The sequence below is a fragment of the Anomaloglossus baeobatrachus genome, chromosome 2 (genome assembly GCF_048569485.1).
Source record: "Anomaloglossus baeobatrachus isolate aAnoBae1 chromosome 2, aAnoBae1.hap1, whole genome shotgun sequence".
In the NCBI taxonomy this organism is placed as follows: Eukaryota; Metazoa; Chordata; class Amphibia; order Anura; family Aromobatidae; genus Anomaloglossus; species Anomaloglossus baeobatrachus.
This window is the reverse complement of record NC_134354.1, coordinates 184,352,611-184,424,699: the sequence shown is the minus strand read 5'-3', so window position 1 is coordinate 184,424,699 and position 72,089 is coordinate 184,352,611.

Genomic DNA, 72,089 nt, shown 5'->3' with positions numbered 1-72,089 from the left:
ACAATTCGGGGATGAGCGGCAGGGGGTACTTGTTTTTTACGGTGATTTGGTTCAATCCCCGGTAGTCTATGCATGGGCGTAAGTCGCCCTCTTTCTTCTTCACGAAGAAGAAGCCTGCTCCAGCAGGAGAGGAGGATCTCCGAATAAATCCCCTTGCCAGGCTCTCTGTGATGTACGTAGACATGGCCCTTGTTTCGGCTGGAGACAGTGGATATATCCGTCCTCGAGGTGGTGTAGTTCCCGGGAGCAGGTCAATGGCACAATCGTAAGGACGATGTGGCGGAAGCACCTCTGACTCCTTCTTATCAAAGACGTCTGCGAAGGACCAATAGGCTGAGGGCAGTCCCGGTAGGGACTCTGGAACCGGAGGTCGCCGGATGGGTTGTATGGTCTTCAGACACTTCTCATGGCAAGAAGAGCCCCATCGAGTGATTTCACCAGTGCCCCAGCTGACTGAAGGTTCGTGTGTCCGTAACCAAGGAAGGCCCAGCAGGATTTGATGTGACATGTGTGGGAGGACGTAGAGAGCGATGTTCTCGGTGTGCAGAGCACCGATACGCAGTTCGACAGGCCTGGTGATCCAGTAGATGGTGTCAGAGAGGGGTCTCCCATCCACAGAGGCAATCACTAGGGGTTTGGTGAGTGGAGTAACAGGCACCTGGTACTTGTCCACCGTGGCCTGCTGGATGAAATTGCCTGCTGCCCCAGAATCGAGGTATGCCTCAGCCGTGAACCGCGTCTCTCCCGTTGTCACTTGCACAGTCCATGTAACCGGGTCTGAGAGAGTCCCAGCACCTAGGGTGGCCTCTCCTACCAACCCTAGGCTTTGGAGTTTCCCGGCCTCTCTGGACAGGAGCGTAGCAGGTGTGTGCCCTCTCCGCAGTAGAAGCAGAGACCCTTGGCGAGCCGCTCTGCTCGACGTTGTTCAGACTGTCGCACACGGTCGATCTGCATGGGCTCATGGATGGAGACACCAGATGCCGTTGACTGGAGTACGGCGGGCTTCTGCGGAGGAGAGGAATGCCGTACCGGACGTCTCTCACGGGACACCTCTTTGGACCGCTCCTGAAAGCGAATGTCCACTCGAGTCGCTAGGGTAATCAGGGCGTCCAGGGTGGACGGTACGTCACGACCAGCCAGCTCATCTTTGATTCGACCCGAGAGTCCTTCCCGGAAGGCGGCGGTTAGGGCCTCGTTATTCCACCTGAGTTCCGAAGCCAAGGTGCGGAAACGGATGGCATATTGACCCACCGTCAGAGTCCCCTGACGTAGCCGGAGGAGAGATGAGGCAGACGCGGAGGCGCGTCCGGGCTCGTCAAAGGTGCCACGAAAGGCCTGCAGGAACTCCTGGAGGTTCTTGGTGATAGGGTCCTCCTTCTCCCACAAGGGGTTCATCCACGCCAGTGCCTCGCCCTCTAGGTGAGACATTATGAAGGCGACCTTGGCTTGGTCGGAGGCAAACAAATGCGGCAGCTGCGTGAAATGGAGGGAGCATTGGTTTATAAACCCCCTGCAGGTCTTGGGATCTCCGGCGTACCGGGGTGGTGAGGCCAAACGAAGTCTGGAAGCATCCGAGGAGGCTGCCACGGGAGCTGGGACCGTGGATTGACTAGTGGAGGCCCGAGGCGCTGAAGATGTGACCGATGCTTGTAGCGTGTTCAAGCGGGGCGTCCACGGAAGTCATAAAGTTCAGCATGCGGGTCTGGACTTCACGCTGGCGTTGAAGTTCCTCATGCAAGGCCGCTAGTGCTTCGGCGGGATCCATGGCCTGTTCTTACTGTTAGGGCCAGGTGGATGGGCAGACCCAGGAGGTGGATCCACTGGGCCGAACTCCTCGATGAGGGAAAGGGGTCCGGTAGCCGGAGCACTATAGGTAGCAGGACAGTCGGCGCACAAGAGCACAATGGAGAAGTCCCTGGGACCACGGGGTCACTGATGGTAGTCCGGGTGACGGAGCTCAGGTTCGGAAGCCGGGATGATGTCAGGCGGGGTCCGGAACCGTTGGAGCGAGATGACGAGTCACCGCAGGGAACAGAGCTGGTACGGACTGTCAGGATGGCAGATAGGCAGCGTTCGGGGTTCGGGATTCGGCAGGACCGGATGGCAATGCAGGATCGGCTCTAGAAGAGAGAGAGGTAAGTATCTCACAGGAACACAAGGAGACCTGACTCCTAGCTTGGGAAACACGAAGAACAGGCCCCACCCCCTTGGACATTAAACCCCTTTATACCCTGTACCTGTGTGCTTCATTTCCTGTCAGTGGACACTGGCCCTTTAAGAAAGGGTCAGTGACCGCGCGCGCCCTAATGCGCATGCGCACGGCCCGGGTGCCAGAAGCCAGGGCAGGAAGCTGAGAGGAGGAAGCAGCAGAGCCGGGCTGGGGCTGAGAAGCCGACGGGCGCCGGGAGCGGGGACCAGGAGGCCTGGGAAGCGCGGGCAATGGAGGCTGGAGAGCGGGGAGCGTGGCAGGTGAGCCGGGGAGCGGAGCAGAGGACCCGGGGAGCGTGACAACATCTAAATGGTTATACCAATTCATAGGAATCCATGTTTTCAGACTATTAGTCATTGAGGCTAGAAGTGTTAGAGTAATCAGCATGCAATTCCAGCTCCCCTCAAATAGACCAAGCCCATACTGATAAAGTTGTCCAAATTGAATATCCTTAGTTTCTTCTGCCTCAATGCATTTCCCCCCTGTCCCTATCAAACACAGGGGTTCCTCTTGGTCCTTACTTAGCTGATATAATCCATGGTTATGCTAGATATTGTCACGCTCCCGGTGTCCCAGCAGCGCTCCTTACCTACTAAGCCGGTCTCACCATCCAGGCACCGCTCCGTAACCACTGAGCCAGTCACACCTGCGTCACGCCACCGCTCTGTACCCACTGATCCAGCCTCGCCAGCATACCACTTCTCCTTCCTCACTGGTCCAGTCCATGCGTCCACCGGTCACGCCTGCCATTCCCGCTCATGCTCCCCAGAGTCCTGTTCCTGGTCTCAGGAGTCTGATTCTGACTAATGCTCTGTATAGGACCGGGCTGCGCCCACTCACCTGGTCTTATAGCCCCAGCACTGCTGCAACAGGAAATGACCTGAGGCTGTGCTGAGTATATAAGACTGGCCTCTCCATGTGGGCGGCGCCTGATCATCGCTTGTGTTTCTATGCCTTGTCTTGTGAGCTAAGTGCTCAGGTCTTTGTTCCTGTTTCCTATTACTGCCTTAAAGTACGCTGTGACCTTAGTGACCTGGTCCTGTCTTTGCTTCTTGATACCTGCACCCGTTCCTGCCACGTTAGTGCTCCAGCTACCGTGTACCCTGCCCTCCAGGTGGGGTGCTCGGCCCAGTGGATCCACCTCCTGGGCCTACCAGTCCTCCCCGGCCCTCACAGTATGATCAGGCCATGGATCTCGCTGGAGCACAGAAATCAGAGCTGGCTGAGCTGCGCCAGGAGCTGGCACAACTGCGTGAAACCCTGAACCGGATGCTGAAATTCCTGGCGTCCGTGGACCACCGGTTATATACGCTGCAGACCGCCGCCTCGTCTGAGTCCACGCAGCAACCAGTCTCCAGGTCTGAACCAGGTTCCTCCACAGCCTCACAACTTCGCCTTGCTGCTCCGCCTCGCTACGCAGGGAATCCCAAGTCCTGCCGAGGCTTCCTGAACCAGTGCTCCTTGCACTTCCAGTTGCTCCCGCACTTGTTCACCTCAGACCAGGCTAAAGTGGCGTTCCTGATGTCACACCTGGAAGGCGAAGCCCTGGCCTGGATTAACCCCCTGTGGGAAAATGAGGACCCGATGATCACCGACATCCAGGAGTTCCTGCGAGCCTTCATGGGCACCTTCGACGAAACCGGACAAACTACCGCAGTGACCTCTACCCTCCTATGGCTACGCCAAGGGACCCAAACAGTCGGCCAGTATGCCATACAGTTCCACACGCTCGCCTCTGAGCTGGGCTGGAACAATGGGGCCTTGACCGCGGCCTTTTGGGAAGGTCTCTCTGGCCGCATCAAAGACGAACTCGCCGGCCGTGACGTTCCACGCACCTTGGACGCTTTGATTTCCCTGGCCACCCGGATTGACCTCCGTTTTCAGGAGCGTACCAAAGAGATAGTCCGGGAGAAGCGACCACCTTGCCACATCTTGCCCCCACAGAGACCTACCGCACCCTTGTCCCTGCCTTTCCGCGAATTGTCACCAGAACCCATGCAACTGGACCGTCTGACCCAAGCCAAGCAATGCCGTGCAGAATGGCTCGCCCGGGGCCTGTGCTTCTATTGTGGAGACGGGTCACATATGCTTCGAACATGCCCTGAGAAACCTGGTAGACCCCAGGTCCAAGGGATGGTGGGAACCGCCACCCTTGCCACCGAAATCCCTTTGGTTCCAGTTAAACAGACTGTCCAGGTGATGACAAAGGGGACCCGGTTTTCAGCTGAGGCCCACATCGATTCTGCGGCAGCAGGCAACTTTATCCACCACGCCACGGTAGACAAATACCAGGTCCCTGTCACCCCGCTGAAGAAGCCTCTCTGGTTCGCCTCCGTAGACGGCAAACCGCTCTACGAACCTGTCCGGTATACCACTGAGCCCGTGAACCTCCAGGTTGGCACTTCACATACAGAGACCATCGCCTTCTATGTGATCCCGAGGATGGCTCCTGAGCTCCTGTTGGGCCTGCCCTGGCTGAAACTCCATGATCCTGTTATTAGTTGGCGCTCTGGCGCGATTACCCGCTGGAGTCCCTTGTGCCACGAAACCTGCTTGCAGCCTGTTCCTCAGCCCCTGGCACTTGACTCAGTCAAGCTGCAGGATCCTGAAGAAGAGACTACGCTATCCAGTGACGTTCCACCGCCCCAGGCATCCGAGATCTCGATTCCACCATCTTCTGGAGATGAGACTTTGATTTCACCACCTTCTAGACTTGAGACTTTGAGTCCAGCGGCTACTGAGGATGAGACTATGACCGATACCAGGTCCGAGACGCCCTATCCAGTCGTCCAGGATTCCAGTCCTGCTTCTGACTGTCCTTCCCTTTCCGTTGCTTCCGTTGCCACTGCTTGAAAATCTTCGGTTAAGCGTGTTGCGGTCCGGAAGGGTGCATGGGGTCAGCCGTCCCTCCTTTCCTTTGCGCTGGGTTACGGTCCGGGGGCTCGGTCCCGGGTGCCCCGGGGGTCCTTTGCTCGGAGAGGGGGGCTTCAAGGGGGGGTACTGTCATGCTCCCGGTGTCCCAGCAGCGCTCCTTACCTACTAGCCGGTCTCACCATCCAGGCACCGCTCCGTAAGCACTGAGCCAGTCACACCTGCGTCCCGCCACCGCTCTGTACCCACTGATCCAGCCTCGCCAGCGTACCACCGCTCCTTCCTCACTGGTCCAGTCCATGCGTCCACCGGTCACGCCTGCCATTCCCGCTCATGCTCCCCAGAGTCCTGTTCCTGGTCTCAGGAGTCTGATTCTGACTAATGTTCTGTATAGGACCGGGCCGCGCCCACTCACCTGGTCTTATAGCCCCAGCACTGCTGCAACAGGAAATGACCTGAGGCTGTGCTGAGTATATAAGACTGGCCTCTCCATGTGGGCGGCGCCTGATCATCGCTTGTGTTTCTATGCCTTGTCTTGTGAGCTAAGTGCTCAGGTCTTTGTTCCTGTTTCCTATTACTGCCTTAAAGTACGCTGTGACCTTAGTGACCTGGTCCTGTCTTTGCTTCCTGATACCTGCACCCGTTCCTGCCACGTTAGTGCTCCAGCTACCGTGTACCCTGCCCTCCAGGTGGGGTGCTCGGCCCAGTGGATCCACCTCCTGGGCCTACCAGTCCTCCCCGGCCCTCACAGATATCGATACTCCACACATGGATCTAAAAAAAAAGAGTATAAACAGGAATCCTATCAGTGATTAAACCCACAGGTTCATACTCCCAAAACTAAAGAGTACTTTGCATGTTGCGACATCGGTACTGCAATATCGTCGGGGTCAAATTGAAAGTGACGCACATCCGGCGTCGGTAACGACGTCGCAATGTGTAAAGCCTAGATGCACCGATAAACGATCGCAAAAGCGTCATAAATCGGTGATCTGGGTAGTGTCGGACATTTTCATAATGTTGCACCAATAGGAGATACGATGTTGTTCCTCGTTCCTGCGGCAGCACTCATCGCTGTGTCTGAAGCCGCAGGAGCGAGGAATATCTCCTTTCCTGTCTCCACCGGCTATGTGGAAGGAAGGAGGTGGGCGGGATGTTTACATCCCGCTCATCTCCGCCCCTCCGCTTCTATTGGATGGCTGCCGTGTGATGTCGCTGTGACGCCGCACGACCTGCCCCCTTAGGAAGGAGGCGGGTCACCGGCCAGAGCGACGTCGCAGGGCAGGTAAGTGCGTGTGAAGCTGCCGTAGCGATAATGTTCGCTACGGCAGCTATCACAAGATATCGCATGTGCGACGGGGGCGGGTACTATTGCGCTCGGCATCTCAAGCATTGGCTAGCGATGTCGCAGCGTGCAAAGTGCCCCTAAGGCTATTATCCGTTAGTTACAATGATATATTAGCAATTAGTAAATTTGCTATATCCCCATCTCATCCTACGCACCCAATCCTGATATGTAGAGTCAAATCATTGGCTCACCCTGTATCCTTCAGAAGCCTGATGGATCAATGTCCAGATGACCACAATAGGTTTTCAGGCCGTTGCCACAGAATTCTCTATCTATATAGCTAAGCAGCCCATAAGACTATGCTTCTTCAGCCAGAGTGGTTTAGATATTCATAGCGTGATAAGCCTGAAACCTCTCAGTATGTTTAAATGGGAAAACGCCGCTTCAGTTCCAGTTAAAGTTTTCCAATACTACATGTGCCGTCGATAAATCTGCACAGGTGTTCCCCTACTCTAAAGATGTAGGTGCATATCTTTATTATTCTGAACCTTACATCCACATATCTTTTTGTTTGCGCTTGCGGAATAAGTTAAGTGATACATCACTAGAATCAGGGTCTTTTTTCTTCCATTATGCTGCTGTCAGATTACGGTACATAGCGCAAACCTGCTGACGTATTCTCTTTAAGCCTAAAGAACACCTACATGATGACTAAGCTGAAGTATGTAATTCCTTAGATGGAAGAGCGTGTATGTTCTTTTAATATACATAGCATAAATTATTATAAACTAAAAGATTTGTCATATGTTCCTAATAAGAAAAGTGACAAATGTCAAAATATTTTTCCACTATAGGATAACATTAACTTGCTCAATATACTCTAGAGAATGAGGAGCTTTCACTGCAAATGAGAACTTACACATTACATAGGATCTGTTCATGCCTACCTGAACATATTGAATACACTCATATATTTTACATTTCTCTTATTTCTAGAATTCAAAACAAATTAAACTTAATGTGAATTACGGATCCGTCATTTGGTTTGAAACATATGGAATAGTTTTTAACTGTTGATAACTTCCTCCACTATCTAAATATTGCAGGGCAGGAAAGTTCATAGACATTACTTTTAAGCCCTAATTAAGAAATGTACTAGACCTAGAAAAGAATGCTTGAAGGGTCCATGAAAAGAATGTGCTGACTATAAAATATGCAATAAGTTTGTTTATTTCTTGAGACTAAAAAAAACATTGGGAATTACCTTCTGGCTTATTTCAAGGGAACTGTTTTTAAAATGCTAATAAATGAAATTAAGCACATCTGCCTGTGGACATTAAGCAGAAGAAGATATCAAGCATCTTAAAGTTAGTGGTTTTAAACTACATTTATTTAAAGGAACCATTGTGAACCTGAATCAGAATGTGCGGTCAGGACTGGGATCTACTCTCCAGCACTGAAAAATAGGAATTCAATTGATCGTGAGATATGTTTGATTCTTTCTTGCTGACTGCCTAGCATGCTGACATTGGAGGATGATAACTAACACATTAGATGTTTTCTGTTTTTGACATACTTTTGTCATCACCCTCCTTTTGCCACATTAAAAATAAAGCAATTAAAAAAAAAAAACTACACATATTTGGTATCGCAGAGTTCAGACATGACCAATCTATCAAAATATAAAATGAATTAATCTGATTGGTAAACAGTGTAATGAGAAAAAAAATAAAAACACCAATATTACATTGTTTTGGAACAACATTGCAATGAAAGGCAATCAAAACATTGTATCAACCCCAACATTTTATCTGTAAAGACATCAGCTCTGGGCAAAACAAGTAAGCCTTAACACGTCCCCAGATACAGAAAAAGGAAAAGTTATGTGTGTTAGAAATTGGTTAACAAACAAAAATCTTATGGGAATGTTATAAATAGTTTAACAGGTGAACCACACAAATCCCTCTAAAATTCGTTTTTATTAATATTATTAAAATTGCCCAGGTGAATTAACCTGCAAACTCAAAAATAAATCAATAGAATATATCTATATATATAATTGCCTTATTCTGTCTGTCTGTCTGTAACGAAAATGACACGTGTGCCGCAGCCGGCGTATGCTGTTAGCCAGTGTACACATCGGGTAACTATGGAAACCGCTTTGCTTAGTTACCCGATGTGTACCATGGTTACTAGCTTACGCTGGTAGCCATGGTACACAATCCTGTAACTATGGAAAGCGCTTTGCTTACTTACTCGAATGTGTACCATGGTTACCAGCTTACCCCGGCTCCCGGCACACATGTAACCTACATACACATTTTAGACTACCCGATACGTTAGAATCGGGCCACCTTCTAGTAGATAAATAATAGGGAGGTCAAATAGAACAGGAATAGCCTTGCAATGGTATTTCTAGACAGAGGTCATTATAGTGTGATAACAATTAATGAAAACGTAAATACCTACACTCCAGTGACCCTAATATGTCACTGTATCTGACCCCTGCCTATCAACGGAGGGTATGACACCCAAAACGTAGCTGGGCGCCCCCGTTCCTCGTCGGCTATCCCTCACTCCCACTACAATTGCCCTACCAATCAAAAATTGATAATGTACCTAGTAGTATTACATCAATCAAAGGACTATTTATTGACCATGGTAATCTAAACTGCCCTCCAAATTAGATAATAGCCCATACATATCAGGTACACATTAATCCATTGCTATTACCACAATGGGCCCACAGCATATTCATTTAAATAATCAAATTAAAGTACTTCCCTCAAGCTGATGCGGTATGCATGGCCTCGACTCGTTTTCCTGCCTGTTGTCGGATCATCAGGAGGCACAGGGGACAAAGAAAAGAAGGAAAGTTTGAATGACATTGATGGTAGTGGTAGCTACCATCAATGTCGCTGACGTGTTTCCATGCAGCGTACATGGAAGTTGAACTAGATGGACCTAGGTCTTTTCAACCTAAGTAACTATGTAAACATGTGTGTCCACACGCTACGCACGGAGACAAGTCTGTTTTTTTCTGGGATCACTGATGTCCCACAGACCACTATGGTGTGATCTGTGAAACACGTACCAGAAAAAAAAACACATATAACATGCCTGTTACTTCCAGCTTGGCTAATTATGAGCTCATACATATGCAGTTATGCACTGCATAGCCAGGGAGTTCAGCACCAAAGACAGCAGAGGAGCATGGACAGGTGAGTATGATATTCGTGTATTATCACGGATAGCACATGTAGATCACACGTGTGCGATAATAATGGCACACGGAGAGACATATGTACTTTTATCACATCAGTGAAAAACATCTGTGTTTTTCACTGATGTGTGAAAGAGGCTTTTGGCAGGCTATCAAGAGTAAATCTCTGCTGGGCTGCTTGTTAGTCTCTTTGATCATATAAGTGGGCATATTCACTCCCCTCCTATATATGCTGGCTAGACTATTGCATTAATGCCAGCTATAGCTTACCTATACTGCTCTGGTGAGAAATTGTGATCTATATTTACCGGTGTTGCTGTGAGCTGTCATGGTTTTAGCCCCTGTTGTATTTTTGTTGCTGCTTTCCTGCTCTTGCTTTTTTCCTTTGTCTCTTACTGTTTATTCCTGTGAGTTTGTAGTGTGTCTGAGTCATGGTTTCTCTCTCTCTCTTGTGAAGTAGCGTGGTCGGCTGCACGGCAGAAGACATGGGATCCAGGCACCAATGGTCACAGCACACGGTTTATTGCACAAACCAAAAGTCCAAAAACAGTACACATGTATTTCTCTGGCCGAAAACTCAGGGAGTTGTGTTCACTCCCTCACACTAGGCACCCACGCCCATGTTCCTGTTTCCTTTTAACCCTCCTTTCAGCCTACAGGGAAACAGCATTAACCCTGGAGTGGAGTTGCTTTCTATACATGGAGGGAGCACAACCGGGGCGAGACGTACCGGCCGTCATAGACAACCCCGGTCACAGTCTCACATACCCCCCCTCAGTTCAAGCGTGCGGGGTTGAACTCCCGCCATCAAACACGGGCCGCGGGACAAGGTATCGGCGTTGCCCTGCAACCTACCGGCCCGGTGTTCTACCATAAACCAGAAGTTCTGCAGAGAAAGGAACCACCGGGTAACCCGGGCATTCCGTTCCTTGGCGGACCTCATCCAGACCAGCGGAGAGTGATCAGTCACCAAGCGAAACTGTCGTCCCAGCAGGTAATAGCGTAGGGACTCCAAGGCCCACTTGATCGCCAGGCACTCCTTCTCCACTACGCTATAATTCCGCTCGGGAGGGGTGAGCTTCCTACTTAAGAAGGTGACGGGGTGTTCCTCCCCCTGAACCACCTGAGACAGCACTTCCCCCAGGCCGACCTCAGAGGCGTAGAGGCGTCAGTCTGTACTATGAACTCCTTCCGGAAATCAAGGTTGACAAGAACGGACTGTCCGCACAGGACCCCCTTCAGGGCCAGGAAGGAGTCCTCAGCCTGCGGAGTCCAGCGCACCATGACGGACTTCTTGCCTTTGAGAAGGTCCGTCAAGGGGGCTGATAGTCCCGCAAAATTTTTTACAAACCTCCTGTAGTACCCCAAGATACTCAGGAAGGCCCTAACCTGCTTCGTGGTCAGGGGTCTAGGCCACTTCTGGATCGCCTCAACTTTGTTAATTTGGGGCTTAATCACTCCTTGGCCTATTACGTAGCCCAAGTAGCGGGCTTCCGTGAGCCCCAACGCACATTTCTTGGGATTGGCTGTCAATCCGGCTGTTCGGAGCGCGTTCACCACCGCTTGTACCTGTTCCAAGTGGGTCTGCCACTCAGAGCTGTAAATAATGATGTCATCAAGGTACGCTGATGCATACGCCTGGTGGGGTTCCAGCACCAAGTCCATCAACCTCTGGAACGTGGCCGGAGCGCCATGCAAACCAAAAGGCAAGACAACATAGTGGAAGAAACCCTCCGGCGTAACAAAAGCGGTTTTCTCCTTGACGGACTCCGTCAGTGGCACCTGCCAGTACCCCTTGGTCAGGTCGAGCGTGGTGAAATATCGCGCCTGTCCCAGCCTATCAATCAGCTCATCCACCCGGGGCATGGGGTAGAGATCAAACTTGGATATTTCGTTCAATCTCCTAAAGTCATTGCAGAACCTTAAGGAGCCATCGGGTTTTGGTATTAGGACAATGGGACTAGCCCATTCACTCCGGGATTTTTCGATGACCCCCAGGCGTAGCATTGTCTTCACTTCCTCTGATATGGCTTGTCTTCGAGCCTCCGGTACCCGGTATGGCTTCAGGCGTACCTTCAGGTGAGGCTCGGTGACAATGTCGTGTCGTATCAGACTGGTCCTACCAGGCAGCTCGGAGAAGACATCGGGGTTCTGCTGAACCAGCCGTCTGGCCTCTCGCCTCTGTTGCTTGGTGAGGGCTTCTCCAATCCTTACTTCCGGTTCGTCCTCTCCGGAGGTCGCTGGTGCCGGGTTTGAACGACCCAAAGTGGAGGGAGATGGGGAAAAATCAACCATCAGGCTTTCCCGTTCCTGCCAAGGTTTTAACAGGTTGACATGGTATATTTGTTCAGGTTTCCGCCTACCGGGCTGCAATACCTTATAGTTGACCACCCCGATTCTTTCCTTTATCTCGTAGGGGCCTTGCCACTGAGCCAGGAATTTACTCTCCGCCGTGGGGATCAATACCAACACCCGATCCCCGGGTTAAAAGGTCCGCACGGTGGCTTGTCTATTGTAGCGGCCGCTTTGCGCGGCCTGAGCCTCCTGTAAATGCTCCTTCACAATTGGCATGACCGCGCTTATGCGGTTCTGCATTCCTAAAATGTGTTCAATCACACTTTTATGGGGGGTGGGCTCCTGCTCCCATGTTTCCTTTGCCAGGTCCAACAATCCCCGGGGATGTCGCCCGTATAACAACTCAAAAGGCGAAAACCCCGTGGATGCCTGTGGCACCTCTCGGATGGCAAACATCAAATAGGGAAGCATCATATCCCAGTCTTTCCCGTCTTTGGAAATCACCCTTTTGAGCATGGTTTTCAGGGTTTTATTGAATCGCTCCACTAAACCGTCCGTCTGAGGATGATACACAGACGTACGCAACTGCTTGATCTGGAGTAGACGGCATAGCTCTTTGGTCACTTTAGACATGAATGGGGTCCCCTGATCCGTAAGGATCTCCTTGGGCAACCCCACCCGGCAGAACACAGCAAACAACTCCCGAGCTATAAGCTTCGCCGCAGTATGTCTGAGAGGTATCGCCTCTGGATACCGGGTGGCATAGTCAACGATCACTAGGATGTGTTGGTGCCCTCGAGCGGACTTTACGAGGGGCCCCACCAGATCCATCCCTATCCGTTCAAAAGGGACTTCTATAATGGGTAACGGTACCAACGGACTGCGAAAGTGGGCCAGGGGTGCGGTAAACTGACACTCCGGGCAGGTTTCGCAGAACCGTTTTACCTCCCCAAAGACCCCGGGACAATAGAACCTTTGCAATATTCGCTCCTGCGTTTTCTTGACCCCTAGGTGGCCACTCATCAGGTGTTTATGAGCCAAGTCGAGGACCCGCCGGCGATATGGCTGGGGCACCACCAACTGCTCTACCCCCACGCCCCGTATTTCATCTACCCGGTAGAGTAAATCCTGTTTAAGAGCGAAATGGGGGTACCTTACCTGGGCACCGGGCAGCTGTGCCACCCCGTCAACCACTGTCACCCGACTCCGGGCATGTATTAATGTAGGGTCCTGGAGTTGGGCTGTCCCAAACGTAACCGGGGACGCCTCCAACTCCGGGATGGGCTCGACCATCTCAGCCTCTCCTGCCAATACCTCTAGGGGCGACCTATCGGGTTCACATTCTGTCCCTATCATGGGGACCCCTACGGCAGGCGTCCCGGATTCGGGATTGTCGGGCTCAGGTCCCGGACTGTCCAATACCTGAGGGGACTTAGGAGGCCCCTTCCATAGAGTCCAAAAATACGGCAGATCCCTTCCTAGGATCACGTCATAGGGAAGAGTGTTAATAAGTCCCACCTCATGTTGCACCTGACCGCAGGGGGCTGTGATGGTGACAATCCCCGTGGGATAGTTTCGGCGGTCCCCATGTATGCAAACCACCCCCACGGTATGTCCTGTGGCCTTTACTTCAGCCCTTAGGGTTGATCGCACAAGGGTCACTAAGCTTCCGGAATCCAACAAGCCTGTAACCGGACATCCATTAACCTGTATTTGGCACAAGTGGGGCTCAGTCTCCGGGGAGACAAGGTCCGCGGTACACACCGCCTGAGCATACATTGAACCCCGCCGGGTAACCCCACAATCCATGGGCTCCGTGGTGAGTGGACACTGGGCTTCCATATGTCCCACCCGCTGGCACCGTCAACATCTAATAGGGAAGGAAACCCCCTTGACGAGTTGTCGTTTAGGGTACATAGCCTTCCGGACCTCAGGGACGGCGGGCGTGGCCTCAGACGGGACGGTAGCGGACTCCCGCACTGGTGTCAGCGGTGGGTCCTTGGCCCGAGGCTTGGAGGGGCCGGACCGACGGGCGGCACGCAAAGTCTCAGTGTCCAGTATCAAGTCCTGCGTAGCCACATGCCGCTCCACCAGGCACACTAATTGGTCCAGGGTACTTGGGTCGCCCTGTCCTACCCACCGTTGAATGGTGACGGGTAAAGTGCGCACAAAGCGATCAACCACTACCCTTTCCACCATTTGCGCAGGGCTCAGAGTGTCAGGCTGCAACCACTTCTTTACCAGATGCAACAAGTCATAGGCCTGGGAGCGTACGGGTTTGACTTCCTCATAGAACCACTGATTTACCCGCTGAGCCCGTACATAGGTATTCACCCCCAACCGAGCAAGTATTTCGGCTTTCAGGGTCGCATATTCTATGGTGTCCTCGGTACAGAGGTCCAGGTACGCTTTTTGGGGCTCCCCCGTCAGATAGGGTGACAATGCCTCAGCCCACTGGGGGGTCGGCAGCTTTTCCCGCTCGGCCACCCGCTCAAACACCACCAGGAACGCTTCCACATCATCCCCCGGGGTCATCTTTTGCAACGCTTGTCTCACCACTTTCCGGACGCTGCCGTCGTCACCCGGTCCCGGGGTTGTTGCTGCCGGTCCGGCACGGATCGACTTGGCCAAGAGAACCATCTGTTCTTGGTGCCTTTGTTCCTGCAATTGCAAGGATTGCTGCTGACGATCCAACGACCGGAGCAGGTGTGCATTGGTCTGTTGCTGCTGTGCATTAGCCTGTTGTTGCTGTGCATTAGCCTGAGCCAGCTGCTTTAGTATGTCCTCCATGGCGTCGCCGGGTTTGGGCTGTAGTATAGCCGCACGAATCCAGGACATGTGCTACCGGGTCACCAGGGATGGATGCTACACCTCACCGGGCTGGCATGTCCGCCGTTCTCCACCATCTGTGAGGTAGCGTGGTCGGCTGTACGGCAGAAGACACGGGATCCAGGCACCAATGGTCACAGCACACGGTTTATTGCACAAACCAAAAGTCCAAAAACAGTACACATGTATTTCTCTGGCCGAAAACTCAGGGAGTTGTGTTCACTCCCTCACACTAGGGACCCACGCCCATGTTCCTGTTTCCTTTTAACCCTCCTTTCAGCCTGCAGGGAAACAGCATTAACCCTGGAGTGGAGTTGCTTTCTATACATGGAGGGAGCACAACCGGGGCGAGATGTACCGGCCGTCATAGACAACCCCGGTCACAGTCTCACACTCTCTCTTAATCCATGTTTCCATCACACCCTTGCCCCTTCTTTACCTTAGGAAGGGGGTAACAGTCTAGATCTGGTTAGGAGAATAGTAAGGCACAGGACTCTGGCATCTCTACTTTGAGGGGTAATCCGGGGTCAGGGATAGCCTAGGGTCCCCTAGCATGAGGGACAGTGTAGGAACCCCCTGTCCTTTGCTAAACTGCAGTCACATCATGACACCAATATTATAAGCTGTTGTGAAGCACATGTGGGTCTAATATTGCCACTGAAACTCTACATGAATTCCTTGAGTATAGTTTCCAAAATGGGACCATTTGTATAGAGATTGGTATGTATGGGGCTCTTCCAGTGTGACATGGCATCTGCAATCTATTCCAGACAAAAGTGCGCTCCCGAAGTCAAATAGCGCTCCTTCCCATCTTTTCTGAGCACAAATGTGGTATCAATGTGACATATTCATGGAAAAAAAAACATATTATAATATTTCATTCCACTTTCCATTAATCCCTGAAAAATACTTGAAGGATTAGCAAACTTTCCAAATGCAGATTTAATACTTTGAGGAGTGCAGTTTTTAAAATGGTGTCATTTTGAGGGATTAAAGTCACTTCAAAAGTGGAATAATTTCAAAACATATTGGCTTTGTATATTTTTTGTTGAAAAAATAAAAAAATGTTGCTAAACTGCTAACCCTTCTTTCATCTTAACAAAAAAATAATTTTCAAAAATGATGATGAAATTAAGTAGAGATATGATCAGTTTTATCTATTAATAAATTATAGGCAATTCCATTTTTCTAATATAGTTAATTTACGAGAATAAGAAAAAAAAGTCAACCAGTCAAATCTATACTTTCAATGTTTGGACTACCCCAAAAAAAATGTTTAAAAGAACTGAGTCCTCAGTGGTTGATACCTTTCAATGGCTATCTATATATATGGTATTAAATAGCAAGCTTTTCGAGACTACGCAGGTCTCTTCATCAGAGATACCAGAATACCAGAATGTAACGCAACTTTATGGAACAGTCTGGAAAGCTTGCAATTATTACCACCTTTTCAGTTAGCCATTAAAAGGTATCAACCACTGAAGACTCTCAGTTCTTTTTTTTTTTTTAACTTCTTTTTCTTAGGTTTCAAAATACAATATATACACCTAAAATAGTAATAATCAAAGTTGAAACATTAATATATCAGAATAAACCCAATCAAACCCCACCATCCCCCCCTCTCTCTGCGTGCGCCCTCTAACTTATAACGTCTATCATTATGGAATTGGGTTGTGTCCACTTAGAATTTCTAACACGTACCACAATGTGTGTTCAAACTAACAGTTCTAAACCTGGCTGTAATGACATCTGGTAATGTGGGCATGAATGAGGACCATATTTCAAAGAATTTCTTTGTCAATTTTTCTTTGTCCGAAAGAGCATCCAGCCAGTCCATTTTAAATATAAACATAACCTTTGTTTGAATGAGTGATAGTGTTGGGTGTTCCGGGCTAGGCCACTTATGTAATACTAGAAGGTGGCCCGATTCTACGCATCGGGTATTCTAGAATTTACGTATTGTGTAGTTAATGTATGATGTTTGTTATATATATATATATATATATATATATATATATATATATATATATATATGTTGTTGTGTGTAGTTACCAAGTTTTTGTGTAGGGCGCTGTACATGTTCTGGGTGTTGTCTGGGTGTGGCGGGGGGTGAGAGCAGTGTTGTTTGTGTGTTGCGTTGTGTGTGTTGCGTTGTTTGTGGAGCGGTGTGTGTCTGTAGCGTTGTGTGTGTGTGTTGTGCGGTTTGTGTGGGTGTGGGGTGTGTGTGTAAGTTTTGGTGGGGGGTATGTTTTGTGCAATGTGTGTGTTGTGCGGCATGTGCGTATATTTGTGTGTGCCGCGGTGTTTGTGTGTTGGGTGTTGTGTGTGTGCGGCGTTGTCTGTGTGTGTGGGTGTCTGTGTAGGGCGGTGTTTGTGGTTCCCAGTGTGTGTGTGGTGTGTTGTGCTGTGCGTGTGTGGCGGTGTGTGTGTGTTTTGGGGGGAGGTGCGCACCCCCCATCGTGCTCCATCCCCCATGCTGCGCACTTCCCATCGTGCTCCATCCCCCATGCTGCGCACCCCCCATCGTGCTCCATCCCCCATGCTGCGCACCCCCCATCGTGCTCCATCCCCCATGCTGCACACTCCCCATCATGCTCCATCCCTCATGCTGCGCATTCCCCATCGTGCTACATCACCCATGCTGCGCACTCCCAAACGTGCTCCATCCCCATGCTGCGCACTCCCCATTGTGCTCCATCACCCATGCTGCGCACTCCCCATCGTGCTCCATCCCCCATGCTGTGCACTCCCCATCGTGCTCCATCCCCCATGCTGCGCATTCCCCATCGTGCTCCATCCCCCATGCTGTGCACTCCCAAACGTGATCCATCCCCCATGCTGCGCACTCCCAAACGTGCTCCATCCCCCATGCTGCGCACTCCCAAACATGCACCATCCCCCATGCTGCGCACTCCCCATCGTGCTCCATCCCCCATGCTGCGCATTCCCCATCGTGCTCCATCCCCCATGCTGCGCACTCCCCATCGTGCTCCATCCCCCATGCTGTGCATTCCCCATCGTGCTCCATCCCCTATGCTGCGCACTCCCCATCGCGCTCCATCCCCCATGCTGCACACTCCCCATCGTGCTCCATCCCCCATGCTGCGCACCCCCCATCGTGCTCCATCCCCCATGCTGTGCACTCCCCATCGTGCTCCATCCCCCATGCTGTGCACCCCCCATCGTGCTCCATCCCCCATGCTGTGCACCCCCCATCGTGCTCCACAGTCACACATCAGACAGTATACACGCACACATCTGATCGCATACACTCACACCCCACTTCTGCCTGTGCCCTCCGGTGGGAGGTCCCAGCAGCTGTGCTGCACGCCGTGCTCCTCTGCTTTCTACCGACACGCACACACCCGATCGCATACATGCACACACCCGATCGCATACACGCACACACCCGATCGCATACACGCACACACCCGATCGCATACACGCACACACACTGACGATATCGCACATACGCGCTCACACACTCACAACATCCGGAGATACCACATGCTTCTGGCCATGTGATCCTCCGGCAGGTCCTGGAAGATCACTGCACGCACAGGATCACCGCCGAGAAGCAAGCAATATCACAGGATGTTGTGAGTGTGTGGATGCGATCTGATGTGTGTGTGAGGTGTGTGTGAGAGTGAGTGTGATCTGATGCGTGTGTGTGTTCTTATGTGTGTGCGTGTGTGTGTGTTCCGCCGCTGCAGGACCTTGATGCGCTCACCTGGGAGCCGGTGTATGCTGGTAACCATGCTAGACAGTATTACATGGTTACCAGCGTACCCCGCCCCCCGCTCGCACGGGAGCCCACACCAGCGTACGCTGTCAACCCCAGCATTGCGAGAGTATGTGCCGGCTGGGTTGGCGGCGTACGCTGATGTGGGCTCCCGGGGGTACAGCACTCACCTGGGAGTTGGGTCTTCGTGTCGTTTCGGGGAATGCGTGCAGGGGGCGGGGCCAGAGCGAGCGTGCAATTCGTGAGGGGGGCGGAGAGTAGCCGAGTTGCTAATGCGTGCAGGGTGCCGGGGCGAGAGGCCAATCCATGTGGGGGGCGGATCCTGGGCGAGCGGCCAATCCGTGCGGGGTGGGGGCGGAGCCGAGGCGAGGCAAACGGCTAATCCGTGCGGGGGGGGCGGAGCCGAGGCGAGGCGAGCGGCCAATCCGCTGTTTGTCACCATAAGGACACAATAAGGACACAATTTTGGAGCAAGACAGACAGACAGACAGACAGACAGAATAAGGCAATTATATATATAGATATTACTTCTCCGTATGCCTTTTTCAAGATTCCACCTGGGTACCCTCTGTCCAGGAATCGTTGTCTCAGGTCCCTTGCTTGTCTGCTGAATGTTTCCCCATCAGAACAGTTTCTGCGAGCCCGCAGGTATTGTCCTTTTGGTATCCCTCGCTTCAAAGCTACTGGGTGGCTGCTTTCCCAGCGTAAGAGGGAATTGGAGGCTGTCGGTTTACGGTACATATCCGTACAGATATCCCCTGTTACGCTTTTTTTAATTAAGACGTCTAGAAATGCAATTTCTGTCTCCTTAATTTCAGACGTAAAAGCCAAACCCAGGTTATTAATATTCAGCAGACTGACAAAGGACCGAAACTCCTCTTGTGTTCCTGACCATAGGATGAATATGTCATCCACATAACGGAGCCATAATTCCACCTTAGACAGATAGTTCCCATGGGCCTTCGATGTATCAAATACTACTGTTTCTTCCCACCAACCCAGGTAGATGTTTGCGTACGTGGGGGCACAAGGGCACCCCATTGCCACGCCCCTGAGTTGGTGGAAAAATTTGTGGTCAAATAGGAAGAAATTGCGAGTAAGACAATAATTCAAGAGTTGTCTGATAAACTGGTTATGCTGCTGGAACTGCAGCCCTCTTGTGCCTAGGAAGCTGTCTACTGCCTCCATCCCTCTTGCATGAGGGATGGAGGAGTACAGAGCCTCCACGTCAATGCTGGCCAGTAAGGTTTTGGGATCTACGGAAAGACCATCAAGTTTTAGTAATAGATCTGAGGTATCCCTCACGTGTGATGGTAACGCTGACACAAATGGAGCAAGGATCTCATCCAGGTAGAGCCCACTGTTCTGGCTGATGTTGTTGACACCAGACACAATGGGTCTACCTTTTAGTGGATTGAGACCCTTATGCACCTTTGGCAGGCTGTAAAAAGTCGCCACCACTGGGTTGTCTGGCATCAAGAAATCAAACTCAGTTTTGGTGATTACACCTTCTGCAAGGCCATTATTTAGAATATCTCTTAATTCATCAAGATAATGTATGGTGGGGTTAGATCTCAGAATTTCATACGTATTTTTATCCTTAAGGATTTGTAGGCACATCTCCTTGTATTGTTCCGCATTTAGGATCACCGTATTACCTCCTTTATCTGAGGGTTTTATTACGATTTTGTGATCTTTTTCTAAATTTTGTAGGGCTTGCATTTCCATTTTGTCGCAATTGAAACGGGTAAATGATTTTGTCTGGGCTAGATGCTTCATGTCCCTCGAGACTAGCTCAAGAAAAACATCGATAGCTGATGTTTCCATAGAAATTGGGGGCATCTTTTTGCTCTTAGCACGTACTTTACTAAATGGGCCTTTCCCAAGGGTATTGGGGTCAGGTTCATCCAAACTCGCAAGTAACTCTACCCCTGATAATAACTCAACTGGGATACCCAATTCATTACATTTACGTTTCTCCTGTGCTGCAAAATGCTTATGCCACCTCAATTTACGCACAAATAAATTTAGATCCTTAATAGATCCAAAGAGATCAAAATTGGAGCTAGGCACGAAGGACAGGCCTTTTTCAAGAATGGACAATTCTTTAGAGGTAAGTACTCGGGAAGACAAGTTGATAACTTGAGTCCCCTGTTTCAATTGCGACCCCTCGTTGTGTTGCCTCTGTTTCTCAGGTAGTACCCGTGATCTAAAAAAGAGGGGGAGGGGTTAGTTTGCTGATACTGTCGTGTGTTGGGCCTATTGCCTCCGTAATAACGCCCTCTACCCCGTCCTTGCCCTCTAGTGTTGCGGTTTCCTCCTTCAGTGTCAGATTGCTCTGTGTCTGTAGAGGAGGGTTCAATCTCCGTTTCCGGGATGTGTCTGCCTAGTTGAGAATAGACTTTGTTATTTTTAAAGTCTTGTAAGTCACGTATGAATTGTTTGTGTTTCCTCTCCTTTAATTTATATTGGAATCTATCGATGGTATCACGTAATTTGGTTTCTTTGGTTACAAAGTCAGGTTCATTAGAGAATTTTTTTGTTATTTCGATTTGTTCTTTCAATTTATCATTAAGAGAGGCTAGTGTCTGTTTCTCTTGATCTAACAACAGCTGCATAAATTTTAGGGAGCATGCTGTTGCTTCATTTTCCCATTTGGTGATGAATTCAGAGTTTCTATGTCTAGGGCCTGGAGTGAGCGTGATCCTGAGTCCCCTAGGGACTATGCCGGCCTTCAAATAATTCTCAAGGCTCTGTGTTTCCCACCAAGAGGTGGTCTGATCCTGGTAGGTCTGAGTTAATTCTTTGAAGGCCGTATTAAATGACGGTGTATATTTCCTCTGGCTAAATGCTTGTTCCGAAAATACCTCCTTAGCTTCCTCCAACCATAACTCGGTATTTATACCTGTTGATAAAAAACCGGCCATACCTTCCAAAAAATTAACAAATGCCAGCAGTATAGAAACAGGTGATGAGAAGCCGTTCCCAAATTACCTCTCAAAATTAAGATAAGTATCAGCAGTGAGAAAGGGAATAATACATAACTTTTATTAGAATTATTAGAAAAATTGCGTAGTGCTGCAATTTATAAATTAATTTTTTGTGCAAAAAAATGAAACAATACTCATGTCCAAGAGGACCAACAAAGATAGCGTTGGAGCCCCCCCGGTGGTGTCCGTCAATGATAGACCATAATCACCAGATGGACATTGAGGGGCTTCGACGCCAAATCAGTGTCCAAGATTCATAGACACTGTGAATTGATGACTACTATGAGCCGGATAAATGGGGCAACAACCTATAATCCTATTAGTCAGGTTAGGGTCATGGGAGGATATATTCCAGTGGGAACCAAGCCCCCCAATAGGACTCACCAATGTAATATACAGTATGGGGTTACTAAATCCCCCAAAAAAACAAGCTTTTCATACATGTAAACACCAATTACCAACCATAACCTAACAGAAATCTAACAAAAATCCATCCAAGATCACAGTGGTGTTTCTTGGATTTAATTCAGAGTATAATCACGGCAGTAAACATATAGGTATAATTATTGCCTCTTGCTTATAATGACCGGCTCATTTATACATCATGCAAATATAAATAGAGGAATGGAATGGTCTCACCCAGTTGTAGGTGCAGGTCAGTAGTTAGAAGGGGGTCATCAGGATAGATGAATCGGGTGGCTGTCCATGGCCGGGCAGGAGCTCTCTCCCTGGCAGGAACTAGCTGAACCCTCAAGCCCCATTAGCTCCAGCCCTTACAAGGACCGTCCCAAACTGACCCTGATTAAATTAGCCCTAAAGATTCATCACCATGGAACCTCCCGACGCGTTTCCTCCGCCAGGATTCATCAGGGGAGATACTGTAGGTGAAGGGCTCAAGATGCAGGTATAGCGACCCCAACATACAAGTGGTCAGACCCTAGAGTCTGACCACTTGTATGTTGGGGTCGCTATACCTGCATCTTGAGCCCTTCACCTACAGTATCTCCCCTGATGAATCCTGGCGGAGGAAACGCGTCGGGAGGTTCCATGGTGATGAATCTTTAGGGCTAATTTAATCAGGGTCAGTTTGGGACGGTCCTTGTAAGGGCTGGAGCTAATGGGGCTTGAGGGTTCAGCTAGTTCCTGCCAGGGAGAGAGCTCCTGCCCGGCCATGGACAGCCACCCGATTCATCTATCCTGATGACCCCCTTCTAACTACTGACCTGCACCTACAACTGGGTGAGACCATTCCATTCCTCTATTTATAATTGCATGATGTATAAATGAGCCGGTCATTATAAGCAAGAGGCAATAATTATACCTATATGTTTACTGCCGTGATTATACTCTGAATTAAATCCAAGAAACACCACTGTGATCTTGGATGGATTTTTGTTAGATTTCTGTTAGGTTATGGTTGGTAATTGGTGTTTACATGTATGAAAAGCTTGTTTTTTTGGGGGATTTAGTAACCCCATACTGTATATTACATTGGTGAGTCCTATTGGGGGGCTTGGTTCCCACTGGAATATATCCTCCCATGACCCTAACCTGACTAATAGGATTATAGGTTGTTGCCCCATTTATCCGGCTCATAGTAGTCATCAATTCACAGTGTCTATGAATCTTGGACACTGATTTGGCGTCGAAGCCCCTCAATGTCCATCTGGTGATTATGGTCTATCATTGACGGACACCACCGGGGGGGCTCCAACGCTATCTTTGTTGGTCCTCTTGGACATGAGTATTGTTTCATTTTTTTGCACAAAAAATTAATTTATAAATTGCAGCACTACGCAATTTTTCTAATAATTCTAATAAAAGTTATGTATTATTCCCTTTCTCACTGCTGATACTTATCTTAATTTTGAGAGGTAATTTGGGAACGGCTTCTCATCACCTGTTTCTATACTGCTGGCATTTGTTAATTTTTTGGAAGGTATGGCCGGTTTTTTATCAACAGGTATAAATACCGAGTTATGGTTGGAGGAAGCTAAGGAGGTATTTTCGGAACAAGCATTTAGCCAGAGGAAATATACACCGTCATTTAATACGGCCTTCAAAGAATTAACTCAGACCTACCAGGATCAGACCACCTCTTGGTGGGAAACACAGAGCCTTGAGAATTATTTGAAGGCCGGCATAGTCCCTAGGGGACTCAGGATCACGCTCACTCCAGGCCCTAGACATAGAAACTCTGAATTCATCACCAAATGGGAAAATGAAGCAACAGCATGCTCCCTAAAATTTATGCAGCTGTTGTTAGATCAAGAGAAACAGACACTAGCCTCTCTTAATGATAAATTGAAAGAACAAATCGAAATAACAAAAAAATTCTCTAATGAACCTGACTTTGTAACCAAAGAAACCAAATTACGTGATACCATCGATAGATTCCAATATAAATTAAAGGAGAGGAAACACAAACAATTCATACGTGACTTACAAGACTTTAAAAATAACAAAGTCTATTCTCAACTAGGCAGACACATCCCGGAAACGGAGATTGAACCCTCCTCTACAGACACAGAGCAATCTGACACTGAAGGAGGAAACCGCAACACTAGAGGGCAAGGACGGGGTAGAGGGCGTTATTACGGAGGCAATAGGCCCAACACACGACAGTATCAGCAAACTAACCCCTCCCCCTCTTTTTTAGATCACGGGTACTACCTGAGAAACAGAGGCAACACAACGAGGGGTCGCAATTGAAACAGGGGACTCAAGTTATCAACTTGTCTTCCCGAGTACTTACCTCTAAAGAATTGTCCATTCTTGAAAAAGGCCTGTCCTTCGTGCCTAGCTCCAATTTTGATCTCTTTGGATCTATTAAGGATCTAAATTTATTTGTGCGTAAATTGAGGTGGCATAAGCATTTTGCAGCACAGGAGAAACGTAAATGTAATGAATTGGGTATCCCAGTTGAGTTATTATCAGGGGTAGAGTTACTTGCGAGTTTGGATGAACCTGACCCCAATACCCTTGGGAAAGGCCCATTTAGTAAAGTACGTGCTAAGAGCAAAAAGATGCCCCCAATTTCTATGGAAACATCAGCTATCGATGTTTTTCTTGAGCTAGTCTCGAGGGACATGAAGCATCTAGCCCAGACAAAATCATTTACCCGTTTCAATTGCGACAAAATGGAAATGCAAGCCCTACAAAATTTAGAAAAAGATCACAAAATCGTAATAAAACCCTCAGATAAAGGAGGTAATACGGTGATCCTAAATGCGGAACAATACAAGGAGATGTGCCTACAAATCCTTAAGGATAAAAATACGTATGAAATTCTGAGATCTAACCCCACCATACATTATCTTGATGAATTAAGAGATATTCTAAATAATGGCCTTGCAGAAGGTGTAATCACCAAAACTGAGTTTGATTTCTTGATGCCAGACAACCCAGTGGTGGCGACTTTTTACAGCCTGCCAAAGGTGCATAAGGGTCTCAATCCACTAAAAGGTAGACCCATTGTGTCTGGTGTCAACAACATCAGCCAGAACAGTGGGCTCTACCTGGATGAGATCCTTGCTCCATTTGTGTCAGCGTTACCATCACACGTGAGGGATACCTCAGATCTATTACTAAAACTTGATGGTCTTTCCGTAGATCCCAAAACCTTACTGGCCAGCATTGACGTGGAGGCTCTGTACTCCTCCATCCCTCATGCAAGAGGGATGGAGGCAGTAGACAGCTTCCTAGGCACAAGAGGGCTGCAGTTCCAGCAGCATAACCAGTTTATCAGACAACTCTTGAATTATTGTCTTACTCGCAATTTCTTCCTATTTGACCACAAATTTTTCCACCAACTCAGGGGCGTGGCAATGGGGTGCCCTTGTGCCCCCACGTACGCAAACATCTACCTGGGTTGGTGGGAAGAAACAGTAGTATTTGATACATCGAAGGCCCATGGGAACTATCTGTCTAAGGTGGAATTATGGCTCCGTTATGTGGATGACATATTCATCCTATGGTCAGGAACACAAGAGGAGTTTCGGTCCTTTGTCAGTCTGCTGAATATTAATAACCTGGGTTTGGCTTTTACGTCTGAAATTAAGGAGACAGAAATTGCATTTCTAGACGTCTTAATTAAAAAAAGCGTAACAGGGGATATCTGTACGGATATGTACCGTAAACCGACAGCCTCCAATTCCCTCTTACGCTGGGAAAGCAGCCACCCAGTAGCTTTGAAGCGAGGGATACCAAAAGGACAATACCTGCGGGCTCGCAGAAACTGTTCTGATGGGGAAACATTCAGCAGACAAGCAAGGGACCTGAGACAACGATTCCTGGACAGAGGGTACCCAGGTGGAATCTTGAAAAAGGCATACGGAGAAGTAATAAACAAGAACAGAACACAACTTCTAAACCCAATTAAGAGTCCTAACATATATATATAGATACTTTTATTAGTGGCCGAGGCCCATATAATAAGGGCTGCTTTAGTATGTTTTGGTATTTTTTGTTGGTCCTCCTCAAAAATGTTGAAGTGTATTGTATTGTATTGTATTGCATTGTAGTGTCAATGGCAATTTAATGTTATATGTGGTTTGTAAGACTGAATGGATGCTCCTCCAAACTCCCCGAATCCTCGCACACTCTCAAAGGTGATGGAATATATCTGTCTTCTCCATGCCACATTTAGAGCATACATGGTTTATTGCTGGATTTATTTTAGATTGAATATAGGGTGTGACATAGGTTCTATAAAAAATCATTAATGCCATGTCTGTGTAACTGCTAGCTGATATAAATTTCCTTTGAATCAGTGTAGCTTTCAAGAACTCCTCCATTTTTTTTTATTCTGGCATGACCTCCCTCCATTTGAAAGGCCCTCCGACTCCTGTCTCCCACAACCAATGTGATCTTAATCTTGAATATATGAGACTAGTTGAGAAAATCTGCATCCTAGCTTGTCTCAGAAATGTATCTAGATCTGTCCCTCGCTCAAGTAATGGTTTATTAGTAATACATTTCTGTGGAACGCTGCATGCTTGGAGCAATAGAAAAGGGTTTCCAGCAAAGGCTTGGAAGTGCTGTGGCAATGTCTCATATGAGAGTATTAAATACCCAGGGTCAAGTAAGTCTGCTATAAGGACACATTCCTGCCTTGCTAGTATATCATATTGTAACGGCGTCTTGCCCTTGAGGAACCTTGGGTTCCCTACAAAAGGCTGGTATGGCGAGTCCCAGGCACTTGCTCCACACAATTTCTGTATCTTTCTCCATGTTTGAATCGTGTGCCATATTGTTGGAAGGTCCGTGATCTCTTTTGGAATTTCATCACCCTTCAAATGCATCAAAGCTGTTAATACACTGTGTGGATACATTTGTTGTTCCAATTGAACATTAGCAAAGAGAGATTTCCCCCTAATCCAATTCAAAATGTAATGGAAATTTGCTGCAGGGTTGTACCTGCCCAGATCCGGCATGTTGATGCCCCTCTCCTCCCTAGGTAATAGTAATTTTGTCAGGCTTCTACATGTAAACCCCTTATGCCCCCAAATGAATTTGTGAAAAGCGATATTTAATAATTTAGCATATGTTTTATGCAGCAGAAGGGTTAATGTTTGAAATAGGTATAATATTTTAGGAAAGTCTACGATTTCAATTAGATGGCATCTACCTGAGAATGAAATAGCTAAATGTTTCTAGGATTGGAGTAAGTGTATCAAGGATGTAATCAGGGGTTTGTAGTTGATCTTATATAGCGCTGAGGGATCGGCCAGTAGCTGAATGCCTAGGTATCTTATTGAGTTTGTGCTGAATTTGAACGGGAATGAAGAATTATCACTCCTTCCAGATTTAAAAAGTGCTAGTGCCTCTGATTTACTGTAGTTGATTTTAAACCCAGTGGTCTCGCCAAAGTCTTTTAACGTGTTCATTATCCCCAGTATTGCCTGCATAGGATTAGTAGTTTCCTTTAGTTGCTGTGTGGCTTGATGGGCTTAGGGGTAGAAGACTCACTTGTTAACTTTGTGTGTGCCTGCTTCCAGTCACAGCTTCTGAGCTATTACAGTGATAGTGCACCAAGTTCTTATAGTACGACCGCCTGTCACATCTGCATCCCCTCTCCTCTTTTTACTGTGAAATCTGCAGGCTTTTCTTAGTGCTTTGCACTATGCTTAGTGTGGTCTTCAGCCTCTCTTATTAAATTTTCACTGAGGCCGCTCTGTTCCATGCCTCTTTTGCTAAGATGGTTCTTGTGCCCAAGGCTCCTCCCCCTTTCTGCCCGTCTTGCTCTCCCTGCTCCCGCCAGCTCTCCACCGACCAATTAACAGACCTGTAGCCTCCACCACTGGACCAGCCACCAACCTTCTTCCTCCTCCGTGTTCATCCCGGCTGTCTCCTCTCCTCTGTGGATCGGGATTCAGGTGAGTACCTGTGGATTTTAGGCCCGCACGTCTTCTCTGTCTTTGGCGTGGCTTGCGCTTTGTGCATCCAAAGATCGGGAGAGCTGGGGTCTCTCACCGCACTTGTCTCAGCCTTATCCCCACTTCATGGTAGGTTTTAGCGTTCGGGGGGCCTGTAGAATAACTGTCAGGCCTCTGTAACACGGGGAGCTCTGCTATGAAGTGGCCACTATTAAGCTCTGCCTCCCGGAAGTTCCTCTCAGTTCTTTTAAACAATTTTTTTATCTCTACTGGCTAACACGGTACAAAGATATATTTCACCTGAACTACCACAAGCAGTTTTCATTGGTTGTTTGCAGATGGTTGTACCAACATTTTTCCTTTGCAATGCTTTTAATAATAAACTTTACTGTTATAGTTTATTACATAGCTAATATGAAAGTAGGCATCAATTCTTAAAGGGAACCTGTAAGGTGCAATATGCACCGAGAATCAGGCGCAGTTCTGGGTGCATATTGCTAATCCCTCCCTAACCGTCCCTGTATACACTAGCATAGATAAAGAGATCTTCCTAAAAAGTATTTCTAAAGATCTTTTATCGTATGCTAATGAGCGCAGGGACTAATCTGCTAGACGTTAGTTCCCCTTGCTAGTTGGCCCCATTAGCATGTTAATACGCCCCTGTGGGAGTGCTAACCTGCTAATGAATGTGCAGCGTCAGAGGAGATCTCATTCACCTCTCACTTCCATTGCCGCCCGACGCTGAATTTCGGTTCAGCGCGCATGACCCCAGAGTTTCGGTCATGCGCACTATGAAGCCGGATGTATGCGTCCTGGCTTCAAACTGAAGTAGTGCGCATGACTAAAATTCCAGGATCATGCGCACTGAGCCAAAATCCTGTGTCGGGCAGCGATAGCAGTGGAGAGGTGAGTGAGATCATCCTCTGATGCTGCACATTCATTAGCATGATAGCACGCCCACATGGGCGTACTAACATGCTAATGGGGCTGACTAGCCAGAGGAACTAATGCCCTTGGGACTAGTCCCCTCGCTCATTAGCATACGATAAAAGATCTTTAGAAATACTTTTTCTAAAGATCTCTTTATCTATGCTAGTGTATACAGGGACGGTTAGGAAGGGATTAGCAATATGCACCCAGAACTGCTCGTGGTTCTGAGTACATATTGGACCTGACAAGTTTAAGTGACCTCTTTCAAGAAAATGTTTTATTAAACAAAAAGTTGTGTGAATATTTCATGAAAAAAATCTAGATGATTTACCATTTTATTAACATTATGTTTTTCTGTCTCCAACAATTTTTTGGGCTATCTTGAAGATGATGAGTTTGAATCCTACATTTTTGCATTTTCGAGTTTTTTGTTATTGTCATTGTTTATAACTTAAGGCTACTTTACACACTGCGATATCGGTCCCGATATCGCTAGTGTGGGTACCCGCCCCCATCTGTTGCGCGACACGGGCATATCGCTGCCCGTGCCGCACAACATCGCCCAGAGCCGTCACACATACTTACCTGTCCGGCGACGTCGCTGTGACGGGCGAACCGCCTCCTTTCTAAGGGGGCGGTCCATGCGGCGTCACAGCGACGTCACTGAAACGTCACTGAACCGCCACCCAATCGCAGCGGAGGGGCGGAGATGAGCGGGACGTAACATCCCGCCCACCTCCTTCCTTCCGCATAGCGGCCGGGAGGCAGGTAGGGAGAGCTTCCTCGCTCCTGCGGCGTCACACGCAGCGATGTGTGCTGCCGCAGGAACGAGGAACAACTTCGTTACTGCTGAAGTAACGATAATTGGGAATGGACCCCCGTGTCGCCGATTAGCGATTTTTCACTGTTTTGCAACGATGCAAAATCGCTAATCGATGTCACACGCAACGGCATCGCTAATGCGGCCGGATGTGCGTCACGAATTCCGTGACCCCAACGACTCCGCATTAGCGATGTCGTAGCGTGTAAAGCCCGCTTTACACTGTTAAAAACACATAGAATGATTACTGTCTGGAAATCCTTTTTTTTCCACAGGATTTTTCAATTTATAAAAAAAAAAATTCTGAAAATATTGCTTTTTTTTCTGTCTTCAAGATACTTATCTACATTTATGTTTGAATATGAAAAGGTCCCTGGCATAGTCCATTTTTTTCTATGAGATTACATAGTGTAGGGTTTTTTCCTTCAGACTGACCCATTTGTCACTATCCCTCCTTGTCATTTATTTCAGTGTATCTCAATTGGAGCAGTTAATGAGGTCATATCACAAGAAGAACTTTCATATATTGCATTGCTTGTAGCACTTTTATTCTTTTATTTGTAACGTATTTCATATTTCACAGTGTTGGATAACTACCAAGAATTGCTTTAAGAAATACAACGTGGGCAAGAAAATCTCAGGGAGATAAAACCTTTTATGTGCTTTAGCCAAATCCTTCTTTTCATTTTCTGTGAAATATAAGAAATATTTCTGGATTTAAAATTAAGATTTCTAAGCTTTGACAATCAGGTCAGCATCAGCACCAATAAACTTCTCACATATTGAACAAATGTCTGAAATATTTAATCATAAAGCACCCTCACATTGCCAAGGGGAAAGGCCCATAAGGTGCAAGAACATATCCTTGTTTATTATTCTGATGGCAATACCCATCAGTATAATTTAGGTTTATGTCAAGCTAAGAACAAAATCCATACTATAAATTTAGATCCAGTGGAATGAATGAAACCTGTGCTACAGTGCCACAGGGAAATGACTTGAGGATTTAAAAAAGTGACAACTGCTTCACTGCACATATAATGTATATTTATCAGTTGTCACTTCCAAGCCAGCTAAAAGTCACAAATTATACAGTACCTGACAGTTGCCTACAATTGGTATCCCTATGACAAATCTGCCTTTTTTAAGAGGTTTTATTTTTTCATTTGGCAGATCCAAATGGATACCACTCAAAAATATTCTAACATTTTGATCTGTCTGACATTTACATACAAAAATAGATTAGCCATGACATTGACACCTTAGTGCTATCTGCCATATATTTATAGTGATAGACACCAGTTACTCTGTGGAGTGGGTGCAGGAGCCTGAGTAGTACCCAGGGAAATGGGGTACTCTGTTCCGGGCAATGCAAATCTCTTGGGGATGTCACGGTGGTGGCCATCACCCGGTTCCGTGCCATGGGCCCTTTTTGTAATGGGGATATTTACAGGGGAGAATAAAAGAATAATGCTTACTTGTGACGCCACTTGTGGTGTTGCGGCTAAGTGTAGGGAGCCACTGCTGCAGAATGTCTCTACTGGGGCTGATGGTGTTGGCAGCTAGGATGGTAGACCCTCCGCAAGTAGGGTTTTGCTCCAGAGGGTGTATGGTGCAGTGGGTGTCGGAAGAAGGTAGTCCACACAGATGTTCAGTGCAACTGGTTTACTCACTTTCTGCAGAAGTTAAGTGGTTGCCCGATGCCGGCGGGTTTCGCCTCCAGGTCCCCTTCGTCCCAGTGCCAGTCTGGTTCTCTGGTACCTTCTTCCCCTGCACATGTCTCTGGTAAGTTGGTCCCCGTGGTATAGAACACTGGGGGTCCCCGTTCTCTGGTTTGTCCACTTCTATCCGCCTGGCGGTAGCGTGAACCCTGTGGGGTTTGAGTCTCTGGTCCTGTCCCTGGTTCTCCCTTTGCTACTGAGTCTTCAGATTCTTTAGGGTCAGCAACGTCCTTGATCGTCCCCTTTTCTGTGCAGGTGTTAACAGGTCGGCTTGAAGCTCTTTCCTGTCCTAGGGTCCTGTACCCCGTCAGTGCGTAGTTCCGGGAGTACTCCACCGTATTCCATCGGCAACCACTTCTCCTGGGTACCAGGTCACCGTCAAGCCGAGTCAGGACGTCACTTCGTTTCCACCTTCACACTCCTGCGGTTTGACACTTTCAACAGTCACACGCGTTCTCTCTACTGTCTTCCTGACTACTCTCCACAGTCTGCCCCTCCCATCTGGTCAACTAGTGGACTGGACTGGCTCCACCTCTAGGCGGCTATCCATTGGTCCCACCCTAGCTGGGTACCATTGTATGGGGGATTGTTGGGGAAACTGGGATTACCTGGGGTTTTTTTGTACCGACACTGGGGTTCTGGGTCCCTAAGGGGGTAGGCCCTGCATCCTTGTGAGAATGCAGAACCTTGTAGCACCCTGATGGTCTCAGGGGCGCTACACCTGCGTTATCAGGTGTGTATTACAGTGAAGGGTATGCACATAGTGAAAACATTTCTGATGGGTCAGAAGTCAGGATCTACTTGAATCAATATTCCTAGTGGTGCTAAAGATTCAAGAGAGCCTTGCTTGATCATCTTTTACCACTATGCAACCCTTCTTACTGATGCAGGTGCAAAATGGCATCATCATACAGCCTGTGATGTTCTCCTGGATCTCAACCAGGAGACTCCAGGATGGATTATTACTTGTGATGGGTGAGCATGCTAGGACTGCTCAGTACTTGATTGAGCATCGGGGTGCTCGAGACACTAGATACTTGATTGCATATCCTGGTACTCAGGCACCATGCTTGAGTCCCCATCCCACATGGTTCGCGGCTGATTTTCTGCTGCTAAACATGCGGGAATTGCCTAAAAATTATTGTAATGCCTTAGCTATGTAGGCTACTTACATTACTGTAATTGGCCAGTTGCATTGCTTTATCGGGTCTATATGAGATCCTGTAACACCATGCTCAGTGCACTGTGGCAGGAAATAATGTAGGGAGAGTTTCTTCTGGAGAAGGGACAGTATGTTATAGCTTCACAATACCTGCTGTTGGAACATTAAGCTAACAGTCCTTTTCAGGGCAAATTTAAATAGATTCTATTCTATAATAATACTGCTCTTACCTGCATTTAGTGTATGGGAAGCTGCTGGAGAAGGGATAGTTTATTAAAGGCATGTAGGCAAGGATTCTAGCCTTACAGACCTTTCTGTTGCTACGTTAACCCACATACCTTTTATGATTAATTTAAATCTATTATATTCTGTATTAATACTGCTATTAGTTGCAATTAGTGTAGGGCTAGCTGCTGGAGAAGAGATAGTGTATTAGAGGCATGTAGGCAAGGATTCTAGGCTGATAGACCTTGCTGCTGCTATGTTAACCCAAAGTCCTCTTCAGATCTAATTCAAATCTATTCTATTCTCTAATAATACAGCTGTTAGCATCAATTATTGTAGGGCTAGCTACTGGAGAAGGTATAGATTAATAGAGGAGTGAAGGCAGGGATTCTAGCCTTACAGACCTTATTACTACTATGTAAAAAATCTATGGTATTCTATTATAATAATACCACTCTTATCTGCATTTAGAGTAGGACAAGCTGCTGGAGAAGGGATAGTGTATTAGAGGCACGTAGGCAGGGATTCTAGCCTTTCAGTCTTTACTGCTGCTAGGTTAACCAAAATGTCCTTTTTAAGGCTAATTAAAATCTATTGTTTTCTGTAATAATGTCATTCGTAGCTGCATTTAGTGTACGGCTAACTGCTGGAGAAGGGATAGTGTGTCAGAGGCATGTAGGCAGATATTCTAGCCTTAGGCGGGCTTTGCACGTTGCAACATCGCAAGCCGATGCTGCGATGTCACACGCAATAGTCCCCGCCCCGTCGCAGGTACGATATCTTGTGATAGCTGACGTAGCGAAAATTATCGCTACGCCAGCTTCACATGCACTCACCTGCCCTGCGACCATTGGTCTGGCCGGTGACCCGCCTCCTTCCTAAGGGGGCAGGTCGTGTGGCGTCATAGAGACGTCACACGGCAGGCGGCCAATAGCGGCGGAGGGGCGGAGATGATCAGGATGTAAACATCCCGCCCACATCCTTCCTTCCGCATTGTGGCCGGCGGCAGGTAAGGAGATGTTCCTCGCTCCTGCGGCTTCATACACAGCGATGTGTACTGCCGCAGGAATAAGGAACAACATCGTACCTGTCGCTGCACCGGCATTATGGAAATGTCGGAGCCTGCACCAATGATACGATAACGACGCTTTTGTGCTCATTCATCGCATCATCTAGGATTTACGCGCTACGACATCGCAAGTGACGCCGGATGTGCGTCACTTTCGATTTGACCCGACCAACATCGCACCTGCGATGTCGTAGTGTGCAAAGCCGCCCTTACAGTCCTGGCCGCTGCAACCTAAAAAACAGAAGTTCAGGCCTGCTTTTATTCTATATATTTTTTAACACCACTGTTAGCTGCATTCAGTGTACTGATAGCTTCTGGAGGATGGATAGTTTTGGATTAGAAGCATATAGGCAGAGTATATTGCTTTACAGTCCTTCTACAGGTATACTGAGTTGTCAGGGCATGGGTGATGTTATGAGACACGTGCTGGTGTAAGGCAGGGATGGTACAACTAGAAATATTGTAGCGGCTGGGGATTGCGTATCGTGGGATGGCTGCCGCCATATGGTTGCAGAAAGACTCAGGTTTCACAAGCCTAAACGGCAATATTTCCAGGGGAAACAGTCAGGAAATTCAAGCACGTAGCACCCCGTGTACTTTCTCCATCTCCACCTGTTCCATATGCAAAACCTTCTCTTTAATTTTAAGCAGTGAACATTTGAGTAGACACGGAAGTGAGATGGTTACACTGGTTATGGCATACCTCCCAACATTTGAAGAACAAGAGGAAGAAAGCATGCGGCGCACTGGCCGCGCCAAGTCAAATTTTGACCATACCCCTAGCCACACCCCAAACTACATCCATTTGGCAGTGAGGGATGTTCAGCAGACACTCTGAACTGTTCATTCATGCATAGGAGCCAGAACTTCCTCATATTTATATCAGCGTCACTTTATGACATGTTACTTTCTTGTGTCTGTAAGGTCATGTTCATATGTTTATAAATCCTGTGTTTTTTTGTTTTGTGCCGCTGTGTGCACCAAATTATACAATAACAATCTTCCCTGATTATTGCATCTTTGCTGCATTTTTTATGCCTTTTCCCCATTAATTCTTGCGTTTTTGGTGCTGATGTGAATCTGCGTTTTTCTGTGTTTTTATAGTACAGAAAATCTTGGATTCTGCTCTTATAAAAGTAAGCACAGTTTTTTCCATGCATTTTTTAAGCTCCACATAGAAACTTCACGAAATCACATCCTCTTTGCTTGGACAGTTATACCCAGCAGAATGTATGTGCAAAAATAAAGTAGCAGAAAAACCCGGCATTTGCGCTACATGCGAACATGGACTAAATGTCCAAGCAAAGTGGCTGAGAAGTCATGAAATCTCTGCCCTCGGTGCGTCTAAAGACATCGCTGAACTGTGCAGTTTTGGTGTTTTCTTTCTCTATAGGCTTCTTTGTGGAGCCTGAAAAAAATGTAGGCAAAAAAAAAGTGCCGTTACATTTTGAAACTCAGACTCAAAGCTTTTCTGTATTATTAATGGAGCACCCCACGGGGCCTGGGGAATTCTTGTCACCGGGCCGGTGAGGGTCAAGGGATGTCACGGGTGGCCCTTCCCAGTTTCGTGACCCTGAGGTGTACAGGAAGGGATGGAGGATGGGATGATGGTGGGGAGATGAGGATGAAGGGGTTGAGGATGTTGGGAGTTGTAGTTGTCTTGTGACACCACCTGTGGTGTGTGGCCAGGGATTAGCCGCCGCTGTGGGTGCTGTCCTCTGGGGCGGATGGTGTCCCAGCCGGAATGGTTCAGCTCCCCACAGATAGAGCTAGGCCCCAGGGAGAATGATGGGAGCGGTATTGGCCATTCGTGCCGGAGTGTGGGGCGACGGCGATGGAAATGAAGGGCTGACTCAGTGGTTGTGGTTCAAGGTCTTTTACTCACAGTCCGGTTGTCAACCTTGGAGTGTCGGTCTCTGCCGTGATAGGTCCCAGCCGATCCCGGATAATTCGGAGGTCACCGCTGGTGTTCCCACTGTGTGTCCTTTCTGATCAGAGTCCCTCCAATCCCGTGGATGTAATATGGAACAGGCTGCAGGTGTTTCCTGCACTCACTGGAGACCCTGGAATCCCCTGTAGCTGTGTAGAGCCCGGGCTGATCTGCCTGCTCCAAGCCATGGGTCTTGTAGTGCTCCCAAAAGTGTAAGGTGATGCCTGGACTGAGGTCCTGACTGTGCTCCTCACCCCAAGCTGTGCCCGGGGATAACTGCTCAAGTGCTCCTTCCTTTTCCCCAAGTGGTCCCCGCCCCACAGGTGGTTGTCCTAGTGACCAGGAAAGTCCCATGCCTTGTGATGGCTACCCCTGTCAACCCTAGGCCAATCCCAGAGGGAAAGCACCTAACTGTGTGTGGTTTGTGAATGTGAGAAACACTAGCGATTAACCTCTTTCTTACCCGGGATGAGTACTGCACCTTAAGTGAGATGCAATACCCTGTGACGACTGAAGCCTCAGAGGCGCCACATTAAAATGAATTAAAAACCTGGATTCACATCTGCTCCAAACATGTATCAAATGTTGGGGGAAAACGCATAAAAAAACGCAGCAAACGCACAATAGTAAAAGAAGATTGTCATTGTGTTGTGTGGTGCAGACACCTGCAGAAAAAATGCAGCATTTAAGCTACCACTGAACACGGCCTCAGTGATACATTTTTATCACATTTTTTTATGGATTTGAGAAATAAAATCAATTGCGCCACTTTTTGCCATTTACCAATCCCCATAAATAATCTGATCACTGTGTTGATCGGGTCGTTACGATTAAAGGGACAACAAATACTGTATGTCCAAGTTATTTGCTGATTTGTGATATTTATATTTTTTTAAAAAAAGATTACATTATTTTATTTTTTTTAATTATTTCTAGTAATTTTATTATAAGAAACAACATTTTTTCCTCTCCTTCTAGAACACAGGACACAGAGATGCTCTGCAGTGTGCAATGGATCTCTGTGTCCTGTGTAATCAGACAGCTGTATTGCAGGTTAATTTTTGTAAAATTATTTCTCTGACAATATCAGAGCTGTTGCCTCCATAGCTAGGGCTGACATTATGTGATTGAAAGTTGCTGGTTTAAGACCAAGGGGGTGGTGGAAAAAAAAATATACCTTTGTAATTTCATTCTCATTTCTTTACAGTAGTTTTATGGGAATAAAATAATCTACCGTCTTCCTTCGGCTCCATGGAGATGTAGTGTACATATATATATAGCTCTATGTAGCTGAATAATTTACTTCTGGCTTCTCTGCTTGCAATACAAGTCAAAATTACCAAATCCTCCTGTGCCTTTGAATACAGCCAGTGGCTCAATGGTAGCGCTCCTGCCTATGGACAAAGAGCTCACAATCAGATGAGTTCTACCCCTCACCTGGGAAATCAGAACAGCTCTGAATTTAATCTATACACTGCAGTTATTGAGTTAATTTAATCACTGGACTCAGGGATGAGCCAGGACAAGAACTGTGACCAGCAGGACTGCGGGAGAGAGGCCTCAAATCGGAACTGTCCAGCTGAATCTGGGTTTTTTGGGAGCTATGTTTACAGTGGAATCGTCACTGACAATCTTGGTTGATTCCTCAAAGTTTTGAAGAACTTCACAGATGTCAGACATCCATGCCAACTTGATGGTTCTTTTGTGTGGACTCTGACTGGATTGCCAAAGGGCTTGTTGTAGCTGGTATTTAACTACTCCCCTCTGCCTTGCTAATATGTGTAATGTGGAGTTTCAGCCTGTGGTTGCATTACACACCAGTCAGTGAGCTTGCACTTAGAAACGCTGCTACAGCAGTGCCATACTAGTGGTGACTGTAGCTGAGTTGCAGCAAAAAAGCATACATGCAGCATACCTTCACAAGTAGCTTAGACAAATCTCAGTAGGTTTTCAGAAAACACTTAACTACTAAATTGAGCTTGCGGGCCAGGCATAGTAAGTGTGCAAACTTGCCAAGCTTCAGAGCCACCATCGGGGTTATGAATATTATCACACATGACTATGTCTGATTGTACGTTCAGTTAAGTGAGCCAAAGATCTGACTGGTCTGTTATGGCTTTCAACATCTTGGCAACAGTGCCCTGTTTCTCACCTAAATAAATTGTTGGATGCAGAGAGGATGCAGCAACTGGTGTAGGAGGTGGAAAAAACCCTGATAGAACTAGGGCCCGCAATCATCAACATAGGTAGCACGTGTGTTGTCCCAGGATCCAAATTTTTCCCCGCCTCCACATGGTTCACCCAGTGTGTCAACAGGGAAATGTAGCCACAGGCTACATTTGTCCGTTGTTAAGTGGAACTTCCCAGTAACTGCGTGGTCAGGATAAGGGTGATGTTATGAGACACATGCTGGTGTAAGATGGGTACAGCAGACAGTGAAAAATAGTGGTGGCAGAGAATCATCGGATGGCATTCTAATAATTATAAGCGAGGGCCTCCTGATGGCCCTCTAAAAATTATGGGAGAGGGCCACCTGATGGCTTTCCAAAATTAGTAAGGGCCACATAACAGGCCTCCAGAATTTATGAGTGAGGGCCACCTGATGAGCCTAAAAAATGTATAACTAAAGGTCACCTGATCATCCTATAATACTTATGAGTGAGGGCTGTCTAATAGCCTTCTAAAAATTAGGAACGAAGGCCGCATGATGGCCCTGTGTATATGGTGGAGGAGGTCGAGAAAAATAAATCATGTACTATAAACTCTTTTTTGGGTGGGAAGGGGTGCATAGGAATACACCATAAAAAAGAAACACCTAACCCTTGCCCTGGGAACTTGCTGCATGTGGGTGCTATGGAGAACAGTTGTTTTCCTTTTCCCTCTGGTCACCCCATTGCATCTTCCTGCCTGTTGCAGTTCAGCTGATCCCACTACCTCTGCAGATCTTTCCTCACTCTGTATGGTACTTTGCCAGGTTGGGTCAGTGACTTCATCATCCATTATCAGGCGTCCAGGCGTTCGACCCACCTAGTCAGGTGCTTTGATGACGTGCTTCAGCACGCTGGTGGTGGTCAGCCTGATCATGATCAGAAACCTGCTGATGTTGGTATGGTTGAAAATTACCATATTTTTATTGTCCCCATTTTCTTTAAAAATGCGCCAGACTGGGGAATACTCAACCCATGGCTTCAGGACTTGCTGCATGAGGGTGCTCTGGGGAACCGTTACCTTAATCCTCTGGCCACGCCACTTGCTCTGATGGCCCTATAAAAATTGAGTGAGGGCTGCCTGCTGGCTCTCTAAAAATTATGAGTGAGGGCTGTCTCATGAACCTCTAAAGATTGAGGGAAGCCTGCCTAATCACTTTCTAAAAATTATATGAGTGAATGCTGCCTAATGGCCCTCTAAGACTTGATTTAGAGTTTAACGCTCATGTGACACCCTGGCCTATCAGGTCGTCACAGGGTATTGTGAAACCTGCCCTTCTGCACAGTATCCACCCTCCTTGGTTAACGGATCCCAGTCCTCTGGTGTTGTTAACAGCTAGTCCAATAAAAATCCTAGGAACACTTCCCACTTGAACCTTCCAGACACACCATTGGGGGGCCTGAAGGGAATAGGGCTGCCCACATGGGGGGTTGATAAGGAAAAAGTGAGGACAGTGACAGTTGAGAGTTGAGAGTGAAGGAGAGAGGAGGTGAAGTGGCTCTCGTGAGGAGAGGCCACGGAGGAGAGCTCCTGTATACTAGGTGGCAGACGTTGGTAGGATCTGGAACTCGGTCGCAGGGATCAGTGTCAAGGGGCACGGACTGCCGAGGAGGGCAGCCGGCGGCCTTGAGCTATCACCGGCCGGGGGCCAGGGCACGACTGGGTACTTGGACCCCAGGCCGGAAATTAGCTTCAATCGTTCCGGTAATTTACCCGACGGGGTGAAGACTTCAAGTGTCATCCCCAACCCACTCCAAAATCAGAGTACTAGCCCACCGATGGGATAGGACTTTCCTACTACAGTCCAAAGAAATCCTATGAGTGAACCCTGAGAGCAAGCTCACTCCGTTAGCCATACGGATGAGCGGGACCCGGAGAGTTTCATACCAATGGGTCCAAGTGAGACTAAAGTACCAGGGATAGGGCCACAGACCAACAACAACGCCGAGGGCACGGATCCAGGCATGCTCCCCGCAGACTACGGTGGTTCTCGGAACTTTAGTTTACAAGCTGTCGGTGTGGTTATTCTGGGACTGAGTGAGTACATCGGAAACCCCCTGCACCTATTCCCCAATGGCACCCAAACATCATCCAACACCAACGGGCCCTGGGACACCAACCCCCTACCCATGGAGGGGTTAAACATCAGGCTGCCACACCATCGTCACCAGGCTCCCCAATGGCAGCGGTGGTCCCTAATATTACCACGCACTGTGGGTGGCGTCACGAACCTTCCAAAATCCCACTGTACATATCTCCCCCCTCCTTTTAATCGAGTGGCCAGGTGACCCCTGGGTCCGGAGACCCCTCGAGCCACCGCGGATCCAGATTCGAGTGGCGTCAGCAGCCTGGCTGCTCGCACGGGGGCGGTACACTCGCCGCTGCAGATGGTAAAACGGTGAGCTGGAGTGGACTCACTGGACCACAAGGGGACCATGGGTTTACCATTTACTGGGAGGGGCTTGAGTAAGCGCCCGCCGCAAGGCAGATGCCAGGTGCTACTCCCAGGGCAGTGATCAGGAGTGTAGCAGTTGACCCCCAGGGCAGGGATGGACATGGGGACAAACAGGCAAAGTCTTTAGTGCAGCAAGGACCACCAGGAAGTCTGAGGCAGATGACACGGCTCGGTTTGAAAGACACAATCACTAGTAAAGCTGGAACCACTGGGATAGCTTCAACAGAAGGCACGGGTAGAAAGGACAGACACCAGAGTACAATTGGGAGACAGGCAAGGACACTGTACACTGTAACGGGAAGCACAGCAGACAAGGGGACCTGACAACTAGCTGGCTAGGGAACAAACTAAACATATTGATCAGACGCCTCCCCTATTGGGAGAGTGCCTTAAGTACCCAGTGTTTCTCAGCAATAGGCTGACATGCACTTCCAGGGAATGACGCACTGGCCCTTTAAGAGAAAGGCAGCGGTACGTGTGCACACCCTAGGAGCACTGCCTGTGCAGTGTGTACATGTCCCGAGAGAGATAAGCAGGAAACACCCATGTGATGGACCGCACAGAAGCTGTACAGCATGGTGTAGGCCAGCCACGTTAGTGAGTGGGCATACCTGCAGGGAGGAGGGTGAGCGGTGCAGGGACGCCAGCGCTGCAGAGGGCCACCTAATGACAATCTAAAAATTTAGTGAGGGCTGCCTTCTTTGCCTTTGAAAACTATGAGTGAGGGCTGACTGCTGGCCCTCTAAGAATTATGAGGGCCACCTGCTGGAACTCTAAAAATTATGATTGAGCACCACCTGATGACCCTCTAAAAATCATGAGTGAGTGTCGTATGATGGCTTTGTGGATATGGAGGAGGAGGAAGAGGAGGAAAAGAAAAATAATAAACCATGAACTATACCCTTTTGGATTTGGAAGATATTCATGGGAATACACCAGTGTCAGGACTCTGGTTTTTCTGTTTATCCTTTTTGGGCTTCTTGCCCTTTTCCAAGATAGGGTCCCCTGCTTCATTCTTCTCCATGTGTTCTGTGTCCTCTTGCCTTTATAATCCCAGTCCAGCCTTCAGTCCTCTGCTTGAGTATTCTGCATGGTTTCCTACTCCTAGTGGCATCTCAAGTTAGTTCAGGAAATCCTGTGTGAAACTCCTGTTGCTGCTCTTTAGAGGTTCTGTCACCTTCTGCTCACCTGCTGCTGATGCCTAGCCCCTGCTGTGGTTCTAGCCTGACCTGCCTTGCTATCATGTAAGCTGGCTTGATTAATTAACTGCTCTGTTGCTTCCCCCATTGAATTGATGCAGTAGCAGAGCACAGGACTGTTATGGAGACTAGAAACTGCTCTACATTTGTTTTCTGATCATTGTATACTGCTCTGCATCTCGCTTTGGACTTCCAGAGACTTCCTTCCAGAGTTTCAAAGCCTGCATTGCTAAAACATGTTATCTTAAGAGACTTTCCTTAAAACCATCATTTGATATTTTCGCTGTGTGTTTATGAACTTGATTGTTTTTTCCTCTGCACTTGTTTGCTAATCACCATGTGTTACAATACAAACTTTATCACCTATAAACCAGGTTCAGTTGTGTCTTTGCTCGACACAAATAGATTCCTAGTTATCCATAATTATTACAACCAAGGAAGAAAAGAACATTTGAATTGGCTCTCATCCACTGGAGTTGAGAAGCTGGGGCCAATCCAAGCCTTGTTCATTTTTTTAGAACACAGAGCCTGTCAGCATTTTCAGTTGACAGTCAGATGTGCATATTAGTTATTATGCCCCGGTGGCACTATATACATATGGAATCAACTTAAGCAAGGAGGAAGTGGTTCTTGCTGCTTGCGAGCCTCATATTTGCCTATACTCTGTGTTACAAAAAAAAAAGAATAAAAATAAAGATGCATTCATACAATGGGAGAAAGTCCCAAATATAATATTTATTCATTTATATAGTTCTGTTAATTCCACAGGGTTTTACATACAATGGTAACACTGTCCCCATTGGGGCTCACAATCTAGGTTCCCTATGAATATATTTTTGGAGTGTGGGAGGAACCAGGGATCCCGGAGGAAACCCATGAAAACACACAAACTCCTTGCAGATGTTGTTCTTGGTGGGATTTGATCCCAGGACCCCAGCACTGCAAGACTGCAGTGCTAACCACTGAGCCACTGTGCTGCCCAAATGCTCCTCTTGTGTGAATAAATGGACAAAGGACTTGTGGTATTCTTTCCCCAGGATGAGTTGGAGAAGTTTCCTCTACATGGATCATGAATTTTCATTGGTAAAGGTCTCCAGTGAAAAAAACAATATTTTGAAAACCCTTTTTCAATTTATTTAAAGCCTCAGGGCTGCCTAATGCCCTGATCTGGCACAAGTGGTAGTGCCGCCCAACTTAGCTGGAGGAAAATCGAAGTCAGATACCTGAAGTTCCTTGCTGTGCTAGTTTATCATGATTATCTCTCGCTGTGAAGTGATTTGTAACGGTTCTGCTATTTGAGCTTTCTCCCTACTCTTGAGGCAAATATTAAATGTATTTTGCTTTTTGTTGGCACAGCCAGGGTTAAATGTCAGTTTTAATTTTTTGAACGTTACTTAATTGAAGCTCAGATGCAGTCTTTTGTGGCCACTCCCCTCCTCCTTAAAAGGTCCATCAGCGATTTCTTCCTTGTGGTTGATAGAATCTCATATTACCAAGTCCTGCTGTGGAGAGAGAGCGTCATTTTCAGCTACTGGTTTGAGTGTTGCTTTATGCCTCTTGTGGTTTTGGAGCTACCCTTTGTCTTATTATGGCTTCCCTACTTTGGTTTGTCCCCTTTACCATTTGTTTTCTGATTGCTCTGTGTTTGGGTGCCGTGTGACTGAGTGTTGGTTTTCCCCCTGTTTGTCTATTTTCTGTGGGGTTACCACTCTGATCCCAGCCTTCCCCTGGTGTGGGGGTAGAGGGGGTACTAGATCAGGGATAGCCAGGAGCTGAGCCAATGCGATGGCCCAGATGTCAATTATTAGAGGTAATTATGGGATTAGGGATAGCTATGGCCCCCCTAGCCAGAGGGTCAATCTAAGAGCCTTGATCCCCATTATCTCCATCCCATTCCATGACATATTTGTACCCTAAGTAGTAGCTACAAATCCAAGACTCCTTGTTGCTGACCACATAAGTCCTACTTTTTCTAAATGTAAATATTTTCTAAGGCCATCCTTTACTTCTATTCCAGGATGAGAGAGGGGAGCCAGCACGATCTGAAATTGGCATGCATCATATAAAAAGTGAAAATTCACAGATTTATTCCAACTGTACTACAATAGTTATGCTACAATTCTGGTGACTGACCATCACTATGCCATGCACGCCTGATCTTGGTTTGCAATATATTCCTCCTGTTGGTGGCTGTTCAGATTCAGTTACCTCACCCCTTTCCACAGGCAATGCTAATTAAGCACCATTCTTGGATCTGGTCCGCCTTTATCAATGGTTGCTGTTTGGCACTGGGAGGATCAGTTCTGATATAGTCCTGGTATGTGTAGAGCTTGCTCCACATGCTGGGACCTGGGCTGGTCTCTATCCACAATTGCCTTTTTTGCAACATGGAAGCGGCTATATACAGGTTACAGGTATGTGTGCTCCATTATGGTTCTGCTTTTAACTTTATCTAGGAGGCCGCATGGCACATGAAATACAGAATGTAGAGTAGGACCCCCCTATTGAGATTTGCCGTGACGTGGGCAGGGGTGGCTCAAAAAATTGATCAATTATTTGCTAAAAATCTCATTTTTTTTATTATAGTACAGTTGGAATAAATCTGTGATTTTTCACTTTTTATATGATGCATGCCAATTTCAGATCGTGCTGGTTCCTTTTTTTCTCTTTTTTCTCTTCTATTCCAGGGTGTAGTGCAATCCCTCCTTTCAATTTCAATAGGCCTTTAACTTAGTACATAGGTTTCAACAGTCTTGGAGTCCCACTCCTTATAAATGGGAAAAAATGTGAGAAATCTCATGCACATGATTACTTTTTTTCCTGACTAAAATCGAAATCTTCTGCATTTTTGAAAGAAGCATCTTAATTCTTTCAGTATTTTTGCAGCTTTTTTTCACCATTGAAAACAATGAGAGTGCCAAAACGCAGCAACAATGCTATGTGTGAACATAGCCTATGGGGTGGAGGAGGCGGTTTTTCTGCCTTTTTAAATTTGCCTTATATGCAAATCATTATACAGAAAAGAATGTTTCCAAACTTTTTTTCTATAAAATCCATGTTATCTTCGGTTTGGTATTGTTTATTGTCAGTTCGTAAAAGTGGTGTAATACTCAGACAACATTGCTACCAGCAGCGACCTCGGAATCAGAGCTGTGTCCAGGCATCTTCCCATGCTGTTCCCATTTAAGCATTTCTGCAATTTTACTCCCCCCACTGGACCGCTTGGGAGGGTCTCCAGGAAAAGTGATTGAGTTTTCCATTGAATTCCATAATACTTGTTACTTGAAAGGAGCACTCGAGCATTCTGATTTGCTCAATTGGAGTACCGAGCACCAGAGCATTTTAGTGCTCGCTCATATAATCATTACATAACTGCTTCACAAGAGCATCGGGATGTAAATATTTTTTTCTTGGGTAAAAGAGACTTCTTTTTTCATTCAAGGGACAGTTTGGGCATTTTGTTTTGCAGGAGTCAAATATTGTATATTTTAGTGGGGAACAGTATGAAGCATATGTTTATGCAGTATGCACAGATTTATATTCAAGGGACACAGTGTGGGTATTTTTTCATCAGGGAGCACAGTGTGGAGCATATTTGCATTTAGCAGGAAAAGTAAGAGAACACTTATTTTTCCAGCATTGCAGCCATATCACAACTGTTTTTTTTGTAGGATTAGTCGTAGTTTTATTGCTATAATTGTGGGGATCATATTATCTATTGACTAATACAAAAAATAATTACAAGGAAATTTGAAACTTTAACATCCTGACAATACCTCAATTGGAGGTAGGAACAAGGTTGCCTGTGATGGTGGGATATGGTGGGTTGGGTATCACTTTATCTATTTTCATATTTTTACTGTTCTTAGAAGTGTTTGCTTGTTGCTCTGTATATTCCCCATCTTGTCTAGAGTCTTCATTACATTAGCTAAGTTACCATCTGCAGCCTGGGTGTTGCCCCTGGGGGGAGCCTGCAAAATATTCAACCTGTTTTCCTACCCCTGGATATAAGGAGAGGGCCTGAGGAGGACAAGGTCAGAAGCAGTAGATGGATTCTTTGAGGGATGCTGATGCTATGGCCAGCACCTCAGAGAGTTTAATTACCCTGGAAAAAGAGGATTGCGACTCTCATCTCCCGGGGCAGTCATCCTGTTACTGGACTATATCCATGCTCATAGACTATTTTACCCTCTACGTGGTGGACTGTTTTATTGACATTTTGGTTGGCATTAAAAGTTTTTGGTATTGTTTACTAATCTCTCACTCTGTTGATTGTGTGATACAGGACTAATACTCCATGACAATGACCAACATTGAACGTTATTACCAAGGGGTTGTTTTCTCAAGAGTTATAGGCTGGAAATAAAATGAAGTCAATAAAGGGTTGAAGTAAAAAATCTATCCTGTATACTCCTAAGCTCACTGCAGTGGGATCACCACCATATTAGACCGCCAATCTCTGAGTTCTTATATTACACTCAATCACTAAAGACATTCTGCAACAAGTTCCATGCGAAGTTGAATCTCTCAAACAGACCAGGCGTCATGAGTCCTCTTTTTGGCAATCCAGCTTTTCCTTATACTGTGGGAAGGGTTTCCTTTTTAGGATGGTATTCGGCAGATTGGGTTGGACTGGGGTGAGTGATGACTGATACTTCCAAACTTCTCACTATTGCTTCCCTACAGGGGGCCAGGGGGCATGACCAGGCGTATCTGTGGCGCCACAGCGGTCTAGTCGCCACTGCAGTGTTGCCCTCCTCAAAAGGGTTAATGCTGAGCCTGGAAGTAGTTGGGGAAATCCATTGGCCAGTAAGTACCATCATTCACACAGTTTCTCTCCCAGGCCAGCAGAGGGAGCTCTAAACCTGGAGTTCCAGGGAGCCTTCCTTAAGCCCTGACCTGGGGGAGGAGTTAGTTAGTCTGTGAGGAGAGTTCAGAGAGACAATGACTCGAGTAGTGTGGTGTGTGAACTGGGAGCTGAGCCAGATTGCTCAGCCCAGAAAAACACATCCACAGAGAGGCAAAAAGGAGGAGAACATTGGGAATGGAGTGCAGCCAGCTCACTCCGACGTCATAGCTAAAGAAATTGAATATCGGAATTCAGGGCCACTCGAGTACTCGAGTACCGGTGGTCGCATCCGGAAAACAAGAGGACTGCAGGTCTCTGTCCACCCCGCACTCGGAGGTGCAGCTGCAAAGCCAGGGCTGGGAGCCCAGATAGAAAGAACGGCACCCTTGACAGTCCACGCAGCCCGCCATACGGGAGAGGTAACAAATCACCTCAGAGAGCAGCAGAACGGGTCTCAGTATAGTGAAACAGTGGGACCCCGTTTACACAAACAGAGCGTAGGGAGCAGGCCTCATTACTCACCTGGCCAGTGTGAGACCCCCGACTGCTTCCAGGCCAAAGGATCACCATTACCATCTGTAACAGGCTCCCTGGACTTCACTGGTTGGACAAGTAAAGGAGATGGTAAAGAGAATCATTGTCTGTCTGTTCCTTTATACCGCCCTGTCGGCCCTGCACCTCGTCCACAAACACCATAGACTTTACCAAGCACCAAAGGTTGCCCCAAGGTACCCGCTCTACCTGTGGAGAGCAAGAAACACCCTAGCTGCCATAACATCATCCCCGGAGGTCCCTTCCAGCAGCTGCAGCTCCATAGCTGTAAATTACCACAGGTGGCGTCAGGAATCTTATATAAACTTTAACACTATCATCACCTCCCCAATACCGCCACCATTAACTGACCCCACCAGGGCCACAGAATCGGGCCCCGCCACCGCTGACTATCCCGGACTAGTCCGGCCCAACACCGAGTCACCTAAGGCCCTGGGGTGGGCGAGTCATATCCCTGTCGAGACTAGAATATAATACTGCAGGCCTTCCTTCAAACAATGTTCCCTCAAGGTCTACTTTCTCTTCTCCCTACCTGTTTTGAATCCCTCCTTCCCCTAACCTTTCTACCTTCTCATTTTATTTCTCAACTGTACAATATCCTCACTGATGCCTTATCAGACAGTGAGCCTGGATTTCTTGATATTTGGCAAAACGAGCTACAGATTACTCTGTCAGAGTTGGATCATCCTCAAGATATTTACATTGATTCATAAAAAGTCAATATCCTGTTGTACTTAACAAAAGAATTTTAATATCTTAACTCACTAGCAAAGATGCCCCGAGCTTCTACACAGAACCTTTCCAGCAAATTCCAATTTGTTTTGGAGATGTGGGGTTGGAATTGGTACCATGACCCATATATGGTGGTCTTGCAATCTTTTAAAGCTACTATGGCATGCAATTTTTGAAATTTACTTTCAAGTGACAGGTATTTGTCTGATCCCATCACCTCACATGATAATGGGATGATTATCACTTCTATCTTTACTTTCTGGATTCATTTATTCAAATAATAAAGGCATATTATGATTTTTTTCCTTACATGTGGTCATACAATAATTCCCAGACATTGGAAATTCTCCACTATTCCCACTACCAAGGAATGGATCACTGAATGATCATATGATCAGAAAGAACTTATGCAATCTCTTATGGCTCTTGACTAGAGATGAGCGATGTTCGAGGCTCGAGGTTCGCCAATTTCATGTTCAAGTGATTTTGGGGGGTGTTCGAGAGGCTCAACGAACTCGAGCCTTTTGCTAAAACTCGACAGTTCGAGTAACATTCGAGAACGGTTCGGTCAACAAAAGCGTGGCTTTTTCACAGTAAGGCTATGTGCACACGTTGCTATCTGCATGCGTCCTGCGTTCCCAGCACAATCCCTCTCTCTTTCCTACTCACCGATCACAGGTGCCTCGCTGCACGGCTGTCACAATTTTGCGGTGTCTTTTCCTCTTTTGAAAATGGCTGCGGCTTTATTATTCAATCAGTTATTCCGTGCTTTTCCCACCCACCGGCGCCCATGATTGGTTGCAGTCAGACACGTCCCCACGATGAGTGACAGCTGGCTCACTGCAACCAATTACAGCCGCCGGCGGGCGGGTCTATATCGTGCAGTAAAATAAATAAATAAATTAAAAAAAAAAAAAATGCGGTTCCCCCATATTTGATACCAGCCAGGATAAAGCCGCACGGCTGGAGGCTGGTATTGTCAGGATGGGGAGCGGCATGGTATGGGGAGCCCTGCAGCCTAACAATATCACCCAGCAGCCGGCCCGGAATTGCTGCATCCATTAGATGTGACAGTCCCGGGACTCTACCCAGCTCATCCCGAATTGCCCTGGTGTGGTGGCAATCAGGGTAATAATGAGTTTAATCATGCCAGGTGTCTCCCAGAGACACCTTCCATGAGTAAACTGAAAGTGAAAGTAAAGAAACACACACAGCGAAAAATCCTTTATTTGAAATAAAAGACAAAAAAACATCCTCGTTCACCATTTTAATAAAATCACCAAATACCCCTCCAGGTCCGAAGTAATCCACACTACACTGTCAGCTCTGCTAGCTCTGCTACATGAAGATGACAGGGAGCATTCTGTGTCCTTTCCACGTAGCAGCTGAAGTGAACCGCGCTGTAATCTGAGACTTCAGTGTGCAATGCAGAGGTCAAGATTACCAAATCTGCCTATGCTTTTCATTAGAGGCAGTGGCTGAATGGTTAGAGTGCTCATCTAAGAAGCAGTACTTCACAAGTTCTAGCCCTGGCAGTCCTGGTAAAAAATTTAGTTTAATTTTAAATTAGAATTATTTATTTATAATTCTAATTTAATTTAATTATGCACTGAGAGGAGGATCCAGACATCAGCTGTGAGCCACACCTCTAAAATCGGAGCAGTTCACGGAATGAGGCTGCATTGCTTTCTCTCTTTCTCTCAGTCAGTCAGTCAGTCTCAGTCAGTCAGTCTCAGTCAGTCAGTCAGTCTCAGTCAGTCTCTCTCAGTCAGTCAGTCTCAGTCAGTTAGTCAGTCTCAGTCAGTCAGTCAGTCTCAGTCAGTTAGTCAGTCAGTTAGTCTCAGTCAGTCAGTCTCAGTCAGTCAGTCTCTCTCAGTTAGTCAGTCAGTCAGTCAGTCTCAGTCAGTCAGTCAGTCAGTGTCAGTCAGTCAGTCTCATTCAATCAGTCAGTCTCAGTCAGTCAGTCTCAGTCAGTCAGTCTCAGTCAGTCAGTCAGTCAGTCAGTCTCAGTCAGTCAGTGAGTCAGTCAGTCAATCAGTCTCAGTCAGTCAGTCTCAGTCAGTCTCTCTCAGTCAGTCAGTCAGTCTCTCTCAGTCAGTCAGTCTCAGTCAGTCAGTCAGTCTCAGTCAGTCAGTCAGTCTCTCTCAGTTAGTCAGTCAGTCAGTCAGTCTCAGTCAGTCAGTCAGTGTCAGTCAGTCAGTCAGTCTCAGTCAGTCAGTCTCATTCAATCAGTCAGTCTCAGTCAGTCAGTCTCAGTCAGTCAGTCAGTCAGTCTCAGTCAGTCAGTCTCAGTCAGTCTCAGTCAGTCAGTGAGTCAGTCAGTCAATCAGTCTCAGTCAGTCAGTCTCAGTCAGTCTCTCTCAGTCAGTCAGTCTCAGTCAGTCAGTCAGTCTCATATAATAATAAATTCACTGCACTCAAATTTGTAAATTTGCAAAGAGTGAGAAATAATTTATTGGAGCAAAGTGGTCAAGCAACATCCAACGACGTTTCGACCCACCTGGGTCTTAGTCAAGTCGCTGTATAGTAGGTGACTGAAGGGTGAAGGATGATGTGCACTGTGGCACTGAAGTATGTGGAAAAGGTGCCTTGAGGATATATGTGGTTTGCAAGTGCAGCAGCGCTGTTGCCATTTAATCTCGTGTCCTCTCAGTCAGTCTCAGTCAGTCAGTGAGTCAGTGAGTCAGTCAGTCTCAGTCAGTCAGTCAGTGTGTCAGTCAGTCTCAGTCTGTCAGTCAGTCAGTCTCAGTCATACAGTGAGTCAGTCAGTCTCAGTCAGTCAGTCAGTCAGTCTTAGTTAGTCAGTGAGTCAGTCAGTCAGTCTCAGTCTCAGTCTCAGTCAGTCAGTCTCTCTTTCTCTCTCCCACTCCTCTCTCTCTTCTCTCCTCTTCTCTCTCTCTCTTCTCTCTCTCTCTCTCTTCTCTCTCTCTCTCTCCTCTCTCTCTTCTCTCATCTTCTCTCTCTCTTCTCTCTCTCCCTCTCTCCCTCTCTCTCTTCTCTTTTCTCTCTCCTTTCTTTCTCTCTTTTATCTCTCTTTTCTCTCTCTCTTTTCTCTCTTTTCTCTCCTCTGTCTCTTCTTTCTCTCGCTCTCTCTCTCTCAGACCTGGCGATGATCAGCTGATGCGGTCACCTGACAGCATCAGCTGACACTATAAGTCGAGTGGTGAGGCCGGCTTTTTACCGCCCGGCTGGCTAAACTATCAGCTGATGCTGTCGGACAGGAGTCTGCGCAGTAGTGTGTAGTGTTTTTTTTTTGCACTGATGCCTCATCTGATTGTATAAAAGCCGTTTATACAATCAGCTGCTGTGTCATGTGATTCAGGCCCTTGAACATGACACATCATCTGATTGCTTTGCCTTCCAGCAAACCGATCAGATGATATTGGATCCGGATTGGACGGCGTGGGACCCTTGACCCAGGATTACTGCGGAGGGGGGTTCTTTAGTTCAATAAAGATGGAGTCACTAATTGTGTTGTGTTTTATTTCTAATAAAAATATTTTTCTGTGTGTTGTGTTTTTTTTTATCTGTACTAGAAATTCATGGTGGCCATGTCTAATATTGGCGTGACACCATGAATTTTCGGGCTAAGGGCCAGTTGATAATTTACAGCTAGTCCTAACCCCATTATTACCCAGCATCACCAGGGCAGCTGGAAGAGTTGGATACAGCGCCAGAAGATGGCGCTTCTATGAATGTGCCCTTTTCTGGGGCGGCTGCGGACTGCAATTCGCAGCAGGGGTGCCCAGAAATCTTGGGCACCGTGAGCTGCGGATTTCAATCCCCAGCTGCCTAGTTGTACCTGGCTGGACACAAAAATTGGGCAAAGCCCACGTAATTTTTTTTCAATTATTTCATGAAATTCATTAAATAATTAAAAAAAAAAAGGGCTTCCCTATATTTTTGGTTCCCAGCCGGGTACAAATAGTCAGCTGGGGGTTGGGGGCAGCCCGTAGCTGCCTGCTTTACCTGGCTAGCATACAAAAACATGGTGAAGGCCACATAATTTTTTTGGGGGGCAAAAAACTCCTGCATACAGTCCTGGATGGAGTATGCTGAGTCTTGTAGTTCTGCAGCTGCTGTCTGTCTGTATGGAGGAGAGCAGACAGCAGCTTCACTAGTGTATGCAGGAGAGCAGACAGCAGCTGCAGAACTACAAGACTCAGCACACTCCATCCAGGACTGTATGCAGGAGTTTTTTGCCCACCAAAAAAATGACGTGGGCTTCGCCATATTTTTGTATGCTAGCCAGGTACAGCAGGCAGGTACGGCTGCCCTCAACCCCCAGCTGCCTAGTTGTACCCGGCTGGGAACAAAAAAAGAAAAAAATAGGGATGCCCTTTTTTTAATTATTTCATAAATTTCATGAAACAAATAAAAAAAAAAATTGACATGAGCTTCGCCACATTTTTGTGTCCAGCCAGGTACAACTAAGCAGCTGGGGATTGGAATCCGCAGCACAGGTTGGCCTGAGCTTTCTGGGCCCCTCTGCTGCGAATTGCAGTCCGCAGCCGCCCCAAAAAATGGTGCTTTCATAGAACTACAAGGCTCAGCATCCTCCTTCCAGGACTTTATGCTGGAGGGAGAGGCAGGGGGAGCAGAACTGCAAGGCTCAGCATACTTCATCCACTAGTGTATGCAGGAGAGCAGATAGCAGCTGCAGAACTATAAGGCTCAGCATGCTGCATCCAGGACTGTATTCTGGAGGGAGAGACAGGAGGAGCAGAACTACAACGCTCAGCATGCTCCATTCACTAGTTTATGCAGGAGAGCAGACAGCAGCTGTAGAACTACAAGGCGCAGCATACTCCATCCAGGACTGTATGCAGGAGTTTTTTGCCCACCAAAAAATGACGTGGGCTCTGCCATGTTTTTGTATGCTAGCCAGGTATAGCAGGCAGGTACTGCTGCCCCCAACCCCAGCTGCCAATTTGTACCCGGCTGGGAACTAAAAATATAAGGAATCCCTTTTTTTAATTATTTCATGACTTTCATGAAATAATTTAAAAAAAAAAAATGACATGGGCTTCGCCCCATTTTTGTGTCCAGCCAGGTACAACTAGGCAGCTGGGGATTGGAATCCGCAGCAAAGGTTGGCCCGAGCTTTCTGGGCCCCTCTGCTGCGAATTGCAGTCCGCAGCCGCCCCAAAAAATGGTGCTTTCATAGAAGCGTCATCATCTGGCGCTGTATCCAACTCTTCTAGCAGCCCTGAAGCCAGGTGGCTTACTGGGTAATAAGGAGTTAATACTAGCTTTGTTTTAGTAGCTAGTATTAAATCAGAGATTCTTAATGTCAGGCAAGTTTGACCCGGCCATTAAGAATCTCCAATAAAGGGTTAAAAAAAAAGGCACCACAGAGAGAAAAAATACTTTAATAGAAATAAATACACAGACACGCTTAGAGACTCCATGTTTATTACTCCTAGTCAGCCCTCCACGATCCATGGTCTTCTGTCTTCTTTCTCCTTCAACCCATGCAGCTCTGCTACATCAGACAGCGCTGCATGGGAGGAAGACACTGCTGCTCCCCATGCACTGCAGTTTATTCACTCAGCGAGAGTGAGCAGAGGCTGCAGGCTGTAAGCGGTGACATCACCGCTGACAGGTGGGTTGCTATAGCAACGGTGATCTCCGTTATTGACGGGCCGTGACAGCCGGTAAATAACGGAATGGGGAAGCAGAACGGGGAAGCTGACCATGTGCCAGAGCATTTCGCCGGTATACGGAGATGCTGGAATGATCACCGCGTACCGGAGAGATGCAAAGACAGGACCTAGCATGACTAGCATGACGTCAAAGCCATGTGACAGTCTGTAGCCAATGAGGGCATATAGTTCACCAGGTAACTTACAGGAGTATATTCCTTGATACACTCCCCTATTCACTGAATGTCATCTAAGCAGGTTTTTCCTTTTACCTCTATAGACTTCCTATATGGGAACATATACAGGGTTTTGATACCCCTTTTTCCCCTAATTGACATAACAAGGTTTGTGCTATGTATTATACTTATCAATTGTTGTCACTATTCCATGTTGGTAGTACTCATAAAAACACATCTTGTATATCACATTTTAGGTATCCCCTGGAGTCCTACTCCATATGTCTCTTTTGACCTGTGTCCATCTTGGTATGTTATACTGGCCATATTACTCTCAGGGCCACATTACATTTAAGGAACTGTGCCTATTTTTCCTTTGTATGTATTTATTTCATTTTCTGTACCATCTGACAGGCCGTGATCTAACAACACTCTGTTGTTGTATGCTATAGGATAGCTCCTTTCAGGAGCACTGGCAAAGGTATCCCCCTCTTACCTTTAGTTATAAACTCATTGCATAAACCCCCTCTACCTTCCCTTTTTTGCACTATCAGGTTCTGCTCCTCTTGATAGTATTACGTTTTTGAGTCTTATGTTACACTGTTTTTCCCTTCTAACATATGTGACAGTCCATACAATTTTCTTTTCATGCATTGTAAAGAATCCATTTGCATGTATGTAATAATATGTTACACCTTAACCTGTACTTATGGTTGTTTTTTCTTTTTGTCACCCAGATCATTTGTTTGTTAAAGGCCTGTGTGTTTGGCCGAAACGTCATATGATATTATTTTTTCATATCTTTGCATGAATAAAAGCAAACCAAAAGACATCTACTCTCTTTTTCTTGATTGTGTGTGCCCAGGTTTACCTTTGAACTGTAGCCAATGAGATAATAGACACGTGACTGGTCACATGCTTTTTTTCACGGAAGGTCCTATCATCAGTGCTGGTTACTGGGAGGACGCAGCAATTATCGGAAGAAAAAGCGACGGGAGACAGAGTGCAGGACGCGTCGCAGGCACCCGTAAGTGTAATGGCAATGTTTATTAACTGTATGTGTACATTTATAATGTGTTTTTATGTGTTTGTGTTTGCCTGCCATTGGTTTCAATGGGGCTCGAGAGGTTCGTCGAGCCAAATTCGAACCTTTAGAGGCTTGCTCATCTCGACTCAGGACCAAAATAGCTGGAACCAATACTCTAAAACTTAGTTCTCCTGGACTTTTTTTAAGGAAGGTCGTCAGCATGGCTTTTTAACTAAGGCGGGCTTTGCACGTTGCGACATCGCAAGCCGATGCTTTGATGTCGCACGCGATAGTCCCCGCCCCCGTCGTAGGTACGATATCGTGTGATAGCTGGCATAGCGAAAATTATCGCTACGCCAGCTTCACATGCACTCACCTGCCCTGCGACCGTTGCTCTGGCCGGCAACCCGCCTCCTTCCTAAGGGGGCAGGTCGTGCGGCGTCATAGCGACGTCACACGGCAGGCGGCCAATAGCGGCGGACGGGCGGAGATGAGCAGGATGTACACATCCCGCCCATCTCCTTCCTTCCATATAGCCGCCGGCGGCAGGTAAGGAGATGTTCCTCGCTCCTGCGGCTTCATACACAGCGATGTGTGCTGCCGCAGGAACGAGGAACAACATCGTACCTGTCGCGGCACCGGCATTATGGAAATGTCGGTGAGTGCAACGATGATACGATAACGACGTTTTTGCGCTCGTTCATCGTATCATCTAGCATTTACACAGTACGATGTCGAAAGTGACGCCGTATGTGCGTCACTTTCGATTTGATCCCACCGACATCGCACGTGCGATGTCGCAACGTGCAAAGCCGCCCTAACTCTCAGTCATTGAGTGGAAGTAACCAATTATACTTAATCATTCTTTCTCAAACCCCAGTGTCCTCCCCTTCTTTTCTCCTCCTTTTCCTTTTCTTTCCTCCCCTATTCTATTCTCTTTTGTTGTAACTTTTTCTTTTAGGCTCTAAGTCATAATTGGTATTCATTATAAAATATCGGCTAAGTATAGCATATCTAGCACATCTATCTATATCTATGTTCCAGCAAAATGATAATCCTAATTTCATTCACACACAATTTGTTTGTAAAGGCCTACATTATCCGTATAAGCTTTTATACTAAGTAAAATTAAAGTTTTCTTTTCTTTATTATAGTTTTATTACCCTTTGTTTTTGGAAACTTAATAAAAATGTTTTCTGGAAAAAAAGGGGGTGAATTTGAAAATAGCAGCAAATCTGCCATCCTTGTCTTGTAATCCTTATTTTAATCTATGGGTCAATACAATCGCAGTGGTCCTAAATATTTTTTATTTTATTATGATGAACCATTTTAAAACATTAAAATTATTTTTAATGACAATTTTCACTAACTTTTTTGGGTGAGAAGTGATTTCATTTTTTTTACAAAACATTTTAAAAATATTTTTCTTTTTTTCGCTGCAAGACTGAACATTTACATATTGTATTGGGATGCTATATATTTTAAAGCTTTACTGCCTTTCCTTGGTACATTAAAGTTCAACCTAATAAACCTAATTAACTGATACAAATTACAGGCCTGGGATCCTCAGTTAGGTCTCAGGCTTTGTTTAACCAGATTGGGAAGATCAATGGCCAGGAAGAGGTAGCCTCTAATACTGTCCTCAGCAATGGAATTGCAATTCCAGGAAAAAAGTAGAGGAATTATGAAAATCACAGGATCGATACATATGGTAATGATATGTAAATGATGAAAAAAATGGAAACAAAATTTAAAAAAACAACTTGATTTATTCAGTATTGAATATTAGCACCACACAGAAATACACACACGCACCTTGACTGCTATCAATGAGGTTATTAATGGTCGTCTGAGGAATGTTCAGCCTCACTGAATGCACTTGGGCAAAACATCAAAATCTACACTTGCCATCTAATAACAACCCAGATGTGCTCAATGTGTGACACAGGCCAAACGGTGTCTGGCGTGACTCTGCTGCTTCATTAGTGAATGGATCCATCATGGGTTTCACCTGAATCACGTATTTCGGAGATGTAGATGAAAAACCCGATGTAAGTGCTCAGCATAGAACACAAGATAAATGTGAACTGATCCAAACTGTTCTGTACCAAAATCGCCACCAAATAGTATTCTACTCAAACCGCAAAAACACAAGTCCCCACTCAGGCCCGTCATTGGTTAACGGAAATATAGTGGGCTTCCACATTACTGGTAGCACAAAGGTTCTTGAAAATCACTATGGCTCCCCTCATAAAAGAAATTCAGCAAAATCTGGGCTTCCAAATCCAAATGCCCCCTTCTCTTCTGAGCCCCACAATATGCTTAAAACACAGTTAGCATCTACATGTTTAGCATTGTTGTAGTGAAAAGAGCCCGCTTAAGTGTACAAAGTGCAGGTTTCCAGAGGCTTGAGGCACAATGTACGGGCACTACAATGTACTGGGCACAACAAAGATTTATTTGCAATTTTTAATTCTGCAACAGTCACTGTGTTTGACACCATAGGTGTTTTCCACAGATTAATTTGTCACTACACCCATAGATGAACTCCCAGATGGGGTGTAATATCCAAAATTTAGCCACTTGAGGAAGATTTCTTCTGTTTTGGCACTTAGGGACCCTGAAAATGGAGTCCACAAACTATTATAGGAAAATCTGTGCTCCAAATCAAATGTGCTCAGCCAAACAGTACTGTAGTCACATGTGGGGCATTGTAACATTCAGGAGAAATTGTGTAACATATTATGGAACCTTGTGAAAATTAGAAATCTGGGGTTAAAACAACATTTTAGTGATAAATATGTAATTATTTTTTTCACCGCTCAATTGTATACAATTTTGTAAAGGCCACTTTACACACAGCGACATCGCTAGCGATGTCGGTGGTGAAAGCACCCGCCCCCGTCGGTTGTGCGTCACAGGTGAATCGCTGCCCATGGCGCACAACATCGCTAGGACCCGTCACACATACTTACCCGCCTAGCAATGTTGCTGTGGCCGGCGAACTGCCTCCTTTCTAAGGGGGAGGTTCGTTCGGCGTCACAGCGGCATCACTAAGCGGCCGCCCAATAGAAGCGGAGGGGCGGAGATGAGCGGGCCAAACATCCCACCCATCTCCTTCCTTCCTCATTGGCGGCGAACGCAGGTACAGTGATGTTCCTCATGCTCAATATGCTCAATGCCCCCCTGGATGAATTCATTGACGGGTGCAGTTTGTAAAATAGGGTACCTTGTTGGGGTGTTTCTGCTGTTCTGGCACCTTAGGGGCTCTGCCAATGTGACATGGCATTCACAAACCATTCCAACTAAATCTGCATTCCAATATGGCACTTCTTCATTTTCTACTGTGCCTCAAAAGTGGTTATCAACCACATATGAGCTACTGGCATACTCAGGAGAAAGTGCAAAACAATTTGTATGGTCCATTATCTCTTGTTACCCTAGTGAATTTGAAAACTTTGTGGTTAATGCAATATTTTTGAGGTTAAAAATGTATTTTTTCATTTTCATAGCTTAATGTTATAAAATTCAATGAAGCCCCCAAGGATTCAAGGTTCTCATCAACCATCTAGATAAATTCTGTGAGGGTCTAGTTTCCAAAAGGGGGTCACTTTGGGAAAGCTCCACTGTTTAGGCACATCAGGGGCTCTCCAAATGCAACATGGCATCCAGTAATGATTCCAGCCAATTTTGCTGTCAAATGGCACTCCTTCCCTTCCGAGCCCTGCCATGTGGTCAAACAGTTGATTTCCACCACATATGTGAGGCATCAGCGTACTCAGGAGAAATTGTACAATACATTTTATGCTTCATTTTTTTCCTGATACCCTTGTGGAAAAAAAGCTATCTGGTTGAAGCAACAATTTTGTGTTAAAAATTATTTTTTTTATATTCACAGTTCAATGTTATAAAGTTGTGTGGAGTCCCTGGGGGTTCAAAGTGTCCAAAACAGAGTCACTTGTGGGAGAGCTCTACTGTTTAAGCACTTCTGGCACTCTCCAAACGCAAAATGGCATCCACTAATGATTCCAGTTAATTTTGCTTTCAAAAATTAAAATGGCGCTCCTTCCCTTCCGAGCCCTGCCATACACCCAAACAGTAGATTTCCACCACATGAGGTATCAGCATACTCAGGAGAAATTGCACAATTAATTTTATGGTGCACTTTTTCTTACTACCTTTGTGAAAATGCAAAATTTTAGGGTTAAACAACATTTTTGTGGAAAAAAGTAAAATTTTGTTTTTTCCTTCCACATTGCTTTGGTTCCTGTGAAACACCTAAAGGGTTAATTAACTTGGATGTGGTTTTGGGCAGTTTGAGGGGTGCAGTTTTTAGAATTCTGTCACTTTTGAATATTTTTCTGTCACCTAGGCCTCTCAAAGTCACTTCAAATGTGATGTGGTCCCTAAAAATGGTTTTGTAAATATTGTTGGAATAATGAGAAATTGCTGATGAACTTTGAACCCTTCTAACTTCCCAACAACATTAAAATTATGTTTCAAAAATTGCACTGGTGTAAAGTAGAAATGTGAGAAATGTTATTTATTAAATATTTTGTGCAACATCACTCTCAAATTTATGGCCATAAAATTTCAAGGTTTTAAAATTGCAAAATGTTAATTTTCATCAAATGTCTGATATTTTTACAAATAAATGCAAAAAGAAGGAGCCTAAATTCATAGTTATCATGAAGTACAGCATCAGCAAGTCACAAAAAACAATGTCAGAATCACCGGGATGCATTGAAGCGTTCCAGAATTATAACCTGCGAAAGTGACACTGGTCAGAATTGCAAAATATGGCCTGGTTAATTAACCCCTTCACAACCGGCCGATTTAGCGCTTTCCATTTTGTTTTTTTTTGCCTTCCTTCTTCCAAGAACCGTAACTTCATTATTTTTCAATCTGGTCATGTGAGGGCTCATTTTTTTGTGGAATGAGCTGTACTTTTAAATGAAACCATGAGTTTTACCATATAGTGTACTGGAAAACGGCAAAAAATTCCAAATGAGGAAAAATTGCAAAAGAAGTGCGATTGCACTATGGTTTTTTAGATATTTTATTCACTATGTTCACTATATGGGATATAAGAATGTGTTGGTGTGATGCCTCAGGTCGGTGCAAGTTTGTAGACACCAAACATGAATAGGTTTACTTTTATCTAACGGGTTAAAAAAATCAGAAGTTTGTCCAAAAAAAGTGTCGTACATTTTGCGCCATTTTCCGCAACCCATAGTGTTCTCACTATTCGGGATCTATGGCTCAGTGATGACTTATTTTTTGCATCTTGGGTTGACATTTTTAATGGTACCATTTTTGCGCCATTGCTATGTTTGGATCACCTCTTATTGCATTTTGCGCAAAATCTGCGGTGACCAAAAATCGTAATTTTGATGTTTGCAATTTTTTGACGCTACGCCGTTTACCGATCAGATTAATTTATTTTATATTTTGATATATAGGTAATTTCTTAATGCAGCAATACTAAATGTGTGTATATTTTTATTTTTTTAACCCTTTAATTTTCACTGGGGCGAATGGGGGGTGAGTTGAACTTTTAGGGTTTGTTTACGTATGGGAGGATAGAGATTCCACTTGTACTTGCGAGGCACACATGTCAGCTGTACTAGTCAACAGCAAGTGGGGATTAACACTATGACCGCAGGGAAGTAATATAACTGCCTGCGGTCGTTAGGGTTTAAGGTGAAAATGGGCTCGGGAGTGAAAGGGTTAATGGTTTTGTGGAATGCTCTGTTATGTTGAATGCACTGGGGCAAGCAAATCATTCAAGATCAAGATCCACTGCCGGCAGCTCCCTTTGCAATTGACAAACAATGACATTTCAGATGTGCTCAATGAAAGAGAAATCCAGAGACACTACAGACCATGTTAGCATGTTTTTGGCACACAGGCTGCTTACAGTACCTCAAGAAACATACAGCCTTGCATTGTTGTTTTGAAAATTGGCTCCAGGGACAACCAGGAAGTGACCATATCAATGTAACATTGAGCTGTTCATGGGATTATGACTAGAGGGGTTTGACTACCTTACATTATGCCTCCTACACCAAAATCCTGGGAGTAGGACCAATGTGACATTTCATCAGGAAGGTGTTCATTTGACCTCATGCTATAATTCTTACCTGCTATGTTGGTGCAGAGCAAGATGGTAATGGCGGCTCGGAATAGAAGTCTATATTCAGCGATGAGTACTGCTTTTGTCTTGGATACAATGACAAAAATTAGGCTAGACATGGTCTACAATATATTTAATCCCACCACACCCCCACCTTTGGAAACATATCTATTCTTTCCATACCACTATTTCTTTGAATTTCCAAAACATACAATGCTCATGCATCCATTTAATGCAAAATAAATGAAAAGTTCCAATGTCTCAGTAAGTACTGTTAAATTGTTAACTTCTTCCTGATATGGGACATATTTGTATGCCACTATCAAATGGGAGTGTATGGAGTGTATGAGTAAAATGGCTCTGTCAGTGGTTCCATAGCAGCTATAAAAGGCTACCATGGACAGGCTTAGCACAAACCACTCTGTTTATCCGTTCTCAGGTGTTGCCCTGGTCTCATCCCCTTAACTCCTGTACAGGAATGTGGACCTAAAGAGTGACCTCTGGGCTGGGGCTACAGAATAAGCTGCTGGACGGTAGTGCAGGCTGATAGGAGAGGTCAGGTAGCCGGATCAAATACAAAAAGGTGGCAAAGGTAAAAAATCATCAGGCAGGAGAAATATCAATTAACAAGCCAAGGTCAAAACAGTAAAACACAAAAACTTAACAGGAGCAGAAACTAGATGGTCGAAATAAGCTATGTCTGGCAGGTTCATTCAACAAGCTGGAGGCTTTATTAGGGTGTGGTGCTTTTCAATTGGCTGAAGCAGGTAGCTGATAACTTCAGCTGAACAGCACCAACACCCATACTGTCAGACTGGACAGCAATTCTCAGATGCTGGACAGAGCCTACGTGGTTGAGAGGTTTTGGTTCCACCATCTCTTCTATCACCAGCACTGCCTGCAGAGTGAATATGGTGGTGCCTAATGACAGATGCAGGCATTACATGAGCATGCTCTGGTGGAGATGTGACAGTAAGGAATGGGCTCAGATGCCAGGTTTATACATGGCAAGTGCTGACTGTGTTAAGCAGCCGAAAATTGTCTGCAACAATCCAAATGGGAGATGACTGAGGATTTGGCATTTAAATCCGTTAGACTATGAAGTAATCATGGCACCTAATTCACAAAGTCTGTTGTGTTATCACTTCAGCTCTTAGCGCTGAAGCGTTGCCTCTTGAAGGCCCCCATATCTGCCATATTTATTCTCTAGGATTCTAATATGGGAATTCCCAAGTAGAACTAAAAAAAAATAAAAAAGTTAAATAATTTACGGCGTCACATACGAACACTTTTTTAAGGGGAGTAAAATTTAATATATAGCCCAAATTTTATTGTTCTATACATTTTATGGCAAATTAAATGATGCAATTTAAAAAGTCAACTTTTCAACACACAAAAAATCAAGCTTTAATTTGGGTCTTATGGAAAAAAAATAATGAGGTGGGTAAGGGTTAATATAAGGCAATATTTTTGGTAAATCTATCCCTTTTGAAATGTATTACTGACACAGGCAACTGCATCTATTGCAGTCTGTCGTTATTTGAAAGATTTAAGCAACTCTCATGGATGTAATACATATTTGTCACTAGCCATAAAGTCCAGAAATAAAGCATGTGAATTACACTCTGTGCTGTTTCTAAATAGTTGTAAACTCAATAACAGTTAGACGTCCGCATCTCCCCATACGGCATATTCATACAATTTAGTTTTATGCTTGGTCCCAGTGTTATAATGCCGTAAATATAAACACTGCTGTTCTTTAATAGAATATTAAGAATCAATTTAGAAACCTTCTGTTCATAAGATTTTCATTACATTACATTTTGTGCGTCCCTAAGTGGCTCTTGAGTAGCATTTATTGTTCATACATAACTTTGCCTGAGTTTATTTCTTTTTTGATGCCTATTACCTAACACTAATACTTCCTACCCCTTGGAAGTATATATATTTACATTGGAACCTCCTTTGTATAAATAGACAGTGAGCAAGAAAGATGTGCCACATCTGTACCCACAATATGCTCTTTCTGAACACATGGGATTAAACGGAAACCTTTTGTACATTTCTTTTTTTATGCGGACATCTGTGTACTTGAATCCAACCACATCCTTTTGTCTGTTTGTTATTTCCTTTATGATTAATGATCTTCCACATTTTCTTCATTTTTATTAAAGCCTTTACAGTCTTTAACTCATAAATTGTTCTGAAATTCATGATGTTGTCTGCATAGAAATTCATTTTTCTTTCATCCATTACACATTTTAATTGCATAGTGTGGAGCAAAATAAATAAATCAAACATGTTGTAGTGGCATAAAACTTGAAAGAAATATTGATTTCGGATATTAACTCCAAAGTTCACAACACATTAAAAAAGACGTAGTAATATGTTTACCATGACTTCAAAACCAATATTTTTTTGCAGCAGTAAGATAACAATTTTATTTATTTTACTCACTTATATAGCACCATTAATTCCTCAACAGGTAACACACTATCATCGCTGTGCCCTTTGGGGCTCGCAAACTAAATTCCCTATCAGTATGTCTATTGGAGTGTGGGAGGAAACCAGATTACTGGAGGAAACTCATGCAAATACGGGAAATTTTGGTAAAATTTGAACCCAGGACCCAGCATTGCTAACCAATCATGCTAACCACTGAGGCACGAGAGTTAAAAAACAGAGTAATAAGTAGGTTCTGTATTATTACAGAGAGAGACAGACAGAGAGTGAGACAGACAGAGCGTGAGACAAAGAGAGTGAGACAAAGAGAGAGACAGACAGAGAGAGAGAGACAAAGAGGGAGACAGAGAGACAGTTACTATCCCTGGCAACGCTGGGTGCTACAGCTAGTAACAAATAAAATGACAAAAAATGCCTAAATTAGCAACATATACTGGACACTATATGAAGATGAAGGCATTTGTCTCACAAGAACAACCCCTGAATATATGTTCTAATAGAACAAATGGACAGCCTAAAACGGATCTCATTGCTTGGTAGTCCCTCTATGAGCCAGAATGGAAAGTCACTAGAAAATCGTTGCTTGAATAAAATAAAATAATAATAATAATAATTATTATTATTATTAGAATTATTAGTATTATTATTAACAATATCAATATAACAATGATAAACCTTAACAATAGCTGTATGAAGATTTTAGATGGTGGTCAGTAAAGATAGCACACCGGCAAAAGTGTAAAAAAAAGAGATTGTGTTACATACAAACTCAGTTGAACAGTATGAAACGGGTAAAACAAACTGGGAAATTCACAATACTTTATACAGCAAACAAAGAGACATTACAAGAGTGGTTGAAACTAAATTTGAATTTCAATATAAGCGATCTATCTAATGTTTTAATCTAATAACTTTTCCCTTATACAAGATTTATAAAATCCCTATCATTACCTCTCTATTGTATCTTCCTGCTTATTTTTTATTTTCTTACTTTAATACTAAAAAATGATATCAACAGGGGACCAGGACTGCAGTCACTGCCAGAACTGCTTTCCTTACCCTGAGACAAAGCATCATTCATCAGTGAAATTCATTTCAGGGACTGTTATAGTCTCTGTTCCAATGCGCATGCATGGGTTGTCAATTTTTACACTGTGCTCCTTCACCTGGAGAGGAAAGATCAGCCTGCCTCAAAACAGATGTCAACACGTCATCATTGGTAACGTCTGTTTCAGAGGCTAGTCTCTGCTCCTCCTGCATCCCACATTCTAACCATTTCAATGAACACTGAAAGTGTGCTCTCTTGCCAGCTTGTTACTTCTCATCAGAGTCAACAAGAGAGTTGCATTCAAAGGAATGTAGGGTAATAAAGAGCGAGTGCATAGTCAGCATAAGTCAGAATCGACAACCAACAAATGCTCAGAAGAGCAAGGATTAGCACAACCACTAAAATAGACGTCACTGGTTACTCTTTGTTTCAGAGTGGGGATAGCAGCTGCCATAGTGACCACAGCCCCATATCTTGTTGACATCTTGTTTAAAAGGAATCTGTCAGCCTTTTGAGTTTTTTAGTTATTAATATGGGCATTCAGGTAGCATAGAGGTGAAATTAACCCTACCTGTATGTCTCCTGCATGATAGGTCGTTTTGCAAAAATCATCTTTTATATCTTCTATCTTCCATGCTATGAGGTATGTACTGCCCAGAAGATAAGACTGCCTCCTGTCTCCATCATACAAGATTATTCTTCCCCTTCTTACAGTGTCTCTGTGATGTCAGGTACACGGCAGGAAATCCCGTGCATGAGTATTCTGCCTGCCATCTCTCCCATACACTGTAAAGTAGCAGTGACGCCATGGCACTTGCGCACATAAAAATTGAAGACTGTGTCCACAGAAGGGCGGAACAGTGCAGGGAATAGAGATGGTCTCTCGACCAACAAAATTGACAAACTGCATAAAGTGAGTAACATGACAATTGGAAAAATGCGACATGAATGTGTCCAACCATGCAACTCAAGAGGTAGACGACCACTCAACAAGTCAGCTCATCACAAGGTCTATCATTTCTGACACGACAAACATGAGAGTGAGAGGTTCTATATGCTTCGTAATAGTGAGATCACAGATGTTCATGCAAACACCAAGTGATGCACATTAAGCAATTCTGGAATGGTGGCCTATAAAAAAGGTGAAGAAACCTCAACTTCAATATTGTCATAAGAAGCGTTAGGTCAAGTTTGTAAAAAATTACAACATGTGAATAGTAGAAGTTTGAAAACGGATGATTTGGACCTGAAAGTGAATAGACTAGGCAATGATGGGTGATGGGTCTGGAAGAAACAAGAGAAAAAGGGCCTAACAAACTGAGAAATTGAAGGAGCTGTCAAGTTTGGTGAAGAAAGCCTGATGATATGGGGTTGTTTCAACTCCAAAGGCATTGCATACTTGACCAGAATCGATGGGGATCTCAATGCTGAGCTATATGTAAGTATCCTACAAGATGAGTTACTTCATACACTCTAGTACTATAGGCATAAAAAAGACGACATGATGTTCCAGCAGGACAAGATCCTGAAGTATATGCCAATATTGGAGAAGAAATAGTTCAATGACTATGAATTTGAGGCGTTGGATTACGCCCCACAGTCCCTAGACCTCAACCCAATTGAATACTTGTGGATAGAGATGAAGAAAAATGTACCCAAGTGAGTCGACCAGTGCTCAAAAAATGCTTGAATCTGATCGAGATCATGCCCATAAGGATTCACGTAGTGCTGGAAGCCAAAGGTGGATTTACAAAATACTAACAAGATAATTACAATTTAAATTTAGATTTTAGGAGCAAAACAGTAACAATGTAGTGACGTGACAAGAATCTGCATAACTAATCATATGCTAAACAGTTGCAAGTCAAATTTATATATGAGATAGCCAATATGATTGTCTAATAAATAAAGGTACTCTCACTCTCAAAGTTGCAGTGTATGGTGAGATATGGAGCGTGAAAGCCAAAAGTTCAAAATATTGTTATCCTTTTGCTTATCAGTGTAAGGGGTACTTTACACGTTGCAACATTGCTACTGCGATATCGTCGGGGTCAAATCAAAAGTGACGCACATCCGGCGCCGGTAACGACGTCGCAACGTGTAAAGCCTAGAAGCACCGATAAACGATCGCAAAAGCGTCGTAAATCGGTGATCTGAGTAGTGTCGGTCATTTCCATAATTTCGCTGCAGCGACAGGTACGATGTTGTTTCTCGTTCCTGCGGCAGCACACATCGCTGTATGTGAAGCCGCAGGAGCGAGGAACATCTTCTTACCTGCGTCCCGCCCACAATGAGGAAGGAAGGAGGTGGGCGGGATGTTAACGTCCCGCTCATCTCCGCCCCTCCGCTTCATGGCCGCCTGCCGTGTGATGTTGCTGTGACGCCACACGTCCCGCCCTCTTAGGAAGGAGGCGGGTCGCCGGCCAGAGCGACTTCGCAGGGCAGGTAAGTGCGTGTGAAGCTGCCGTAGCGATAATGTTTGCTACGGCAGCTATCACAAGAGATGGCATGTGCGACGGGGGCAGGGACTATCGCGCTCGGCATCGCTACAATCGGCTAGTGATGTCGCAGCATGCAAAGTACCCCTAAGTGTATTCCATTCAGACATGCAACCAATCTCCCAAACCCATGACATTTAATCAATATTTCACCCACTGAAATATCTTAAATAGGATGTGCACTTGTTGATAAACCATCCTTAATCAAATCAGTGCCCCATAGAAAATAAAAACAATTGTTATTTGCCTCCTGCAGCAGTGCCATTCCAATGATGTTGGCATTCCTGTTCCTGGTGGGTATTGTGATATTGTTGTCATGTAATTGCTGCAGGCAATCAGCAGTTGCTAATAGGCTATAGCTTGTTGTGACGGGGGTGTACAACAGAGCAAAGGATGGACGAGGCCGAGGGACGATCCAACAGGTTTATTAACAGGAATGCAAGAACAGCACACGATAAGTCCACGTAAAACAGATTCGGGGGCCCTTCCCGACAATCCTCGGACCGGATTACAAAGCAATCGTCCTTACAGTAGTCCAAAGAGTTCCACACAATCCCACGGGCCGCCACACAGGCCTAGCTCCGTCCGTGTCCACAGCCACACAGGCTGGAGCTCCTGCTCCCTTCAAGTTTCAGCTCACTCTGCCTGAATCTCCCAGGTAAGCAGAGTTTACACTAGTTGGACTCTAGGCCCACCTCCCCCTACTCCCAGGGATGGAAGTGCCTCAAGAGGATATAACCTTGCATTTTAGGGGGGTGATTACCTACAACAATAGAAATGTACACAGAAGTAGTTCAAATAAGACAATGAACCCAGCTTGAAATAGGAATCTGTACAGCATATACAGTGAGAGGGTAAATTACATCTTCACAATCCCTCCCCCTCCCAACTTGTGTACGTACTAGGGACCTCTACAGGTCACTGGTTAAGTACACACAGGCAGAGCGTTACTTACATGTGGCTTCATGCAGCCACGAATTGGCATCGTAGCTCTCCCACATCATTGCCCAGGAGAACAGCTGCAGGCAGACCACCCATCACCCCAACCACACATCGCCTGACCCCAAAACCAAAGCTCAGATCCACAGTGGCTGTGGGAATAGTCCTCCATTGTCCACCAGCCAGTTCAATGACAATCCCAGGTCCTCTATGGATTGCCTCAGGCCGAACCACTCGGGGATCAGCCAGTGTGAGGAAAGCACCCGAGTCACAAAATCCAACAAGTCTCTGTCCATCCAGCACAACCTCCTGCAAGTGCTTACCTCGATGAGCAGAAGTCGTCATAACTGCAGGTCGCACCCCGTAAACTCCTGGTGGTGCAACATGGGCTGAGTCACTAGGCCAGTCCTCACATAGCGGTGCCACATCTTCCTCCATGGCGCTGGGCTGTAAATAATTAACAATCCGATTGGGCGCAGGATCAGTCCTCATTTGAACAGCTGGGCAGGAGACTTGCCGATGCCCTGGCTGTCCACATTGATAGCATCTGAGCTGGGTCTCCCTCCATCCAAGGCGTCCTCTTGGGTAAGGGGTAGGGGAACTTGGAGGCCGGCTCCCACCTGAAGGTGCTGTAGGGGTTTGAGGATGATTCCTCCATGGCCTGGCTGGGCATGAGGCCTGCAAATGCCCGGGATGCCTACAAACATAACACCTGCGCTCTGTTACTTCCTCTCCCCGGCGTATTCCAGAAAGTGCAGTAGAAGCAACTGGAGGCACATTAACACGGGTATCAACATGTGGTGGCTTAGAGGAACGGGGAACAATGGGGACAGAATAACTGGGGGCATCCGGTGTTGTGGAGCTGTTAGGCGTCTCTCCATCCTCCAACAGAACCCTCCACTGAGGCTTGATGGTGAGCACCTCATCAGCTAGAGCAGCAGCTTCCTCCACTGTCGCTGGTTTTCTCTCACGCACCCATTCCCGGATCTCAGCGGGGCACTTGAAGTAAAACTGCTCTTTTAGGAGGACCTGGAGGACGGTCTCCAAGGTTAAGGCCTCCTCTGCCTCCAACCAACGATGCCACAGATGTTTGAGTTTGTGGGCATACATCTTGAAGGACACTTCCTCATCACATGCTAGAGTACGGAACTGAGTCCTGTAAGTGTCTGGCGTTACAGCATAATGTTCTAGAATAGTCTGTTTAATATCCGCATACTCACAGTTCCACCGATGGTCCATAGCTCTATAGGCTGCAGCAGCTCCACCCTCTAAGAGCCCAACCAGATGCCGGACGCGCTCCCTTTCTGGGACTTCCATTAATCGACACTGATGCTCAAAGTCCTGGAAGAAGCCCTCAATGTCACCAGCAGCCTCATTAAACTGCTTGAAGTCTTTGCGGGACACTCTGGGAAGTTCCCTCATGATGGGTGCTGGGGTTACAGTCTGTCTGGAACCTCTCGCGGCTTCCACAGCGAGCTGCTTATCCAGCAATGCCATCTCCTCCATCCTGCGCTCCTTCTCTTCAGCTCCACGCATGGCCTCCCTCTTATCTTCTATGGTGGCCTCATCTCCAAGCAGTGCCATCTTTTCCTTGTACCACACAACCCATTGACTTTTTTGGGTATTCACCTCCGGCTCCCGTCTTTGCTCCCCTTGCTGTGGAAATTGTTCCTCGGTGCCATCTTGCAGGCAAGCGTGTTCCAATGCCTCAATCAGCTGCTCCTTGGAGAGTCCTTTGAAACGAACTCCTACTTCACGGGCCTTTGATTGCAGGCTCCCCAAAGTCCAGGTCTTGTACTCTGCAGTGCTGGTTCCTGATGTTAAGCCATTGTCCTCCATTCCTTCTGCTCTGATCCCAGCGCTGCCAACCAGTTTGTGACGGGGGTGTACAACAGAGCAAAGGATGGACGAGGCCGAGGGACGATCCAACAGGTTTATTAACAGGAATGCAAGAACAGCACACGATAAGTCCACGTAAAACAGATTCGGGGGCCCTTCCCGACAATCCTCGGACCGGATTACAAAGCAATCGTCCTTACAGTAGTCCAAAGAGTTCCACACAATCCCACGGGCCGCCACACAGGCCTAGCTCCGTCCGTGTCCACAGCCACACAGGCTGGAGCTCCTGCTCCCTTCAAGTTTCAGCTCACTCTGCCTGAATCTCCCAGGTAAGCAGAGTTTACACTAGTTGGACTCTAGGCCCACCTCCCCCTACTCCCAGGGATGGAAGTGCCTCAAGAGGATATAACCTTGCATTTTAGGGGGGTGATTACCTACAACAATAGAAATGTACACAGAAGTAGTTCAAATAAGACAATGAACCCAGCTTGAAATAGGAATCTGTACAGCATATACAGTGAGAGGGTAAATTACATCTTCACACTTGTATCATTTCTTCAGACCTAATATGATAAATTGGCTGCAGTGGTCACATGTAACAATATCACATCTACCACTGGGAACAGTACTAAAATTGGAACTGCACTTCTGCAGGAGGTATGAATTTAGATAACCCACGGCCGCTCATTGGTTGCAGCTAACGTGACAAAACAATGTGTACAGCGGCACTGCCATTGCTGAAGGTGAGTATTTACTGTTTTTAATCTTAATTCAGCCCCTGAATTGATTAGGCTCAGCTTATCCCGTAGTAGACAATCTCTTTAACTGATTAAGCAGGGGTTGTCCATTAGTAGACAATCCCTTTAAATCTTATTAAATATAACATATAATATTTTCACTGAGGGAAAACTTACATTCACTACACTTACATTCTTTTAAAACTTAGACAGACATTGAATTACGCAGTTGTCTAGTAATTTCAAAAAATGCTTCTTAAAAGTGGGTTAAACTACATTTCTACATGGTGATTAGTTAAGCACTAAGGGTGAAATTTTATTAATTCCACTCCTTTCAATTTCTAAAAACACCATAATAAACAATAACATTTGGCCCCTCTAGGAACTTTTTATTCCCTTTTTCAGTACATGTTACAATGAATCATGTTTTCAAAACAACTCAAACTTAAAAAAAATAAAAAAATAACAAAACAAGCTGTCATACTGATGGAAAAATAAAAAGTTATGGCTCTTGAAACATATGGATAAAGCAAGAAAAGGTTAAAATTAAACATGTTCAGGTCCTTAAAGCTTGAATGAGGTTTTCTTTTTTTATTTTCTAGGCTCCATAGGCTTCCCTATGTGTAAAGATAACAAACTCCCCTATAGCTATCTCTATAGGTAGAGTGATACCTCTTTTCTGCTGTTCCTGGTCTTTGTGGACAAGCTGCAGTGGTGATATATCATGACAACAGAGCTATATTACAAAGTATAGCTAAGTTTGTTATTTTTACAATTTGTAAGCCAATGGAGGATGGTAAATTGATACCGGAAAGCCCCTTTAAAGGGGATCTGTTGTCAGGGTTTACCCTTTGTAAGAATCATCCACCATGTTGTATTCTTGGAAACCCCATTTTCAGATCACATTTATAAGTTCCTATTAGCACTGCATATCTTGGAAATAAGTATCCTTTGTGTAATATGCAAATCAGATCTGCTAGGAGCGGATCTGCGTATTGCAGCCACTTTTTCAGTTGACGGATAATGTCATGGACAGTCCATCAAACCTAATGTTTGTGCCGTACAGTATAAAACATTTTTCTATATTTTGGACAAAATAACAATATACAGTGGGTACGGAAAGTATTCTGACCCCTTTAAATTGTTCACTCTTTGATTCATTGCAGCCACTTGGTAAATTCAAAAAAGTTCATTTTTTTCCACATGTAGACATTTTTGCAAATTTATTAAACAAGAAAAACTGAAATATCACACAGTCATAAGTATTCAGCCCCTTTGCTCAGACACTCATATTTAAGTCACATGCTGTCCATTTTCTTCTGATCCTCCTTGAGATGGTTCTACTCCTTCATTGGAGTCCAGCTGTGTTTAATTAAGCTGATAGGACTTGATTTGGAAAGGCACACACCTGTCTATATACCTCACAGTTCACAGTTCATGTCAGACCAAATGAGAATCATGAGGTCAAAGGAACTGCCTAAGGAGCTCAGAAACAGAACTGTGGCAAGGCACAGATCTGGCTATGGTTACAAAAGAATTTCTGCAGTCCTAAAGGTTCCTAAGAGCACAATGGTTTCCATAATCTTTAAATGGAAGACGTTTGGGACTACCAGAACTCTTTCTAGACCTGGCCGTTCAGCCAAACTGAGCAATTGTGGGAGAAGAACATTGGTGACAGAGGTAAAGAAGAACCCCAAGATCACCTTGGCTGAGCTCCAGAGATGTAGTAGGGAGATAGGAGAAAGATCCACAAAGTCAACTATCACTGCAGCTCTCCACTAGTCGGGCCTTTATGGCAGAGTGGCCAGATTTAAGACTCTCCTCAGTGCAATACATATGAAAGTCCGCATAGAGTTTGAAAAAAAAAACACTTGAAGGATTCCCAGACTATGAGAAATAAGATTC